Source organism: Lampetra planeri, chromosome 16 (genome assembly GCF_965212315.1).
Source record: "Lampetra planeri chromosome 16, kcLamPlan1.2.h2, whole genome shotgun sequence".
In the NCBI taxonomy this organism is placed as follows: domain Eukaryota; kingdom Metazoa; phylum Chordata; class Hyperoartia; order Petromyzontiformes; family Petromyzontidae; genus Lampetra; species Lampetra planeri.
The window spans coordinates 4,226,946-4,299,034 of NC_136122.1; the positions used below are offsets into that span (position 1 = coordinate 4,226,946).

The 72,089-nt window shown below is 44.8% G+C and overlaps 1 protein-coding gene and 2 long non-coding RNA genes across 3 annotated transcripts; all 3 read left to right on the forward strand.

The window, feature by feature from the left end:
• Positions 1–15,475: 15,475 nt before the first annotated feature.
• LOC144723115 (uncharacterized) lies at positions 15,476–16,501 on the forward strand. The gene is made up of 2 exons (XR_013586131.1): positions 15,476–16,091; positions 16,417–16,501. It is a non-coding gene; the product is annotated as an uncharacterized LOC144723115 (long non-coding RNA).
• Positions 16,502–18,415: 1,914 nt separating this feature from the next.
• On the forward strand, positions 18,416–23,195 carry LOC144723116 (uncharacterized). The gene is made up of 4 exons (XR_013586132.1): positions 18,416–18,586; positions 18,816–18,885; positions 20,627–20,784; positions 21,003–23,195. It is a non-coding gene; the product is annotated as an uncharacterized LOC144723116 (long non-coding RNA).
• A 14,477-nt stretch (positions 23,196–37,672) lies between these two features.
• On the forward strand, positions 37,673–56,024 carry LOC144722943 (lymphatic vessel endothelial hyaluronic acid receptor 1-like). Its single transcript, XM_078601373.1, has 8 exons — positions 37,673–37,837; positions 39,732–39,888; positions 43,397–43,536; positions 46,792–46,944; positions 48,406–48,441; positions 50,149–50,181; positions 51,414–51,498; positions 53,467–56,024. The coding sequence occupies exons 1-8, from the start codon at positions 37,675–37,677 to the stop codon at positions 53,477–53,479; spliced, it is 780 nt and encodes a 259-aa protein (XP_078457499.1). The 5' UTR covers positions 37,673–37,674; the 3' UTR covers positions 53,480–56,024.
• Positions 56,025–72,089: the final 16,065 nt, after the last annotated feature.

The window sequence follows — 72,089 nt, forward strand, 5'->3', positions numbered from 1 at the left end:
TTAGGATGAAGACAGCCCCAGTGGTGGTCTCTCCCTCCGGATATCCAATGGGGACAGATTTGAGTTAATGTACAGGTTGCAATGACGAGTTCTGCAGAGGTGTCAAGGGCCAAATGGAGAGTGGAGTGGTCTGCTGGAACGAGACGTTTTATGGTGGATTCAGCAGCCAGGCGGTCGATGACATCAGAATAATCAAATATTTGCAGGGAGGTGTCTTTTAACTGTATTCACACAGAGTCGAGGTGTAATACAGCATTTGTTTTTGTATAGGAATCCAATTCAGTTTTATTTTCGTGTTGGCCATGTGGTCAATGTGGGTCTTGAAACACAGTTTCGAGACCAGGATAATGCCTCGATATTTAAAGTTGTCGACCATAGCCACAAAATGCATAGGTGGTCTGACAGGTTTTGGGCAACTGGAGACTAACATCCCTTTGATCTCTGTAGCTTTGAGGACCAGTTTTAGGGCTTTGCATGGTGATCTAGAGGCATTGGCTGCTGCTGGCTTCACATTAACCCAAGCTGCTGAAACAGCAGTTGTTGTCGTCGAGTGGTTCAGTGGTCAGAACACTGAGTCGGCCCCACTGAGATCCTTGGTTCAAGGCCAGGAATGCCACCCAGATTGAAACGGGTTCTCGAGTGTAGAGCGGTGATGGTCTCAGCCTGGATATGCGATGGAGGTCATTCGAAGGTAACTCCGAAGTAGTTCTGTGATATCTTCTTTTTTCGGGCCTTTCTCTAACTCGGGATGTTTCACCGCTCTGCAAAACAAAGTTTTGAATGGATACTCAGTACTAATAGGGGTTTTCCCCTTTTTTTGGCAACAAAACTGAAACTTTTTGCAAGGAATCATGTTTACATTAACAACAAGCAATACTCTGGTAATTTATGCATTGTCCTTGAAATTGATTAGTCCACACCAGAGACAGCTTTCCTTAAGGAAAGCTGTCTCTGGTGTGGACCAATGCATAAATTATCAGAGTAATGTTTTTTGTTTGCATTTTGACTGCAAGTATTGTGGTTAATGTAAACATGATTCCTTGCAAAAGGTTTCAGTTTTGTTGCCAGAAAAAGGGGAAAAACCCTATTCGTATATTTTGGTCCTGGCAAAGGAGGCCTCATGATGGATACTCAGTCTTGTCACTTGATATCTGTTTTATGTTTCTGTCAATTAATTTGTAACTGTACTGCGATCAGCCTCGGGATAATCTGTCCCAGATGACTCGCGCTGCAGGGAGTTTATTTTTTGGCATTTATTGTTGTGTTTGTGCGGTGTTTTTTGATATATCATGTAACACGTAGTTGTTTTAGTTTGTATTCTCATTAAATGAAAAAGAAATTGCATTTGTGAATTTGATGATGGCAGGTCACTCTCACAAATGAGACTCTATCTTAAAGCTTAAATATACGCTGCCAAGCTTGGTGGTGTTCATTCAGACGCTGTCTTTCCGACAGACCTGTTCTTCACCTGAGGACGGCTGCTTGCGTTGTGGCCGAAACGTCGTGAGAATTGTATTTTATTCTGTTTTATTTTTTATTATTTTATTATTTCCCTTCTCCGTGACTTTACCGAAAGAACCAAGAAGATGAATCCCTGCAGTCAATAAAGCTTTAAATCGAAATTTAAAGGGTGAGGTTGTTCACCCCTTAAATGGCAGCCCTGCTCCACAACCTTCAGATTGGAAGCTGCGCACCCTAATTCTGTGCCACGACCGGCTGGATCGAGTGGACGAAGATGGCTCAGAGTGGCCATGCGTGTGCCACTGGGACAGCTCCACTGAGGTCCTGGGTTCTCATCGAGGCAGCTTCAAACCAGCTTCCGAAGTGTCGTGAGTTGAAGGCCTCAGTTCTCGGAGATGGGGGGGGGTAGCGTTATTATATAAATACATGAGATGATTGGCACGCGGTGAATTGCTCTCGACACAGCATGAACGAGCACTGCCATGCGCTGTGTAAGAGAGCCCAGTTAAATTGACTCCAGAAGTAGTGCTGTGGTGTCATCTTCCGCGGCTTTTCCCCAATGTGAATTAATACTCTGCCTACACAGAGGAAGTTCCTGTTGAAGGTCAATCCTGCACCTCACCTTGGCGGTGTCCATCCGCGCCCGTGCCTCCGCTCGTCCGTGACCTCGTGTCGACGTGCGATGCACGGCAATCGTGCACCCAGGGTCCCTTTTCTACACGAGCCGTGCCATCACACCCTCGTCGCGTTCTCCAGGGTGAGAAACCACAAGGACCTAGGACTTGAACCTTCTGTGGACTGGCGTGGCACTTGAATGCAGCTGTGCAGGCGTGGTGTGGGGGGAATTGTTTATTTGTTTGTTTTCATTGCGTGCCCTGATGCATCTCGCCATGTAGGATTACGAATTCCCTCCCGACTGACACTCGACACATTTAATTGCGTTTTGCTATTTTTGGTATCATTAAAGAGGTGTTATTTTTTTACAGCCGACATTAGTCTCTATATTTCGTCCGTGGGTGAGTGCCGGAAAGACCGCGTGAGTGGATATGCCATGATCAATCCACTGCTGAATGAAGGCCTCCCATAAGCCACGGCCATCGCACGCTTTATCCTGTGATGTAACAATCCACCGAACACCCGCACATGAGCTGATTTCATCACTCCGTCTCGGATGTGTTCCGTTCCTTGGTGGCCACTCCATCATTATTCTTGACCATCGGCCATCATCCCTCCTCGCCACGTGTCCCACCCAAGCCCTTCATCCCTTCTTGCTACGTGTCCCACTGAAGCCCATTTTATTGTCTTAACAGTTTGAAATGATTGGTTTCTTTACCCTGCATATGTTTGCTCATCCGTGTGATGCTGCCTGTCGTAATTCTAAGTTAGTTTAATTTTGTTGTCAATTACCTTGTTTCTGAACCGCATGTCTCGCGGCAGGTAGTAGGCACTGACTCGCAGCTTTGTTCTTCAGGCACATAGCTGATTGATGTAAGTGAATACGTCGTCGCATCGACCACACATTGCATTCAAACCTTCGTTTTGAAAATGCAGCACAGAGAGTAGCGCACGTTCAAGCGTGGTTCACAATCTCTGGCGTTTTTTAAAATGCAATTCGCATGAAGGACGCTGTGCATACAAAATAAAATTGTCATTATTATTACACAGTGGCTGCAGGTTGGTGGGATGATAAGGCTGCTTTATGGTTATTTTCAATATCTTGCCTTTCGTTTTGCTATGAATAGTATTCCCCCCCAAATCAATAATATGCAATAAAACTTTAATGGGCTTCACTGAGGAGGCAGGAAAGGGTCTCTTGGGGAGACAGATGTGATCCCCACGAGCACACATCAATCTGAACAGTGAAGGGCTTCTGTTTCGTAGGACACCGCGTGCCTCCCACAGCACTTCCATCGATTCGCGCAGGGCCACGGCTCGGTCACCAACGTTTTAAAAAATATATATATTTGAACAAATTTTGGTGAATAAAAATGTGACGAGAAATAAAAACATTTACAATGTGCTGAGACGGCCGGGTTCAAGACGCGTGGGGCGAGATTCGGTGATGACTCGGCGCATTCAAGATAAGTTATTCATCATCATCATCATCATCATCCGATCCATGGGCAGATGGCCCGTAGGTGTCCACTGCACATTTCGTCATTTGTTTCCACTTTCCTCTCTGTCTCCTGTGCCAATACGCTCAGGAAGTGGCCACGACTTTCTGGCACCGATCTCTCGTGATGTCGTCGTCAAGCGATTCTCTCTCAGGTCTTCCTCACTTTCCGATTCCTACCACTATTTTTCCGAACGGCAACAACGCCAACAACAACAAGAACGCACGTTCAATTGCCCAGTTGTTGTCCATCCTACACGTGTGTGTCCGAACAGTGGCGGCTTCCTTCTCGTCACTGCCTGCATCAGATACGGTATTAAGCACGGCCAGAACACTTGGGCTGGAACAATTCACTCCCCTCTTCACGAATCAGTGACCCGTAGCAACCCGGGGCCACGAATGCCGTCCACAAATCTATTCTTGCTGTGATCCGAGTTGTTGCACGGAGGCTTTAGAGCGGCATGGATACGTCAGCAGGGGGCAGTGCATCAAAATACATTGTTGCAGTGTACCATTCTACAATGTTGATTATACTCCCTGCCTCCACCAACCCACACTGACCAGTGCGGTGAAGTATGGTAAACAACAACAACAATATTTGGCATTCGCCACTAAGTGGCAGTGACGTCACCATGGCACATGTGCCAGTCTAAGTGCACCCTGAGGCCACATTAAGTGTCGCAGGAGGTCACAGGACAGACTCCACCCCCCCCCAGCTGTTATGGACTGACTGACTGAGATGACTGACAGATGCATGGCGACGCGCTGCATGTCATCCGCCCGACGCTCCGCTCGTTGTTGTGAGCGTCGCTCCTCAGCCGCCCCGTGGGGTGGGGACGCGCTGAGCGACAATGACGGAGCGCACGGCGCAGGGAGTTGGCCGAGGGAGTTGAGAGGGCCGGGTGATGATGATGGGGTGGGGGGGCTGCATCAGCCACGGGACAGCACGGAGGGTTCGCCTGTCCCAGCTCGTGAACGGTGAAGTTCTTTCCCGTATTCTTTGGGTCTTTCGGTAAAGTCACGTAGATAGGTTCAAAGAAAATAACAAAAAAGACGACGACGTTTCGATCACAATACAAGCGATCGTCTCCTCTTTCCTCCTGATGACGAGCGCTTGTGTTGCGATCGAAAAGTCGTAGTCTTTTGTTTTTTTCTTTTAACCATCCACGTGACTTTACCGAAAGACCCAAAGAATATGAATTCCTGCAGTCACGAAAGCTTTAAGTCAAGGTAATTTCCCATAGTTAGTTAGCGCTGCTCTGAAAAATATCCTGGCAGAGCAGTCCTTGATCGCACCTCAAGAACAATTTCAGGGAGACCAACATACGCTCATTGATATTCAATCCACAAAAGTTAACTTGATCTCCTGCTCAAACAAACCGCGAGGTGATACTCGTCTCCAGCTTACAAGGTAGTGGGCGGACATTCCACATTCACATGACAGAGCAAGTCACGGAACAGCGCAAGTATTTTAACAATACAACAAAAACCAGAGGATTGAAATCAATGGCAACGGTCCTCAAACCCATCACTAAACGCAGTCTTCATTCTGCTGGCTTGGTAGAACGTGGAAATACATTGAAGTTAAATAAAAGCACAGCCCTGCAATGGCTTGCTCACAACCACTGCTGGTGGAAGGGCATCCACCTGAGCAATCGAGAGACAGAGACCCGTACTGAGGGTACGTGGGCCTACTCTGCCATGGGGCCGTCCATAAATGATGTCACGCGATTTTGGACGATTTTTGACTCCCCCCCCCTCCTTTATCACACGGCGTCACAAAAAGTCAGACCCCCCCTCAAACTGCACTCTGATGTGTTAGGAAAAAACATTTATTAAAAAGTCGATTTAACTAAGTAGAACGTGTTGTCTATATTTATTTAAAGTTGCGCATTTTTATGTGATGTCACATTTGTCAACCCCCCCCCCACCTCGTCACACATCGTCACAAATGTCTGACCCCCCCCCCCGCCACCAAAGGTGCGTGACGTCATTTATGGACGGCCCCCATGCTGACCAGTTCTCCTTGGGCGAAGGCGGAGTCCGGACGCACAGTTCACTCGACACTGCTCGAGAAGGGCGCGCGACCATCGTGAAACGTCGAGTCAAAGCCTGGCCACTTTGTGGGTTCCCGAGGCGAGTGCGTTGCCAGCTAAGCCGCAGCAAGAACATTTTGCTGTGGTTTTAACACCTGATGATGATTGCTTGTGTTGAAATCGAAACGTCGTGAGAATTTTTTCGTTTTATTTTATTATTTTATTGTTTCCCTTCTACGTGACTTTACCGAAAGAACCAAGAATATGAATCCCTGCAGTCACAAAAGCTTTAAATCGAGATTTGAAGCATGTTTTTTTTCGGGGGAGGGGGGGGTCAGAGCTTTGTGACGTCATATTTGAGGGGGGGTCTGACTTTTTGTGACGCCGTTTGACGATGGGGGGGAGGGGGTCAAAAATCGTCCGAAATCGCGTGACGTCATTGATGGACGGCCCCTAACAACAGTAAACAACAAGTGAACGCGTCGTCTCATTTCAAAACAAAACTGCGTTGAAATGGCCGCGGATGTAGGGGACGGGGGAGGTTTGCCGTTAACGGCGGAGGGAGCCGTGGCCCTGCTGCTCCGCGTCGTGCGATCCCCTTCGCGATCGGTGGCGGCGTCCCTCGTGGGAAGGGGGGGGGGCGCACGCTCGATTCCGAGGCGCGGCGCGCTCCTGAATGATTCAGGGGGGCGCGGAGATTTTGACGCCGCCGCCGGAGGAGCTCGCATGCATTTTTAATGCCGCACTTTACTTGGAAGGCATCTTTAAATTGCCGGGGGGATGAAACGAGCGTTGTATCTCTATGCACTGCGCGTATGTGTGTGTGTGGGGGGCGGTAGTGTAGCGGTTAGCTGGTCGCGCTTTGAAACCCAGCGACCCGTCTTCGATTCCTTCTCACGGCCAACACCAGTGACAATTATATGGAACCAGTGTTGGGCCTGCCCTAGGTTTACTCGGCCTCAAAATGAGTACCTGGTGTGTGTAGACATTAGCACTGGGGAGACAAAGACGGCCGGGCGTGGTGCTGGCCACCCACCCCTTCGTGTGTCGTGCCAGCCTTCATAGGTGCTCGTTAACAGCACCTACCCCAATAGTCTGTAAAGGCTATACGGGCAACCTTTGTTTTTGTCTATATGTATATACACATTTGTACGCGTTCATACGCATGGGTAGATACAGGATGTGGAAACACTTGACAGGTTGCGTGTGATGCGGCAAAGTATGGCCGCTCCCACCTCTTCCAATGTATCTTTTCAACATGGAAGAGAAGGCCAAATACCGTCTAGAGGGCCTCTCCAGACCTCCCTCAAGTGAACGCTCTTTCTCCAGCGGTGGGCGGTGGTGGCTATGCGCGTGGCCTTTAGTCCAGCAATGTGGTAAGCGAGGGTTGTTGGGTCACACAAATGTTGTGAAACTCCCTTCCCGTGAGTGTCGAGGTTGCCATACCCTGGGCTCACCAGGAGAAGGTGGTACAGCAAATGTGGACTGATCTCCATCTATTCCATCTGCACGCGATAGCGTGTTTCCCCTTTTCTTTGAGTGCTCCGGTTATTTCCCACCGTACATAAACACTCGTGAATTGGCTGATAACAACTTCAGATACAGAGGACTGCAGAGCTCGGGCAATTGCTGGCGCCGGCTCAACGCGTGGCTGCTGCTGCTGTCTTCCTGCTCGTCCGTGGCTCCTCCTGGCACCTCCAAATCGTCCCCTCTCTACGAGAGAGAGCGAATACTGTGCAGCACTTTACAAGTTTACATTGACATTATTATTAGACATACATATGAATGCATTTGAGAGTCATTTTTTTGTGATATAAGATTTTGCCCAATGTCAGATTATATTTTATATTTTAAAAAATTCACTAATAATGCGGTTTAACTTTCATTGTTTACGCACGATTATTTTGTCTTGTTAATAATTTGAAACATCGTTTTATTTTGTGACGTGAAGTTCAAGCATTGATCCTATATTTATTTAAACGTTTTTACGTTTCGAGCGTGAGTAAGCAGCTCCACCACTTGTCGTCAAAACGACGCCGCGAGAAGCATTTTCGGCGGGGAAAGCCAAGAGGTGACATCATTTCAGATCTAAAATTAGATTTTTCGGATCGATGTGAAATTTCATATCTCTGCCTGATATTCCGATTTTTTTGGAGTAATGCAAAATGAGGAACGCATCCCCCATACAGTATATACACATATATATCACTGTTCGAGGAATATACAGCGTGCACCATTGGGAGTGGCGGCATAGTGGTCCAAACGCTGCACAACGATCCAGGCGCAGTGGATTTGATTCCCGGCTACGCACGGCATCATGGCCAGTTATGTCTAAACCCTACGCATATGAGGCTGAAGAACTCAAAGCCCCACAAAGATGGGTTCAATCCACTGCTCTGTTGCCTTCTGACCTCATTTTCAGCCCATTCATATAACATTTCAATGTTATATGAATGTATATACGCACAGGAACACACACAGGTCTATGCCCTACTCGAGAGTAAAATTGATACCACGTGGTGTCACGCGTCGTACTGACAGGCTGACCATTGCTCCCTTCCGCCATGGAGCGACATTTAGTCGATATCCTGCGATAGTGGCCACGAAATCCACAGGAGCCGTTGCCAGAGACGCGTAATAAGCGAGGCACGGTAATAAGCAAGGCACGTGTCGCTCTCAAGGTCAGCGGCTCGAGGTCTTGACGGCAACAACAAAAAAATCACACTCAAATGACCCCTTGGGGGGGGGGAGCACAGAATGGAAAGCAACGGCAAAATCAAATCGTCAATCACTCACGGCCTTCTTTCTAACGTCGATACGTGTACAAGTCAATTCGCTCCAGATGCGTCCGCGCGGTTTTATTTTTTTAAGCTGGGAATTTCGGAGGCATTGGGAGGGGAAATTGCCATTTTCCTCTTTTCTTTGGGAGCTGCTTTACATATAAATATGCAGTGCAGTGAAATTGGATGGTAATGGGCCCTAAGATGCGACCGGCTCTGACGTTGCCTCGTGAAGCATTGGCGGCGCGCGTGTTAATTAAACCGAAGGAAGCAAAATCTGAGAAGTCGTAAACGTGTTGGCAATGCCCTTCCAAAATATTCTTTGGAAATTGTCTTTTTTTTTCAATTAATTCAACTGTTGTCGTTTCAGTGATGACAATGGATACAGACACAATAAAATAAAATTAATATTTAAAAAAATAATAATGTGGTTTTGCTCATGTTGGTGAGTCAAGTGGTGCTCATCGCCATTGGCAGTCCTAGGCCGGTGGTGTAAATTCCATATTGCTATGGCGGGGACCCAGTGTCCGAAATGGCCACTATTGATTGACTACAATGTGTTCGTCGTCATTAGGGGAGGAACGATGGATGCGTCGATTCTTGCGCTTGCGATAACACGCATCGAATTGCGCGTGTAAGAATTGATGTGCTCCTATGCATATACTGTGTGTTGTACGTGACGAGTCCGTAACAGCCGCAGCTGCTCGAGGCGCTGCTATTCACTGCAAGCGATGTTAATTAAAGGTGTCGAATTGAAGCGTTGATTGCGGAGAGTGACAATGCACTGAAAACTTAAGGAATCATTACGCCACTAATACACTGCCGACTCAACACGTGCGTCAATGACAGTGGCCTTGAGAGGAAAATATATGATAGGCGACGTTTCGGGCAATGGTTCTTCTTGCCCGAAACGTCACCTATTATATATATTTCCTTTTAAGGCCACGCAAGTGTTATTGACGCACCACTGCCAATGGAGGAGCAGCATCATCAAATTAATTTGTTTCATACACCGCCAGCTACTTTTGCCTTCCCAGTGCTGATAATGACATCAGGTGTTCATCTAAGACTGAGTCAACCTAGGTGACACAAAGCCTTGCATTGCCGTTGGGTGGGCAGGTTCAGCCTAACTCATCATGGAGAGCCACGTGTTTTTTGTTTATTATTATTTGGGATCACCAGCATGCTATGTACAGCTACCGTGAGGTGATAAGGGCGAAGCAGACTGCAGCTAAACTATGGGGCACCAAATGCTATTGCAACATTGAGAATGGAAATCAATCAGTATTGGCTGCTTCAATTATTTAGGTGTAAAGATATACGCCTGGATGTATATCTGAGCTGGACTAGGTAAAATTTTACATGAGACATCTGTTAGTGTACATCAAGTGCTGGTATTGAGGATAGACTGTCCCTCATTTCCAGCATGGCTCAAAGCCACCAACGGAGATGACAGCATTGATCATCAACTCAGTAGGGAGACTATTTGAGATGATGGGCTGAGTCAACCCAACCGGGATTTGAAACCACAACCTTCTGATTACAAGCCGCGTATTCTACCGCAGCGCAACCTGACTGTTCTTACTTCAGTAGAGCCCAGAAAGGTTTTTATTTTATTATTATTATTATTCAATACATTGGCCCTGGCTCTCTCTTTGCCGTGATGATAAGCAGTCCTCTTACATTCTGGTAGTGCAGCCACAGGTGAGTTTAACACACCGGGCTGTCGCGAGCAATATTATCAATAATTAAGGTTTTTTTGGGTGAGATCGCGTAAATATATATGTTTTGTTAACCTGCTACCATCAGGCAATTTGCTGGCAAATCACCTGATGAAGCTGGTTGTCATCACCAGCGGAACGTCGAACTCAGATTTGTAAACGTCGTGGGTTTACTCTCCAACACACTGGTGTCCTGAAGTAGTGACTAATTGGCATGTTTTGTTTACGTGACAAACCTTACTCATTGGCTCCGTTGTGTGGTGGTGGGTTGACGACACATTTATATTTACGCGATCTAACCCAAGAAGAACTTTACTATGGATCGACACAGGTGAACGACGACCAGACACGACTGCCGATGATCCGTGGGCCGATGATCTTGCCACTCTTGGATAGAGTCTGGGAACATCATCATCACCATTTCATTGTTTAATGAAAACTTAGCCAGGCGGTGGTGGCTATCCACGCCTGTAATCCAGCACTGGAGGTGAGGGGTTGATGGATTACACACATTTTGCGAAACTCCCTTCTCGTGGGCGTCGAGGTAGTGCCATACCCTGGCTTGCCAGGAGGTGGACTCCACCGTTCCATCTGTGTGGGATAGAGTGTTGCCCCCTCGCATGCGTGGGGTTTCTCCGAGCGCTCCGGTTTCCTCTCACATGTGCAAACTCATTCCTTGTGGTTTCTCGTGCCTCCGAGTCGTTCGTTTTCTCTCTTTCTCACGTCGAAAGCGAGCGGATGCAGTGCGCAAAACGAGGTGAATTCACCGTAATTGTATTACTTCATTAGAGGGGAATGGGTTTATTTTTTACTTATAAACTAAATTTTAAGTCATTTCTTGCTGAGATGAGAATTAAGGATGTGCTCATCTCCGGATTAGATCCCCGAGCCATGTTGAAAATTCCACATTTATATGACGGGGCAAGTCTATCCATAGGAAAACAACAGTTGATTTTCCCACAAAGCCGGTGCTCAGATCTCATCGCATTGTGAGTGTGAAAAAGACTTCTCCAGTACAAATACATATTGTGATTCTGTGTCTAGTGTAATATGTCCATTAGTGTTCAAGTATCTCTTTTTAAGGCACTACACAGAAGTTAATGGCGGTAATATAATTACCATTGGTTCTGCTGTAGGTCTATTTTGTTAATATAATACAGGGGCATAGCATTCTTCTTCAAATGAATGGCACTTTCTCTCTCTTGATATTATTGGGTAAGGTTATTGCCGAATTATGAATTTTTCAGAGATTGCATTTTATACAAGATTAGATTACATATTTTACGAAAAAATATGCCCTATGTAACAGTTCGATCAAAATGTAATCACAATTTTCTTTGAAATTTTAATCTGTAAAGGTGGAGACTAGCAATGCTCAAATTGCATTCACACAATGCAACTGAATTAATGGGATTTTTATGAGATATTTTCTGGCGTATCAGCGGATTAAACCGATTTTAGAAGACAACGAAATATAAAAAAACTATTTAATTGTAACATCCGGACTATTTTGGAAACAATTGAAAACCAATTTGCATATAATAGTGAGTCAATGGTCTCAAACAAATTATAATTGTATGAAAAACCAAAATGTAGAATTTTATTTTATTTGGCACAGACCAAGCCCGGACATTTGTTTCAATATGCCCATGTCGATCAAACCGACGCAGTATACGGCGTCAAAGTTCAACTTCTGCCACCCGAACACAAACTCCCGGACTGTCTGGGTCACCCCGGACAGGTGCGATGCCATCGATTAACGATATTTCAAAGTAACGACCCCCCTCCAATAGGATCCCCATTGTTTCTATTAACGATACATTTTCGATGAACGATATGCGTTTTACGATATTATGCGGCCCCGCCAATTTCGGCCAATCGGAGCGCTCCTAAGTGGACTCGGCGGCAGATCTCAGCCAATCAGCGATGCCCCTTTTATGAGCGTTTTGAGAGCAACTGGCTGCTCGCTTTTAAATGTTTGATGTTGTGTTGCTTATGGAAACAGCTCTCTTGAATGCTTAGCTCGTTATTTATCCATGTTTCTATTAATATTAACGCTTCAATGTGTGTTTATTACGTTCATATATAAAACAAATGCTTTTATTGCATATTATACATTATGTTATCATGGTAAAAAAGGTCGACTTCCGATCGTCTTGGAACAAATTAAGCCTCTAATGTGTATTTCCTACCTTCCAATGACGATCATTTCGACGAACGATTGTTTTCGTAGGAACCAGTTAATATCGTAAACCGAGGGATCACTGTACAAAGGTTCTGAAGATTAAAACAAAACATCCGCTGAAGTTCCATGTGCAAAAAAAATATTTTGGGCGGACGTATAAGGGTGCACATCTAACGTGGATAGGAGTGACTTCAGAGGTAGTGGAGTGATATATAACACTGTGTAACACATTTTGTTTAGTTCCTGGGTAGTAAGTGTTATTTCCTTCTTCTTCTTTAGTGCTGCCTAACGGCGTGTGCGACTTCACGATGATATTGGTCCCGGTCTAGCACGGCGTGTAGAGTTTGTGCTGTTGTTAATTGTAGCCATGTTTTGATGTTACTGAGCCATGTCGTTTTTGGCCGTCCTGGTCGTTTTTTCCCTTCGATTTTTCCTTCCAGGATTTGCTTTAATAGCTGGTATTTGTGGTCGTTTCGGGCAATGTGGCCTAGGTAGTAACACTTCCTGCTAATGATGGTCTTCAGCAGTTGCCTGTCAGTGCCCATATCTTGCAGAACTTGTGTATTGGTGGTTTTGGCTGTCCATGGGATTTTCCTAAGTACAGAAAATGGCTATTATTCCCCGCAAACTTTGCTTTTGTGACCAGGACATTGATATTTAGAAATGTACCTATTTTCAATGAGAAAACGGACGAATTTGTGTCTTTTCGTTCACATAAAGTCAGAAAAACAACAACAGGAATCAAAATAAACATGCATTGATACTAAAGTAATACAAAAATGACTACAAAAGAACGAAACGTTTTTATTTTATTTTTTTAACCTATCTACGTGACTTTACCAAAAGACCCAAAGAATATGAATTCTTGCAGTCACGAAAGCTTAAAGTCAATATTTAATCTCTTACACATTAGTCATGGGTGAAGTATTTTTGTAGGATGGCACAGAGGGGAAAAGAGAGCCATGAAGTTCGCTATCCCAAGAATTTGTCGGGAACCCACTGACCACTCAAACAACTTCTGCATGGTGGACCCTTCCAAACATCGCACTGGCAAGAATGCACCTGCTATCACGTATCCGGACCTTCCTTCATCCATCGCCCCGGTGCTACACTGCCATGAGCTCCCCATACCCACTCCTCCGGAGAGAGAGCAACCATCTTTAGAAGAGGGCAGCAAGTCAGAGAGCGAGAAAGACATTGTAGATCCAGATGACAATTTCAAAGGTGGAGCTGAGGAGAGAAACCCATACTACCCCAACCAAAAAGACCTCAACGACTTTATCAGAGATCTTGGTCTCAACAAGTCCAATGCCGAGCTTTTGACGTCTAAGCTCAAGCAGGGGAATATGTTGGATGAAAGTGTGCAAGTCGCAGATCAGAGGAAGTGTCACCAACCTTTTTGCAGCTTCTTTACCCATCAAGATGGGCTCTGCTTCTGCCACAATGTGACCAGTCTGTTCGAGACAATCGGAATCGTCTGTAACCAGAATGAGTAGCACCGCATCATTGGCAGCTGATCCAGGAGCCTCAAAACCGTACTGCTCCATAATGGTAACAAGTACCCGTCTCTTCCACTGGCTCACTCGGTGCACCTCAAAGAGGATAACAACAGCATCAAGACCTTGCTGGACGCCTTGAAGTATGATGAGTACTCTAATGCGGTTTTACCAAGTTTCCCTGCTATCTTTGCCTTTGGGACAGCAGGGACACCAAGGCGCACTACCACAGGCGAGACTGGCCACAGTAGACCGAGTTCTGTGTGGGGAGGAACAACGTCAAGTGGGAGCCACCGGTGGACCCCCGAAAGGTGCTGATGCGACCACTGCACATCAAATTGGGCCTTATGAAACAATTTGTCCGAGCTGTTGATAAGGAGTCGGCAGCCTTCAAGTACCTTCAAGACTTTTTCCCTAAGCTGTTTGAGGCAAAGGGCAAAGCCGGTGTCTTCGTCGGACCACAGATAAATAAGATCTTGGAGTGCAATGAATTCCCCAAGAAGCTCACGAGTGTAGTGAGTTCAATGGAGTCGCAGATGTATACTTGGAGGCAACACATGTATTTAACTCCAACACGCGGGGTAACTTTCCCATAACAGAATAATAACCTATGGTGGTGACCACCAGGCTAACTACACTAATTACAACGTAACTGCTACTTTGGACCGAGACCACAGCTCGGGTTCAGGTCCACGTGTTGGAGACTCATTGAGCGGAGAACGTAGACGAAGGTTTCTTCAGGATGAACAACAACGCCGGTCCCTCTGGGGACCCGGCTTATATTTTCTGCAGCGTGGCTGGCTCCGTCCTTGGCCATGACCGCCTTCCAGAATCCTCGGGAAGGATCTGGATCCCAACCACGTGACCCCCCCTAGCCCCCACTTGGCACCCCTTTCTAGATTTAACTGGTCACGTGTCCTTTTGGGTCAACCAGAGTGCCATGGCCTTTTGTAACCTCATTCCTATGGCCGGCACTCCCACACCCTGTCCTGTAGGGTTGGCACTGCACGCCAAGCGTGGTGCCATCTAGTGGTGTCAAGTAGCGCTCACCGTGCCTTTCTAGGGCCGGCACTGCACAATGACATCCCGCGATGTCACTACTCTAGTAAGGAGAAAGCGGTTTGGCACAGCTTTGTCGCAGTGGTTCGTGGCTTCCTGGGAAATCACAAGGTCGAAAACTATGTGGAGCTGGTTGAGACTCTGGTGAAGAACTACGGCACAATGGGCTGTAGGATGTCCCTCAAAGTCCATATCCTTGATGCTCATCTTGATCAATTCTAGGAGAACATGGGAGCGTACTCAGAGGAGCAATTCGAGCGCTTCCACCAGGATATACTGGACTTTGAACGCCGCTACCATGGACAGTATAACGAGAATATGATGGCAGACTAGATTTGGGGACTGATTCGTGAAAGTGATTTACAGTATAATCGTAAATCTGTAAAAACTACTCACTTCTAAATCTTTTGTAGTAATTTTTTGCATTACTTTAGTATAAATACATGTAAATTTTGATTAATATGTGTTTTTATGACTTTATTTGAACGAAAAGACACAAATTTGCCAGTTTTCTTATTTAAAATAGGTAAATTAAAAAAATATCACTGTCCTGGTCACAAACGCACAATTTGTAGGGAATAATAGCCATTTTCTATACTTTTTAGGCATGATCAATTAGGAAATAACACTTACTACCCAGGAACAAAAATTGTGTTACATAGTGTCATATTTTGGGAAATGTTCGAGTGTGGCGTTTCATTGTTCACTGTGGTCAGCATTTGTATTTGCATCCCAAGCATCGTACCGCAGTGTGCTAACTGCTATACTGCTGCTGGTGGTAAACTTGTGTGTGTTGATAATGTGGGACGCGGCAGTGTAGTGGTTAGCAGGCTGCGCTACGAACCCGGAGACCCGAGTTTGATTCCCGCTCACGGCCGACACCGGTGACGATTATCTGAATCGGTTCTGGGCCACCCCTAGTTCGACCCAGCCTCAAATGAGTACCTGGTGCGGTGTGTAGTAACCATCGCCGCTCGGGAGACAATGGCGGCCGGGCGTGGTGTTGGCCACCCACCCCCTCGTGTGCCCCAAAGTGCCGGCCTTCATAGGTGCTCGCTAACAGCACGTGCCCCACCAGTCTGTTAAGGCTATACGGGGGGTCGTTGCCTTAATAAAAATAGAAATAACTGCCGAATAGCCGTGCAAGTTGCTGTCAGCGACCGCCGATTAAGGCTGGCAAAGTGCACACTCGGAGTTGGCGTGGTTAGCACCGCACCTGATGACTGAACATTATTTGCCCGTAAGTGACCTCTTATTTGATTCGATGCCTTTGTGCACCACGTTTCGTTATGTGTCGTCGACGCCGCGTTATCTTACTCGGCGCAATATCGTGGTTGTTGTAATTGTTACCGTAACTTGGAATGTGATGCTTCTCAGGGAAACTATTTTACCATTTGCGTTGCTATGCCTTATTTGCAATATGTTGTTTACTCATAATCTCAATTTATCTAAATATTTGTAAAACAAATTTGTAATATACCGTACATTATATGATTTGTTGCCATTGTTTTCTTCACTATGTATTTATTTTTATTGCGACCTGTTATGTATGCTGTGTTTGCCAGGAAACCGATGCTTTTTGTTGATGAAACCCGATTGAAGAGCTTCTTAACTCACTGGGTAGTTGAAAATTAACTAAACTGAACTTGACGCCTTTGTCTCCCTCGTATGGATGTGCAATCATTGCACCAGTTGCTCATTTACGGTTGTGTTGTCTTAACTCCGGGAGGCCCAGGACAAATTCAGACACTACGTGACACTCACACTAAACGTGCTTGAAAATCTAACCCAGGTCGCCAGGCTTTTATTGCAGTGTTGCAAATCACTCCCAGATATAATACATTTAGCCGATTGTGAGCGAGCGGAGATTTATGTAATTACGAATGATGTTCTGGATGGGCTAGACTGCTGTAATGTGACAATGAATGTAATTTATACTGAGAAACATTCGAACAAAAGAAAATGTGCGGCCTGAAAGTTTGTCGGTTTCAAATTGTTCTAAAATGGCTTCAAGTGTCTCACGCTCAACACTTAAAACAAAATACACGATCTGCATCGTCGGTGAACCGAGTAACGGGTCTCACGTAGAGTGTGACGCTAACATTTGTTGGCGACGACCGCTACCCGGTGAATGTCAGAGTTAATCAAAATCAGAATATGTATTAGTCCAGGAGGAATCCGATGAGCTATAAAGCTCTTTTTTCACAGATGTGTAGTACGGGTGGGTAAGAACGTTACAACAACAAACAATACAAAACCATGATATGAGTGCAAAGTACAAGAAAGGTAAACAAATCCCCTAAACACATACAAATTAAACGAAATCATCCCTATCCTACCAGACAAAGCTCATTGAGCTATTCACTTATTTTTCAGAAGCGACCTGGCCACAAATGATAGCTCAACAAGAGGCCCACCATTTGCGCATTTAAAGCAGCAACATAATCTCAACAGTCTCTAAACGCGTGTCTATAAATGTGGAGGGAAAAAGCGGAGGACCCTGATTCATAAACAATATAAATACTCGCACACCCGTTTTCTTTATAACTTGTTTACACCCTGCGTGCGTTTCTCCGCGGTCGTCGATTCGTATTTCACGCGAGGACAAAGCAAGCCCCACGTTGTCTTCCCATTCTACCCCCGAGTGAGACATAAACGGGGCAAGGTGCGCACGTTTCCTGCAACTTGCGGAACGCGGCGAGTGGCAGCAATGGGGCAAATAATGAGCATTCGTGTGAAAATCCCAAAGAAAAGCACGTTTTCTGACGTGCCGAGGCCAATTAGAGTCCGCCTCTGAGTATGAACCATCTTACAAATTACCGCCAATTATCACTGCGAGCACACGCTCTCAGGAAATCAATATCGCTCGTTCTTAACAGACATCGCACCACATTTAGAAACGTGCGTTGAGATTATTTAGATTATTTTGCTGCCATAAATTTCCGCGCGATAACCCACTTCTTTGAGCTATAATTTACGTTGCCAGGTCGCTTCTGAAAAATAATCTAACAGCTCTGGTCGGCTTTACTAGGTCATATAAAAATAGTTAAGTTTCATTTGTATATTTTTTCAAGTGATTTGTTTATTTTTTCCTATACTTTGCACTCTCGTCGTGTTTTTGTACTGTTTGTTGTTGTAACTTTGTGACCTGCCCCTACGGGAAAAAAGCTCTATAGCTCGTCGAATATCTCCGGTGTAGAAAAATTTAGATTCTGATCATTCTGAAACCTAAAGGCTCTCCTAAAACTGCCTCGAAATATATTGTCTTGTATGTACGTATGCTGAACTTCTTTCACACCGTAGGTTCCTGCTTACACAAGCACTGGTCTGGCATTGGTTTCCATTATTGTGGCTGAACCAGCAGTGATACATTCTACAATTCTCTTGGTGGGAGCCAGTTTCTCTGCAAGGAGAGTCACTGCAGTTTACACAAAGGAGTATTTATTTATTTATTTTTGAATACTGGCATAGGGGCTATAATGGGCTGAACCAACAAGGAATTTCAACATTTGTTGGTCAAGGCGCTGTGTGTCGCAACGCCAACCGCCCAGATTGTATCGCTATTGCATCCACGCTGTGTGGTCGAATCCCTCCTCAGGGCAGACATTTACAGTTCTTGTGATAAATATCTTCCGTCTCATTTTGAACGAATTCATATTTCACGAAAAAAAATCAGTGTATGTTGACCAATTGTCCTGCTCATCGTCGTCGTCATCATCATCGTCGACTTAAAACGTTCGTGACTGCAGGAATTAATATTCTTGGTTGTTTCGGTAAAGTCACTTAGATAGAAAATAAAAAATTATAAAATAAAAATAATACAAATACCTTCTTTTTTTCAATTTATTTATATTATTTTAATTGTATATCTACGTGACTTTACCGAAACAACCAATAATATCATCATCGTCGTTGTCTCCCCATTTGCATCCCGGATCTCGAAATGCAATTTTTGTCCCAACAGAGATGGCTCTAGAAACGTCCCAATGGAGGCAAGCGGTCCAGAAATGTCCACCTTTTAACTCAATAAACACGTATGTATTTTCTCTGGTAATTATGAATAAATTATCAATTTCAGAGTCTCAAGGGGGGGGGGGGATGATCAAACCCCCCATTCCCCCACTGCCCCCCTCCCTACCCCCATTGCCCCCCTCCCCCCTGGACCCACCATTGTGTTCCAATGGGTTATCTTAAACTTACAACGTTTCTTTCATGTAAGCCTTCCCTGCACCGACCCACATTGATCAGCATGGTGAAGGACGATCAAATAGCACACATGATCGATACGGTATGGGAAGCCTTCATCCAGCAGTGGATTGATGAAGATTTGTACGTTATTATTATTTTAGATTTTGATGCAAGGAAATGCACTTTGATCATTCCCGCCACCTTCGTTGCCTTCATATCACGCCGTGTGGGAGACGACACCACGGATCTAAATTTTGAGTCGTTCAAATCGTTTTTTTCAGCCCAATGTTTGGAACGCAACCCTCCTTAATGCCCTGCAATGCAAGGAGTTGGTGCGTGCCCGCCACCCAATACGTCCATGTCACCGGCGCGCCCATGGAACAACGTGCGTGTCGTCACGTTATTATTGTTCGTTGGTGGCTGGGGAGATACCGGAAACTCCCTCCACTTGAAAAATGTGCTGCAGTCAAGTGTGGCTGCCCAAATTGAAACCCGGGCTGTCGTCCATGACGCCCGGCTAATTGCTTTGGAATGGACATTAACGTGCGACGTTGTGGTGTAGCACTCCGCATCTTCACGTTGACAGTGAATCGCCAGGAGGGTTCACTCACAATTTAGGCGGCAGTAAATGTCGTGTAAAAAAAAAACCCGAAAAAGCGGCCTTTGATAATTTACCAAAAAAACAATTTCCACTATGTTTTACATGAAACAGATGTTTACGTTTGAGCTTACATTTGTGCGTATCCCCTGGTGATATCAATTTCATAGCTGCACCGTGATGCAATACTCATACAGCAAATTAAGCCTGGTGGCTGAATAGCCAAGCGGGCTGCTCGTGGCAGTGATCCAGCACGGATGAGATCCTTTGTTCGAATATAAATGGCCCAATAGGTAAATAAAGTTCAAGGTGCAGCCCTGCAATCGCCTGCTTATGCCGCTGCTGGTGGATTAACCTCCACTTGCGGAAGCCCTAGGGAGCCACTCTCGAAGGTGGGAGTACCGATGTTTCCCCCGCCAATCAACTAATTATGATGTAACCATTTATACTGCTGGGCAGACAGAAGAGGGGAGATTTAAGAAACTTCCACTATTATTTCAATTGGAGATCGAACCGGTGGCCTCTGGATTGCAAGTCCAGAGCGTTGACCATTACAGCACGGCAGCCATGCGTGATGATGAAACCAGATTCTGAAGTGGAGTTAGCTGATCAACTCCACTTGATAAGTTAATGTTTTCTTATTCTTGGTTCTTTCGGTAAAGTCACGTAGGAGGAAAATAATAAATAATAAAAATAAAGCAATAAAATTCTCACGACGTTTCGATTGCAACACAAGCAATCATCATCAACACAAGCAATCATCAACACAAGCAATCATCATCAACACAAGCAACCGTCATCAGGTGTGAAAACCACACCTGATGATGATTGCTTGTGTTGCAATCGAAACGTCGTGAGAATTTTATTGTTTTATTCTTATGATTGTATTATTTCCCTTCTACGTGCCTTTACCGAAAGAACCAAGAATATGAATCCCTGCAGTCATGAAAGCTTTAAATCGAAATTTAATGTGTTCTTGTTTACATAAGCTCGCAGGGAATGCGTTGCTCTGAAATGGAAAATAAGAAACGGCTACCATTTTCAACCTGGAAGAAGCCTCCACGTCCATAGTTGTGTCCATGCGCACACCCGGGTCCACTGGCAAACTCTCTTTAAATCATTGAAATGTGCAGCCATCGAACTGGACGTAAGTACTACGTACGATTTGGATGGCTGACACCCAGTAAACCACTGTTATTTGCATTTTTTCTCGTAATTTATGGATTAATCTTTTCGTTTTTCATTTGCTAAGTAGTGGGGTTTTTTGTATTAGCTGTGTAAGGGAATTACTAATTGATGGGGCAGCGTTGTGAGATGCAATTGCATGAATGACGATATATAAAATGGCATTATTATTACATCCAGGTTAGTGCTTAGGACAGGGCGTGCAGAAGACAGCTCGACTCGCGGAATGGGAATGTGACTCAGCCCATCAATCCTCTGACTCCAGTGAAACTTAATATTCAGCCGTGATGTTATCCACCTCTGGACGAAAGACTTCCCCAAGCCATTGTCATCACGCGTGGTTTTGTGATGCAGAAACAAACAAAAAAATCTGCGCACAAGCGGATGACTCGTTCCTCTTCTGCGGTGGGTGTTCGCCATCGGTGTATTCCGCATTCGGCTGCCACTCCCTCCTTAGTCTCAATCACAGCCATCAACTCTTTCTTGTGATGTGTCCAGTCCAAGCTCACTCTCTAATAAGTCAATATCATGTCTCTAACGTGCATATGCTCACTAATCCACGTGTCCCTGTTCCTCTCAGACTAACGACAAACATTCCAACCCCCTCCCATGCTTCTTTGCCACATCTTTCGGCAATTGCATTTGCTTTGTCACTGACCGTGTTACCAATCCGTGTCACAACAGGTAATAGACCACGGAGTACAATCGTATCATAAAAAAAATGAAATAAACCAAATCACCACGTTTGTTAGATTGAGCAACGTAAATCAGTGGATGCATCTCCATCCTCAGAATAGTCTGCGGTGGTGTTAAATCTCCATTGACGACCCAAAGTGGTGAAATCCCACATTGCGCTGACAGAGAGGCCAGTTTATATACATCGGAAACTAATTCCCACAAAGCGGCGCAAATTTTTACTGGCCTTGAGAAGTGTGACGTGGGCGAGTTGCGAGTCACAACAGCGATGACGATGATGATGACAACGCGTGCATACGTATTGCAATTATCCCATTAAAGGCATTTGGAACATGCATTCAGTCGGTGGCGCGGTGCAGTGGCTTGATGCTATAATGAGGCACGTAGGGTCCAGCGGGCGGCTCTACATATTTCGTCGGCGAGTTCACGCGCGCGCGGCTCGGCACAGCGTAACGGTTCGCAGAGGAGCCATTAGGCGAAGCAGCCGCAAGATTTATTCGACGTCCCCCAAGCCACGTGGTCCACATGCATTATTTATGCTCGTGATTTATGGGGCTGAGGAATACGGCATTAATCATGCCGGGCAGGCGAGAGCCTGGGCTCCTCGTCTGGGTGGCCGGGGAGATGAATTCTGTGGAGTCGAGTGGTCGGCGCGGGCTCGTGGTGCGAGCCAGTTTGAGTGGAGTCTTCATCATCATCATCATCAGCCATGATCAAGACACTGCTGGATGAAGGCCCACTCCGAGCCATCACTATCTCTCAATCTGGAAATGTACTACAAAGACAAAGCTTCCCGATGTAGCCCTTCAGGCTGATAGGGGAAAAGTGCTGTTAGCGAGCACCTATGAAGGCCGTCACCGCACACGAGGGGGTAGTGCGGCCAGCGCCAAGCCTGGCTGCCTTTGTCTCAAGAGTGTTGATTTTTTTGCACACTGCACCAAAATATTAATTTAAGGCCGAGTCAATATGGGGGAGGACCGGCTCGGATATTCGCCACTTACGTTGGCTGTGAGTGGGAATCAAACACGCAGGGTTCTCAGCCACTACACTACCGCTGCCCATTGCAATGTAATTATCTCCCCCAGCACCTGCACGCAAAGCCGATTTGATGACTCCCATTCCTTAGTGGACGACCTCCAGGGAGATATGCAGTATGCGGTTTTATTCCCGGTGGGGTTGAAAACTTACACGTGCGCGGTCATGGTGCAAGTGGCTGAGTTATGTTTTCTATAATTTTTGGAATGGTGTGGACGCAGTCGCGGTGTGGCAGTTTGTTTATAAATTAGTTTAATCGTTCCAGAACATCCCGAGTATTACCGCCTCTGCCTACGCAACTTAGTAAGGTGCCGAGCAGGCAAAGAGACAACATTATTACCATATAATCTCCGTCTGCTTTAGGGTGAACATCAAGATCATTGCGGGGTGGTTAAGTTGTACAGTAATCAGGAGAGTGTATTCCACCTCACCTTTAACATGTGTGTGTGTGGAGAAGATCACGGCGCTTTAGGTGAACTAGTAAAATGTTGATGCTAAAATTAGCAGCATGCTAGAGCGCTGTAATACTGTAATGGCCTTCCATAACAATCCCCAAGACATCAGCATTCCCTACACGCTGCACCTACTTGACGGGGAGTACCCCGAGGTGTGACGATCTGTTATTGGCGGCTGGGAATGAGGTGGCAGGGATGAGGTGGCAGGGATGAGGGGAGGAAATGGAAGAGGGGACCGTGGGGATAAAGAGGGGCACGTCGGAGGAGGAGGGACGTGAGGAGAGAGAGCTGTGGATGAAGGATGGAGCTGTGTGTGTGTGACGGAGGAGGACTAAACCGGCTGGAACCCTGACCTTTCTCGGCGTCTTGGTGACTTTTAATAATAAGTATTATAAAGAGTGTTTTGGGGGACGGGGTCAATACAAATCGTATACTTCCACGTGATATCAATATGCAGGAGTTAAATGCCAATGTCGAGCACTGCTCTCGCCACGAGAGGGCTGCAGGAGAGAGTTGTTTTGGTTTGCTCCTCCTCCATTGAAGGAGTGTGGTTGATGGTGTGGTTGATGGCTTTACTAATACTGGTAGCGACCCACTGGTTCCACCATCCCACAGAGGATTATTGTGTCCGTCCGTCGTGAAGGGAGGGGCTGGGTGGGGAGGGGAGGGTGGGGAGGGGCTGGGTGGGGAGGGTGGAGAGGGGCTGGGTGGGGAGGGTGGGGCTGGGTGGGGGGTAGGAGGGGTGGGGCTGGGTGAGTAGGGGCTGGTCACCCCGTGGTGCCCTTATAAAAATCAACGTTTAACCTACTCACGCCGGCTTGTGCCCACCCTCACAGTCGGGCATATTTGCGGAATACACCACGCCGCCGTTGACCCTGGCCATTGACCGAGCAACCCAACGTTTCTACCAGCTCCCTCCGCAGGAATGTGTTATGGTCCATAGTTTGAGTTGCATGGCCACAGTCGCACTTTGGCTTGTGTATTTAACTTTCCATTCATGAAAGAGATGTGTGCCTCGGCGTGTTGATGCCCTTATGTGGTTGATGGCTACACCGGTGTCGTCGAGGAATGTCAAAGGCAGCAGGTGCGATGATTGGGTCTCGAATGAGGTGTTTTGTCTGGACATCGACGTTGCTTCGCTCTGTCAGCGTCCCTCCGGATCTGGGCGAGGTTCTGGGATGGTGACAGTGCGATCCCAGAAGGGGGATCGGGACGTAAGTCGGTAGCGAGGTGTATTGTTGAGGTCTTAAATAAATAAAAGAAAAATAAATATTTCCCATATGCAGGCTCTTTCATAACACTGTACTGGATACAAATAAATGCCACAATGGTGACAGCGATACATATAATTCTGTAACATACTTTGCGTAACTGCATTAATTATAATTTATTAAATTGTGCCAAATGTATTGCAATATTACAACTTTACATGTTTAACAACATCCTTGAAATAATGGTTAAATCAGAAACAGGAATTTTGAATTGTATCCATTTCCACTACAGTGACGCGCTGCGTCACTTTTAATATCGTGATTCGCATGCACGTATTTATTTTTTTACAAAATTTTGCAACGTTGCTCTACATTTGAATATAAAAGTCCACGTCTAATCGTGAGCAAAAATCAGCTTTAAATGCGACGAAAATGTTTTAACTATCGCCGCTCTCGAGTGCAGCACATTCGTCGGCAAATTGGCACCACATTTGTTCGGCCACCAAAACACCTTGCAGGGCTTGCGTCGTCGTCGTCGTGCCTGTGAACCAACAGAAGCAACGGGAAGTCACGTGGCTTACTCCGCTAATGACCCTCTTGTGACGTCACAGTTAATGGACTTCCAGAGAATTTGAAAAGCGCGGAAAAAGTGTTGCGCGAAAGAAGGCCACAGTAGCGACGGTGGTTTGGTTGTTGATAATATATATATAGCGAACAGGAAGATAATTGGAACACGGCCTTGTCGCCCATTCTTGCATTCTTAATAATTTAGAATTATAAATGTGCAGACAGTAGACCATCAATTATCCTGGCGGATTCGGGGCGCCGCGTTTTCAAAAGCGCCGGATGATCACATCATAATTTAAAGCAGCTTATATTTGAAAATTCTTGGATGACATGTTTTTAGGTGTTGTGTACATGTTTTTTGTATTTAAAATGTGTTTACTGTATGAAATTTGCAGAAATGTACAAATCGACAAAAAAAATGAATATCTTACTGTAAAAAGTTATTTTACTTACTGTACCGTTCTTAACACTCCAATCTCAAAAAACTCTGCGTGGGGTGATGTACCTGCTACTACGCTCTTGTTTTAACACATCCATCTGTTTGATGATCACCGGCCTGATGCAGCCTTGAGACCGGTACTCCGAATTAGCACTTTTTGCCGAATCGCAGTGTATATATGACCGGAGTTATTAATGATGAAATATGCATACACGTGTAGTATTTCCATCGCTTAAGTTGTTGTTTGCAGTGTATAATGTAGTGTCTATAACATTTGACACTGACATCAATCGTTGCTACTTTTTTAGTGTCATCACGTGGTACCAATCGCCAGACTCGTTACAGCCTTTGGATCGATTTTGCCGGATCTGCCTGGGACCGCTGGATAATGCTGTAAGCCAAATAATACAATCGATAATCAACTTTATACAATCCATGTAGTTGTATCTTTCGAAGCTATCTTGATCTGGTTACATGATTCATTGTAAGATTGCATTATAAAAACAATGCGTAGTATTAGCATAGATTTTGTGGAGTCATCTGTTTGCCCTGGCTGGCTGCTGTTCCTGTCGTCACATGAATCCGAGCTGCTGACAATGATTTCCCTCTCGTTCATTGTTTTAGGATTCTAATGCTGCAACAGCAGCGATGTCCCCGGTGCATTGTTATTGTCCCAAAAAAAGAACATTCCATTGAACGGGTTTCTCTTATCTACGATCACGGATTTCGCGCAAAACACTACCATAGTGTACGCAACGCAATCGTAGGCCCATTTGTTAAGTGCTACGAACGAGGGCAATCACCAGACACATCTCCCATTATATATATTCTTTTGGAAGGCAGTGTTATTGACAAATGTGTTGTTTTTGTTATTGTCCCACCGCTCTTAAACACAGTATAATTTTTCATTTAAATCTTTGTGAAGACAATGTCGTGTTACGTTACCACTCAGAAAGTCAAAGTGATGTTCTGCTCAAATGCAAATCATGGTCACAAAAACAACTTCGCCTTCCTGTTGACATCTACAATGCACGACTGCTGCATTGTGTTCTGCACTTGCCAAGCTGCTTACCACACACATCCTTCCCTGAAATTCAAAATTGGCCTCCTCCACGCGCCCTTGTATTCCGAGGCCAGCAGTGATATGTCTGGATGCTTCGAGTTTACCTCTCCGACTGCTACAGAAACGGACACAACAATTAGCTGCTCGTAGTCATCATCATCCGGGAATCCCTCCAGGCCGAGAATGATGAACGTCCATGGACAGCGATGATGCTCAGGGTTTGTGGGCACGCAAGGTGGCTGATAAGGCCAATCCTGGAACCGCGTATCTTGTTGCAGCATTTGCATTGCGTGACTTCTCGTCGTAGTAATGCAGCATTTGCACGCGAAAGGGTGAAGGTGCAGCCCTGCAATTGCTCACTGACGCCACTGCTGGCAGAAGGGCCCCCAATAGCGGGAGCTCTCGAGAGCCCCTCTACAAGGAAGGGTTCACTGGCTCTGCTCTTCCACGCAGGCAAGTGGCCACACTTTTCCCCATCACAGGCAACCAAGCGACTCACTTTGGTTGTACTGTACCCATTTTTGCCGGTCGACAGAGGCAGGAGGGACTTAGGAAATGTGCCCCGTTATTTTAACTGCCGCGCCACGGGGGGATTGAATCAAACCGGCGACCTGATGGTTTGTAACTCCAGCGTGATAATTGTTACACCGCGGGCAGCATTCTTCTTTATTTTCACGTAGCTTACGCGAGATCACGTATGCGCTACAGACTGCCGCAGAGAAGAGACTCGTGTGTTGCAGCATCGCTCTGGTTGTTGATCCACTTGGCCGGGATGGCTTTGCAAGCCGGGTTGAGGTGGTCAACACAGAGAACGGATTTTGTGTCTGCTCGTCTCTCACTGGTTCCACCGTCTCTCGTATCACTTTATTCATGCTAAGCACAGAGTCAAGTTGACGGACGCCTTCAGAAACCGATTGACTTTGTGTAGTGGAACTCTGTGCGCTCTCGTAGGGTTCTTGTCGAAAGCCCGTGTTGATTGCGTGTGTCCATTAAAACACGTAAACTAATCTATATTTTTAATTTCTGAGCAGGTAAGACCCACTGAGCTGTATAGCTCTTCGTCCGAAGCGACCTGGCCACACATGATAGCTCAAGGAAATGGCTTATCGTGTGGAAATTTACAGCAGCCAAATACTCTCAATGCACGTTTCTAACTGTGTATGGAAGAACCAGAGGACCCGGTGAAAATCCACGCGACCGCGGGGAGAGAGAGAGAGAGACACGCAAACTCCAAATATACGGCATCGGGTTCGGGATCGAAGCCACGATCTCCTGTATACCAGGCGAGCATTTAAGGGAAGGCACTCACTATTTTAATCAGGGAGGGCAGCCAAATCCCTGCCAAAGCCATTGTGTTGTGCAGCCTCGTGAGCGACCATTTGGGCTGAAATCGGGATGAGAAAAGGGTTGCTGGTTGGTCTGGTCAATGAGAAACGCCGAAGAGGGAAATGCCCGAACGGGGTAAAGTCGGCATGTTCAAAGGGAGGAAACGCAAGTGATGTGTGAGACTGTTTGTATATTGTATAAATAAAGTTAAGTTCCACTGTTCTACGCAGTGTTGTTCCTGAGTCGATTACATACGTATCTGTGTATGTAGTATAAACGTGGAGAGTGGCGGAACAGTGGTTAGTGCACTGTGCTACAAACACAGCCACCTGTGTTCGATTCCAGGTCATGGAAGCATTTGTGGCGGTAATATGGGACCTCACACCGAGCTATAAATGTCCTGATCGTGCATTGTCTTTGTGCTGTTCGCCTTTTAGCGTTCTCTGGTCTGACACTTTGAGACGAGGCTCTCAAGAAAGCTGTCGCTGGTGCGGACCAATCAGTTTCAAGGATAATGCCATATATTATTATCACAGCGTGTTTTTTGTTTGCATGTTCACCACAAGTACGTGTGGTTAATGCAGACAGGATTCCTTGAAACATGATTCTGCTTGGTGTTTTAACATGTTAACACCTCCTGTTTTATTGCCAGAAAGGGTAAAACCTCTTGTTATATTTGTGGCGGGATCTGAACTTATCCTGGACCTCCACCAGGTCAACTTAACCTTGAAAGTATTGGCACACATGCATTTTAACATTGTTTTAATGGCAATTAAATCCATTTCGAAGAGTTTTAAACTAAACAACAGGCCGCAAATTTAAATTTTCAGATTTTTCTAGATAAACTCTATTAATGCTACATTTAAACTTTCTAGCCCATCCGGAACATAAATAAATGCTGAAGTGGTCATTCACTCACGACGGACGAAATGTATTATATTTTGGGAGCGGCGGGGCAGTGATTTGCACACTGCACTAAAAGCCTCACGACCTGGGTTTGTTCCAAAACACGTTTCACAATTGCAAGTGCTTTACGAATTTGCTATGGACCTCTACTAGGTCAACTCAGCCTTTCAACAGCACTTGTTAAAGCGTGCACAAAGCAGCACCAGGGGAGCCAAAGACGGCCGGGCATGGTGGTGGCCGCACGACCCCCTCGTGTGCTGTCTTAATAGGTTTTAATAGGTGCTCACGAAAGTACACTTTGTGTGTGTGTGAGTGCGGGCACGCTAAGCTGGATTCCCTCCCCTCCTTAATTGGGAGCGGTAGTGTAGCGGTGACGAACCCGGCGACCCGGGTTCGATTCCTGCTCACGGCCAACACCGTTGACAATTATCTGAACCGCTCCTGGGCCTCCCCAAGGTCGACTCAGCCTAAAATGAGTACCTGGTGCGGTGTGTAAATATCGTCACTGGGGAGACAAAGGCGGCCTAGCGTGGTGCTGGCCACCCATCCCCTCGTGTACCGTGCCGGCCTTTATAGATGCTCTCTAACAGCACTTGCCCCTACAGTATGTTAAGGCTATATGGGGATCTTTGTCTTTTTGCTAAGCTGGATTCCCTCCTCTCATTTGGCAACGTCACATGGATGGCTAAACGCCTTGGGCGAGAGTGTGAGCATTGTATTGATCCGTGCTCACCCACAAACGTGGAATTTGGGCTTGAGCATTGAGCTCTTACATCCCTTGTATAATGAGAAATATCGACGGGCTGCGTGTGACGGGTCTATAGCTCTTAGGATGTTTAATTATGTTCGTTTGTATTGCGCAATCTTTCTCACTTTTAATTTTAGCAACCCCCCCTCCCCCTCCCCAGTGTCGCTGTTTTAATTTTGACAAAGCGCAGACAATCTCGTTTGCACTCAACAACCGGGCCTGTTGCCTGCCGAGGCCTGCGGAGACTTAGTCACTGTTGTGATTTTTGTTTCCGAGAGTAAAATGATGCAGACAGCTGAATGTTTAATGTGAATTGTGATTGTGCATACAGTAAAATTACCTAAATTGCATACAATTTGATGAAGAGAAAAAATTTCGACTTTCTTCCAAAAATAGCATTCATTTAGGCAATGATCTACTCTTCACTATAGCCCGAAGGGCATTGGTGGAAATTCCACACTTGTATTGCAGGGGTGAGTTTTTTTCCCCAAAGGACAACCACTAGTGACTTTCCCCACAAAGTGGCATTTATTTATCGACCCCAGAGGGATGATGAGCCAAGTTAACCTCCATCCAGGATTTGTACTTGCAACCTTCAAATTGCAAGCTGCTTGTATGGCTGATGCTGAGGTCAAGCAACAGCTCATGATGTTCCTGTGAGGGGCTTGAGCCAGATAATTGCGTCAGGGCTCGCGGAGTGGTGCTATCGCTGTGATGCCTCCTTCATATTCGTCAATCGGGAGTCGAGTCGCCATATATGTTTCATCGTTTGTTCTGGGTGACAAAAGTCGCACAATGGAAATTTTAAAAATAATCCATTTGTGCATCATGTTTTCGCATCTGCTCCACGGTTTGTGCAGATGCGGTGTTTTTAAATCCTTTATATTAAGTTCGCTTGCTTGCTTGCGTGCTTGCGTGCTTGCTTGCTTGCTTAGGAACGTGCAAATCTTTCGCTCGTTTTTTAACCCACTTCCCGTGATCCAATCGAGCTGACATTTTCAACACAGACTCGTTGTGCCAGACAATTAGTGTTCGTGAAAAAAAATTCCCAAAATTTTACACTTTTTAGGCAAAAAAAAATATGTTACATATATTCAAATAGAACTCATTCATCGCTTTGGCTGAACGTCACAGTATAAGAGCCCAGAGCGTAACCCCTCCACAGGCCGTGGCGGAGTAGCGCAGTTGGTAGCGCCCTCGCTTCCCATGCCAAAGGTCGCGGGATCGATCCCCGCGTCCTCATTCATATTAAGTTCGCTGCCACGCATATAAAGGATTTATAGTGAAAAACTTTGTTTTTACGGGTTTACTTGTTTGGTTTGTGCCACATACGCGTCGGATATGATTGACATATTGCACGAGGGGTGACTTATTGTTAGCTCCATTTGGTTTTACAAGCAACAGCAGCAGCATCAGGGTTCAATTTTAATTGTTGAAGGTTTAGCGCACCGGTCCCGTAGGGCTTTCGCGATTTCAAGTGGCGCTGAGGGGCCTGATTGAGATGCTGGTGGATGGCGAGATGTACCCTGCCCACGATTCGCTGGACTTTCCGAAGGGTTGCAGCGTCGCGGTGAAAGGATGGGGAGCGACGCACAAGAAGCATGGAAAACCAGGGTGCTGGGGTCGACTGGAGGGTTCTGGTCTATGCACCACCGCATTGCAGATTTCGATTGAACATCAACAACAACTGACCTGGCAGTCCTTTAATTGGTGGAAGCCCACCACCAGCACCATCACTACCAACAACTACCATTACTTCTAGCAGCAACCTCCCTTTACATTAACATTAGCTACCCCGCCCATGCTGCTGACACTTGGGCTACGCCCATTTTTAAACCTTTATAAACAGTTTGCCTTTAGAGACTAACCCCTTTTTCCTGATGACGACCACTTGTGTTGCGTTCGAAACGTCGTAGTTTTTTTGTGATTTTCTTTGAACCTATCTTCGTGACTTTACCGAAAGACCCAAAGAATGTGTGGCTTCTTCTGGTCAATTCTGGTGCTGCATAGTACAGAGTGTTTAATTGGTAGTTGGTATCTCCATTACATTACATCAGTAATTTTTAAATTGAATGTATTTTACCCATCATTGCTTATGCACGTTTCGACTTGTGCCAGCAAGCTAGAGGAAGCTTTTGTGATCCATCCGTGTTCAAACCAGATCCTCAAGCATAGCAAGCTTGATCGTGTCAGCCTAGTCATAGATGACTTGCATAAAAATGCACAATGGACCTGAAACCATAGGTTGGAATTCCACATTCCTTTGGCAGGGTCCAACCTGTTGATAGGGCCGCAACAGTTTTAGCTTCCCAGATGGTGGCATTCATTTTGATGACTCTGGAGGGAAGATGTTGAAACATTTTGATTCTGAGTGGTACAGAAATACATCGTCGTTGAAATTATACACCATATAGATGGAGCCGCATCGTGAAGACACTACAAACAACAGTGAGATATGGGAAACCTGGGGAAAGGAGTCACGTATATGTTTGTTTAATGATAATAATAACCGGCAGAGAAGAAGAGGAACGTCTCGAGCTGGGATTTTAACAGGGGACAGCATGGATGGCTGGGGGAAGGAAGTGCCAGCGCATACAGCGACAGAAGAGAAGGAGTGATGTCCAACTGAGTGGCATCTATTTTATAGACCTCAGATGGACGATGGGCTGAGTTGACTCAGGACTAGCATATGAACCAATGTTCATCCGAGTGTGAGTTGAGTGCTCATATCAGAGTGCCATCCAATTAAATACATTGTTATTATTATTGCCATTGTTTTAAACTTATACCCTTTTCCACTAGCACATCTGAGCCGAGCCAGCGAGGGGCTATCACAGTACAGGTGGTTTTCCACTGGCTATTTGCTGTGCTGAACAGGAACCAAACCGCGATCACTGGCCTCACAAGGCATATGAATCTGACTCGGGGGCTAAGCAGGGCCAGGTGCGGGGCTAATTATGCATTATTCACGTTTGGCATCACTGTGAGTACACTGTGAAGACACGGCATCACTGTGTCGTCTAGATGCGTCTTGACTCGTTCACTGCACGTGATGTCAGCGGCACAAGGTGGAAAAACAAGTCGGCCAATCCTAAGCTGTGCCAGGCTGGCTCGGCACGACGCTGGTGTGGCTCGGTTCTGCAGTGGAAAAGAGGTATTAGAGTTTTTAGCAACACCTAAGGACGGTAATATGGGCTTGGTGTAGTTTGAGACGATTCAACAATTATTTTCAAATCAATATTTGCCGTGGATCTAGCAAAACTGAATGCAGTCATTTTTTCGATGCTGGAGATACTGAGAAAAAAATTACGACGCACTTTGCCGTGCATCCATGCATACATTTATAAAGAGATTAATAATGATGTTGATTTGCATTCTGTCAAGCCACAGGCACAGTTGGCGGATTGCAAAATAAATGTCCCTTTCGAGATTAAATCCTACACAGGCATCGGGCGTCTGGGATGAGCACTGCACATTATTATTATTTTTATTGAGTGATGACGTGCGAAAACTGAGATTAATATGGGGATCCTGAGCTTGGGTTCTCTACAGGGACTTGAAGTCAGCGGGGGTGAGGTATCTCTTGTGGAGACAGTGCCGGAATCAGAGCATGCCGCCAGCACTACTAAACACCCTGGATTCAAGCTGTGCAGCTGTGTCGCTCATCGAGTCAGTGGCTGATGGAGGCAATGTCTGGGTTTAAACACTAAAGCCAACACTACTAATTTCCTCGGTATAAGCCTTGTGGCTGTATGTCTCCGCAAAAGGGAATGTATATATCAGCACGTTGAGCCAGCACTGTTAATTGCTAAAAATGATTGGGTCAAGGCCTAGTGCTGTTCGCCTCTGATGTATTTGTGGGATCTGTAGCACCATACGGTGTGCTTGTGGAACAAAAGTTGCTACGAGGTAGAAAATTGCGCCAGTCACCACAATTTTCTGCTGATTCGGCAATTTCTAAACCAAAATATTGCAAGTCAGGAATGACATTTTTTACAGATGGGATTAGATCACGGATTTTATGTACTGTACTGAATCGGACTTGGATCTTATGTTTGTTTAGAATTTTGGAGATCTTTTTGGTCACGCCTGCTATGTATGGCAACGTGATAGTTTTCATTGGAGTTTCAAGTGGTTGTTTCTGTATGGTGGGAGAAACAGCTTGGCGGATAGTGCGGTCAGAGTTCATCTTGAGGGCCAATAGTTGCTCGGAATTTTATGTTCAAAATTTTAATTTTGATTTGAAGCTTTCGTGACTGCAGGGATTCATATTCTTGGTTCTTTCGGTGAAGTCACGTAGAAGGGAAATAATATAACAATACAAATATAAAATAATAAAAATTATCACGACGTTTCGACTGCAACACAAGCAAACATGATCAGGTGTGAAATTCAAAGCAAAAACAATTCACACCTGATGATGATTGCTTGTGTTGCAGTCGAAACGTCGTGAGAACTTTTATTGTTTTATATTTGTATTATTTTATTATTTGCCTTCTACGTAACTTTACCGAAAGAACCAAGAATATGTTTTAAAATTTGTTAATATTTTTAAAATTATAATAGTTAATTTTTTTATGTTTTACAATTTTCAATGTTATTTAAGAATTTTTAAATGAAAAATATTGCGAGAATCTCTTACACACATAGGTGAAGTTCGCTATCCCAAGAATTTGGCGGGAACCCACTGACCACTCAAGCAACTGTTACTTCTGTATGGTGGACCCTTCCAAACGTCAGACTGGCAAGAATGCACCTGCTATCACATATCCGGACCTTCCTTCATCCATCGCCCCGGTACCACACTGCCATGACGTAGATCCAGATGACAATTTCAGAGGTGGAGCTGAGGAGAGAAACCTATAGTACCCCAACCAAAAATACCTCAACGACTTGATCAGAGATCTTGGTCTCACCAAGTTCAATGGCGAGTTTTTGACATCTAGGCTCAAGCAGTAGAACTTGTTGGATGAAAATGTGCATGTCGCAGATTAGAGGAAGCATCACCAACCTTTTTGCAGCTTCTTCACACATCAAGATGGGCTCTGCGTCTGCCACAATGTGACCAGTCTGTTCGAGGCAATCGGAATCGCCTGTAACCAGAATGAGTGGCGCCTCTTAATTGACAGCTCATCCAGAAGCCTCAAAGCCGTGCTGTTCCATAATGGTAGCAAGTACCCGTCTCTTCCCCTGGCTCACTCGGTGCACCTCAAAGAGAATTACCACAGCATTAAGACCTTGCTGGACGCCTTGAAGTATGATGAGTACGGCTGGGAGGTCATCGGAGACTTCAAAATGGTGGCATTCCTGATGGGTCTCCAAGGCGGTTTTCCCAAGTTTCTCTGCTATCTTTGCCTTTGGGACAGCAGGGACACCAAATCACACTACCAGAGGCAAGACTGGCCACAGCAGACCGAGTTCTCTGTGTAGAAGCACAACTGGTGGACCCCCGGAAGGTGCTGATGCCACCACTGCACATCAAATTGGGCCTTATGAAACAATTTGTCAGAGCTGTAGATACAGAGTCAGCAGTCTTCAAGTACCATCAAGACTTCTTCCCTAAACTGTCTGAGGCAAAGGTCAAAGTCGGTGTCTTCGTCAGACCACAGATAAAGAAGATTCTGGAGTGCAATTAATTCCCAAAGAAGTTCACTAGTAAGGAGAAAGCTGCTTGGAACAGCTTTGTCGCAGTGGTTCGTGGCTTCCTGTGCAATCACAAGGTCGAAAACTACGTGGAGCTGATTGAGACTCTGGTGAAGAACTACGTCACAATGGGCTGTAGTATGTCCCCCAAAGTACATATCCTTGATGCTCATCTTGATAAATTCAAGGAGAACATGGGAGCGTACTCGGAGGAGCAAGGCAAGCATTTCCTCAAGGATATACTGGACTTTGAACACCGCTACCAAGGAGAGTATAATGAAAAAATGATGGTAGACTACATTTGGGGGCTGATTCGTCGAAGTGATTTACAGTATAATCATAAATCTCGAAAAACTACCCACTTCTAAATATTTTGTAGTAATTATTTTTATTACTTTAGTATAAATACATGTTAATTTTGATTCATATGTTCATTTTTTCTGACTTTATGTGAACGAAAATACATAAATTCGCCCGTTTTCTCATTGAAAATAGGTCAATTTCAAATATCACTGTCCTGGTCACAAAAGCAACGTTTGTGGGGAATAATAGCCATTTTCTATACTTTTTAGGCATAAGCAATTACGAAATAACACTTACTACCCAGGAACCAAAATTGTGTTAGATAGTGTCATCAGTCAGCGTTATAAATTAATGAGCATATGAAATATATACCCTTTCTTTTGGTTGTAGGATCGACTATGAGCAGAATCGATACCATAGACACCTCGATCGATGTTCCACAAGACCGCCCCATTGGGCAGAGATACACCGGGTTTCCGAACGAATACATTGAGGTTGCACTCATTACGCACAAAGTGCTTGCCACAAATTAACCCACAATACCTTGCTGATCTCATCAGGGAGCATAAACCATTACACAAATTCCGGCCATCCTTGCAGTAGCAGCTTTTGGCTAACCATCGGACAAAGACAATCACCGCATTACACACTTTCATATGCATTTCTGCGGCCGTCTGGAACGCTCTTCCTTCCGATATTAGGAAGCCACAGGAGCTATGCACTTTTGAATCTAAATTTAAAACTCATTTCTTTAGCACGGTTGGCTATGTATGTGAAATATATTTAAACATACATACACCCGTATGGGCAACGCATATTTTCTTCCATATGTGGCTGATCACTGATCCGTGATTTCGTCGACTGTCCAATAATAAATGTATTCCAGGGCAATGCCCTCTCCGTTAACGTGGCCCGGCCTCGCGTCATCTCAGCGAACGGTCCTTGATTGTGACGCCGCAGAAGCCACTTCTGTGCTAACTCAGCTTAGGTCTCTCTTTACAAATGCTCGATGGCCCTTGGTCCATGAGCCAAGGGTGGAGGTTGTTCGGTAACCACTCGAGGTGGCAAACGCTGCTGGTATTCAACACAGGCAGAAAGCTAAAACATCGACGCTGTCTATTTTTCAGACCACACTTCATACTGCCCACATGTCCCATATAACGTACACATGTTTTTCATCGGCAGTATATTGAACATTGTTACTGTCGTTGTTTTTATGAATGTGCTTATCTATATTACCATTGTGGTGATCTTTGCATATGACAAAGGCTAATATTGGATCCACTACTCAACTTCCTTATTTTGTCTGCCTCCAAAAGAACATTCTTTATGAAATACATGAAGGTATTCTTATCTATTGGACCCATTTCGCCAGTATCAAGATGATTAAACTAATTAATTGGCCTTACCCTTTCCGGCAAGAATACAGGAGGTGTTTAGATGTTCAAACACCACACAAACACAAGGCATCAAGTCTGCATTAACCATGCACGCTTGTGGTAATACATGCAAACAAACATGCTTTGATAATAATAATGTATGCATTGCCCTTCAAACTGATTGGCCTACACCAGAGACAGTCTCCTTTATGGTCCTGTCTCAACAGTGTTCGACCACAGAAGGGCACAAGGCGAACAACACAAAGACAATGCAAATATCAAGGCATTAATGGCTCTGGTCGAGCAGTCATGGGAATCCTTTTTTCCAGCATCAAGATGATGAAAAAATGAATATGCCTTTACCCTTTCTGGCAAGGATAGACACCGATCAGAAGCCATCAACATTTTATTCCTGATACGTTACCACGATGACCTTTCTGTCGTACGTATTTGTGATTTACACAACTCTTCAAGAAAATTATTTTAAGCATTTGCCACTCCGGGTGGTACCAATAGTCAAATGTTGTGCCAATGCCTGGAGGACCACTTACTGCATCCGATATAGGATGCAGTAGGTGGTATCCTCTTTAATGGTGTATTTAAAAGTCATCAGCCATTAGAGCCGAACTGTGCTGAATTTGGTTACAAAACGCTGTGAAGTTTATCTCATGTAGTCATCGGTGACTGGGTTGAGACCATAAACTCATAACACTTGAGCACCTGGTCACATTGGCGTTGGCTCACTGTTCTAACACAGATGTCATGACCCAGTAAACGTGTTAACGTTGGACCAACGTTGGCACCCGGTTGGAACCGCTTGACCCAACGTTGGCCTAACGTTCCTTGTATCCTAGGGAGGCCCATTAGCAACCAGCCACCTTGAACAGGTGATCCATGAGGTGGAGGGGGGGGAGATTCAATTCTAGTGATATCTATTTTCATTTTAACGCAAGCAACAACGAATGTTCCTTTGGTGTGAGCTGTGATGGAAATTCCGGAGAGGCTTTGGAGAGCTCATTTCCCAACTGTGCTTGAGAAACGTTTTTTGAAGAGAGATTCAACGATAAGGAACACACAGTGCATGAGCAATTCGCAACGCATCAAACGGGCCGTGTGCTTCCTCCGAACGAATCTGCCATCGAACGTAATGGCGCCTACGACGATGGCTCGTTTCTCTGTGTACGGCTGTCTCGCCGTGGTCTTAGTTTCAGCCAAGATACTGACGTACGCAAGAGAACAAATAGGTAAGTCGCTTTGTTGTTGTTCCTACGTATGTTTATTATTTAATTAGCATTCATACAAACGAAAAAAGCCGCTTGATTCAAGACATAAGGAAAAAATTACGCGTTTTCTGAATCGGAAAGAAACTTTCGTCACGTTTAAGAATAATAATGATCAGCATATTTACAATTCAACAAATATTCGGATTGCGAAATAACGCAGCGGTGTAACGTGCAGTGCAGTGGTCAGTCCACTGTGCTTTTGAACTCCTGGCGATATCTGAACCAGTACTGGGGTCCCCAGATTAACCAGCATGATGAATTATGGCAAAACAACCCCCATGGCTGATGCAGCATGGGGATGCCTTCATCCAGCAGTGGATTGCCAAAGGGATGTTAAACGGTTTCAAATTGTCAAATTATTATTATACGCGTTAATAATGTTGCAGCGTAGTCGTATCTCAAGAAGCTCAATCTAAGTGAGTCTTACTGCGTATACGGTATGTCGCAATGTGACATGCGCAGTGCACTGGCTGTGATACTAATATGTTAAAACGTGGGCAGTTTTACGTATTATTACATTTTAAATATATGTAATGATTTTACCCATTTCTAAAGAAGCCAAGAAGTCGTCATGCGGGTCAAACTGAGGCAATTTTCCTACTGCTTGTACATTCATAATGAGTCAACTTGGTTCAGTTAAGAGTGATGCACATTGTAAGCCTGGAAAGATCACATTAGGCGGCATATCATCGCAACCCACGGTAAGTTATTATTCTTAATTGTTTAAGTAATATTCGCAGGGTCGCTGCCACTGTGCTGCAATGGTTAGCCACGCTGGACTTACAACCCCAGAGGTCGCCGGTTCAATTCGATTTCCCGGCGCGGCAGTTGAAACAATGGGGCGTGAGGGTGTTACTCCCTCTACCAAGGCGTCTGGCCAGCGTGTGAGAGTCGGCGAAATACGCCCCCCCCCCGAGACACCTCTTTAGAGATCTCTCTAGCAGAGGCCCTTCTTCCAGCAGTGGCGTGAGTAAGCAAATTGCAGGGCTGCTCCTTTACCTGAAAGTCAGAAATGTATGTGTGTATGTACTGTATGTTGAACTTCTTTCCCACCGTACGGAACCAACCGTGCTAATCAGCAGTGCAGTGTAGAGTCAATTGGCAGTGTTCGTCTATGGGTAGTACGGAATGTATGTTGAACTTTAGCACCGTATGTAGCCAACCGTGTTAATCGGAGGTGCAGTGTTGAGTCTATGGGCAGTGTTGAGTCTATGGGTAGTGTTGAGTCTATGGGCAGTGTTGAGTCTATGGGCAGTGTTGAGTCTATGGGCAGTGTTGAGTCTATGAGCAGTGTTGAGTCTATGGGCAGTACGTGTGTTGAACTTCTTTTGCACCGTACGTGGCCAACCGTGCTAATCGGAGGTGCGGGGGAAGAACAAATAAAAGGCAACGTGCGATGTTTTTTTCCCACCCACAACGAAGTTAGTTTCCACCGGCTTTCGATAAGCACTGTGCGTGGACCATTGTAAACGGCTTCACCATTACTATGCTAAGTTATTCCATTGCTAAATTTGTGGACATCTATAATGGTATTTTACTTTTATGATGGATTGATTTCTGTTGCTTAACGGTCAGTTCACATCTTACGATCATCTAAGCTGTATTTGTGAAAGTGTCCGGCTTGCCTTTTCCTATAATTGACAATGTTCCCCGTTTCGGTATACTTTGAAGTGTAACTTGGTGGCATGTTGCGTACGTACTTCAACTTCTTTCGCACCGTACGTAGCCAACTGTGCTAATCGGAGGTGTGATCGCTCTCCAGATGCCTTAAAATAACAAAAAATACTGTTTTGTTATGTAGTGTTGCTGTTGTTGTTGGCCCACATGTATCCTAACACTTCAGTTCTCTGTGCAGTGATCGATGGAAATTGCAGGTATGGGATTGTCCTCGTGAAAGGAAACTACAGCTTCACCCTGGACAAAGCCATAGAAGTGTGCAGCCTCCTAAACTACACGCTGGCCACCAGCGAAGAGCTAGAGCAAGCGTACAACGTAGGCTACGAGACGTGCCGGTAAGAGATGCTGCCCCGGTGCCTTCACATCGACTGCGTTCACTTTAATAGCCGGGCGGCGGTGGTGGCTGCTGCCTGCTGCGCGTGCCTGCTACCTCTCACCCAGCACTGTGGAGGCAACAGCGATCGGGGGGGTTTGTGGATCGCACAAATGTGGCGAAACTCCCTTCCCGTTGGTGTCGCCAGAGGGTTTGCCACGGCCTGGCTCGCCAGGGGATGGCGGTGCAGCGAAATGTGGAATCCATCTCGTCCGTCCGCATGGGATAGAGTGTTGCCCCCACGCACGTGTGTATTTTTCGGGGTGTTCCGATTTCCTCCCACATGTGAACACTCGTTAATTGGCTGTAAACACCTTGATAATTAGGGGACCGCAGAACTTTGGCAATTATTGGTGCCAGCTCACCGCCTGGCGGCTGCCTTCCCACTCGTCTGTGGTTCTTCGCGCCTCTGAGTGCCCCTCTCTCTTCAAGAGTGAGCAAATACTGCGAAGTGCATTATACGTTGAATTCGTTATTCGTTGTTTTCCTGGCTGCCTCAGCAATTTTATTTACATTTAATTTGTGTGCAATGTTCTCCCTCACCTGTTACGTTTTAATCTAGTCACTTTCCTGTATAGAAATCATGTCATATTATATTCTTAGGTTTTTTCGGTAAAGTCACGTAGGTAAAACATCAAAATTAATGAAAATGAAATAAAATAAAAACAAAAATAAAAACAAAAATCACGACGTTTCGGAGGCAACACAAGTCTCCGTCATCAGGTGGGGCCGTCACAGCCAGATTAGCTGCATCAAGTGAGGCAATGGTTCAAGATGTAATCCGTTAAAAGTGAGTTGAGGGGGGAGGAGAGGGAGGGGGGAGCTCATCAGAATATGAACGTATCGGGAGGGAGGGGGGCGGGGCCCCGCCCCCCCTCCCTCCCGATACGTTCCATTCATTGACTACCATATTCTGATGAGCTCCCCCCTCCCTCTCCTCCCCCCTCAACTCACTTTTAAGGGATTACATCTTGAATCATTGCCTCACTTGATGCAGCTAATCTGGCTGTGACGGTCCCACCTGATGACGGAGACTTGTGTTGCCTCCGAAACGTCGTGATTTTTGTTTTTTATTTTTGTTTTTATTTTATTTTCATTAATTTTGATGTTTTACCTACGTGACTTTACCGAAAAAACCTAAGAATATGATTCCTTGCAGTCACGAAAGCTTCAAATCTAGAATTCATGTCATATTGTTTATAATTTTGTAAATTTTAGGGCAATGTACCTTTATTTTATTTGGATTTAATCGCATCGTTCTGCATTAAACAATTTCCAAATTTAGTATACATTGGTTGAATTGATGTTGTTAAATTGGTTTTGATGCAACCCAGATCGCCCTTGTAAATGAGGCAATGCTGTTTCATGCGCCCCACTCGGTTTATTGTATCTCTTGGTTAAATGAAGGGTTCAACAACAGCAACAATAGCCCACCCCACACACGCACAGCATCAATAACAACAACACAAGGAAAGGTTCAATTTCGATTTAAAGATTTCGTGACTGCAGGGATTCATCTTCTTGGTTCTTTCGGTAAAGTCACGTAGAAGGAAAAAAAAATGAAACATAATAAAATACAATTCTCACGACGTTTCGGCCACAACGCTAGCAGCCATCCTTCACCTGAGGACGGCTGCTTGCGTTGTGGCCGAAACATCGTGAGAATTGTATTTTATTATGTTTTATTATTATTTTATTATTTGCCTTCTACGTGACTTTACCGAAAGAACCAAGAAGAGGAAAGGTTCACTTTGAGGCCCCGTTAGGTGGGAATGACTCATGGGTCCCCAGGTCGTGGCACAGACAAACTTTGTGCGTTAGTGGACAAGGGTGACTTGACAGGTGCAGCACGAGCACGCCCCAATGTATCAACGAGTTGTGTTTTGGCTGCCTGGTGCTCTGCTCTCTGGGGTGAATATTTGCTTTTCTGCCTCCTGCTGTGGCTGGAGGGCAGCTGCCCACCAACCGCCCAGTCGCGTTATTCATAAGCCCATTCACAGGATGATCTTGACATTACTGGTAGCAGTCATCGGCAAGTCCAACCAGCTCCGAGTGCTCCTGTGCCACAGCAGCCCAACTCTTATTCATACCGTGCCATGCCCATTCACCCCCCTCAATCCAACCAAACAGAAGCTGCTTGGGCATGCGGTCGCTGTGGCATGCTGGCAACATGACTCAGCCAATATAACCTTGCCTGCCCCAGCGGAGTGTACTCATGAAACTGTGTCCAGATCTCTCAATGATCTGAGAGCTCCTCACACAATCTAGCTTGGTTATAGCCAGGATGGATCGTGGATGGGTCTTTGTTTTTGTTGTTACTATGCCCACGCACCACAGATTCCCGTTGTAAAGTAGCCGAGCAACTGGGAACCGTGTATGTAACAAATAAAAAATGCGCCACCGCTACACACACACGCACATATATACCTTTCTATCACCGCAAGTGGATATTACAGATGTAATGTCTACTGCTTCAGTGACCTATCATATTATCCTGCCAGGTAGCACTGTGGTCAAAGTTGTTGACTCACAATCAGAAGGTTGCGAATTCCATAGTCAGTCAGTTGTTGACTGAGGTCATCAGTATTATCATCCCTGTGACATGGAATTATGTTCACCACTTGTGCGAAGTCAATAGTGTTTGTCCAATGGTTGTCCCATGGATAAACTTGTCCCTGCCATGGGAATATGGATAAATATGGGTGCCGCGGTGGCGAAATGTCAACTGCCCCACCTGGTATATAGGAGTTTGTCGGTTCGATCCAGACCCTGACGCCTGTATATTTGGAATTTGCATGTTCTCTCGATGGTCGCATCGATTTTTCTCCGGGTCATCTGGTGTTTCTCTCGACATTTAGAATCCACACGCGTTTAGAGTATTTGGTTGCTATATAAATTTCCACATGATAAGCTATTAAGTTGAGATATCATTTGTGGCCAGGTCGTTTCTGAAAAAGAGCTACATAGCTCAGTGGGCCTTACATGGTAAAAAAAAAATAAACTATTTTAATTCGTAGGTCTAGTTACAATCATGGTTACATAGGTCGTGATACAAATAGCGAATATCGGTACGTGCTTTACATGATACAAGAATAACGACCCAGTCGAGAAGGTTAAACAATAAAAATACGACGACATTCGTTTACAGACAAAAATAAAGGAAGGACAAAAAGAATACTTTAAAAAACTCAACACAATTAAAGGCTGGGAACTTTAACTATAAGCCAAACAAACTCGGGCTCATGATTCTCTACCTATAGTTTATAGCATATATTGACCTGTACAAAGTGTCCATATTTGACCCTTAGAACGTGATTCGATGCATATATGGCGAGTGTGAGAATTTCAATTAATCGCACAAATCAATGAAAGATTTAAACACCCTGTGGACAATGAAATTCGGCACCGTACGAGCAAGGGGCACCTGCGACAAATGTGTTCTCATTCCATTTCATTTCGTCTTTGCTCAGGTACGGATGGACCGCTGACGGGAAGTACGTTATCCCAAGACACAAGCCACAGGACACGTGCGCAAGGGGGCAAATCGGCTTGCTGATATATGAGAGCCAGCAGAACAAGTCTTTCGATGCCTACTGCTTCAACAGTAGCGGTAAAAACCATGCACTGCTCACGCGCATTGCACGTTCCGTTATAAAAGAAACCCAACCTTAACGCGCAATTATCTATATTATTTGCCGACGAAGCAAAATTACATGTGATGACTGCAAGACACTGCCTGTTACAGTTCCACTTGGGACAAGTTTAGGATAAAACATTTTTCAGATTTTCAGATATTCTAAGGACAATATTGAAACGGAGCGGAATGCCCTTCCTTGCCCTGTCCGACCTCTCATATCATACGTGCCGTCGCTTGTTCGTCTGGGTGACCCTCATATCAGAGACTCATTATCCAGTGGGTTCTAACTTGGTGAACCATATGTAAAGTCAATCTAAGCCAAACTATTTAAACTCATTGTTTTTTTAACCAACTAAAGCCCACTGAGCTATATAGCTCTTTTTTAGAAGCAACCTGGCTAATAAAAATGACAGCTCAACGAAGTGGCTTATCACGTGGAAATGTATAGTAGCCAAATACTCTAAATGCACGTTGATTCTAAATGTGGAGGGAGAAACCAGAGGACCCGGAAACAAATCCACGCGACCACGGGCAGAAGATGCAAACTCCAAACTTACAGGGTCAGGGTAGGGATAAAACCCACGACCTCCTGCATTTCAGGCGAGGTAGTTGACATATAGCCACCATGGTGCCCACTCAATCAATGGATTTCTTCAGTATCGTCCAGACAGCCTTTCCGTGGGGTTGGAGGAGGGTAGGGAGAGCTAAAGTTCATTGGAAGCCACTCCACTCTTGTAGAGGCGGACAGATTTTTGTTGTTTGTTGGTTTGTCTTGTTAACCAGTTAAGAACTTGATGAACCAGGAAAGTCTAATGTCCAAGAGTGGCCTGGGGTCATGGAAATTACAAGAAAGGAATTCATCAAAACGTATCAAGGAAATCACGGGCGGTCTCTGCTTTTATGACGCAATGCTTTTCGGAAAGGCCGGTCATCATAACTCTGACCCCTATTTTTCCTTAGGCAGTATAAACAGTGAAAACGTGTTTTTCCGCTGATCAGCCATGCTGAACAGGGTTTAAGAGGTCAAAATCCACAACACACACTTGAGAATAATAAAAAGTTCCACGCCAAGTCACAAGGGAAACCAGACCGATTCTGTTCAAATGCGTTTAGGAGTCGTGTCAGAAGGTACGTCGTAAATCGATTCATGGGGCCATTATACAGACGTCGTAAATGTGGATCATTGTAAATTGGACCATCGTAAATTTTCGACCGCCTGCATGACAACATTTCTCATGTTTCTTGTAAAAGAACGGATCACGCAGAATGAGCAAAAATTATCACGCTATCAGGACATATTGCTTTAAGGAATCATAGACAAATGGTCAAGAATAATAATGGAGTGGCACCTAGTTATGGAACGTCTGGGAAGATAGAGCGATGAATTGATTTCTTGACCAGGTGCTGGATGGATTGTTGCATTGTCAGACCGTATGAGGTGGCAGTCACTTGGGAAGGCCATCATACAACAGTGGATTGATAATTCCTGACAATGATGATGACAATTAGGTGAACAGGCTAGGCCAAGTTTCGGCAACCTGTGGCTCCGGAGAAGTATGTGGCTTTGTGACGTTATTTATGAAAGACCACCGTCTCATATTTACATTGCATTGCGGCTCTTAAAATATAGATTATTTTTTTTTTACCAAATTCGAGAAACATGGCTCTTCATAAATATTGACTTAAAGCTTTCGTGACTGCAGGGATTCATATTCTTTGGGTCCTTCATTAAAGTCACGTAGATAGGTTCAAAGAAAATAACAAAAAACTATCAGCTGGAGAAGAAAGAGGGGTTCGCCTCTAAAGGCAAACTGTTTATAAAGGTGTTTAAAATGGGTGTAGCCCAAGTGTCAGAACGGAGTGGGCGGGGCACAGGGGCCCTGGGGCAGCATGGGCGGAGGAGCTTATGTTAATGTCAGGGATTAAAAAACGGTGGGCTTGTTACATGTAGGTTGGAGAAGGTTATGTTAATGTGATGGGGGGGGGGTGAAAAAACTGGTGAGCAACGGACAGTGCTGAAATGGCAACATAACAGCCAGTTATGACTTAAACTGGTTGATAACGTCCTTCCAGTGATTGCTCAGTTTGTACCCATCTTCTCGGTTGAAATTGTGTCGATGTCTGTCTATATGGATGGCTTCATGAACGAATCTTTGTTGATAGCCAGTGGGTTTGCAAAGTACCTTCGTCTTAAAGAAAACAAATTTCGTGTGAGCCAACCGCATTAAAACAATGATCAACCACGGCCGAGGTATTCATCCTACCGTGTTTCAAATCTGCCTTATGTTCACGAACACGGTCCATGACACGTCGCTTAGTTTTCCCAATGTAACTACTGCTGCAGACACAGCTTAATTTGTTGACTCCGGGGTATTGCACGTCAGGCATCACATCCTTCACAGATGGGATCAGGTCACGAATTGTATGTACTGTGTTAAATCGAACCTGGATCTTGTGTTTACTCATGATTTTGGAAATCTTTTTGGTGACCCCTGCTATGTATGGCAAGGTGATGGTTTTGATTGGGTCCTCAGATGATTCTTTCCTAACGGTTGGGGTGAGAGCTTTACGCATTGTGTAGTCTGAATATCCATTCGTCTTGAGAGCCTGGTGAACATCCTCTTTCTTCCGCTTGATGACAATTGCTTGCGTTGCGATTGAAACGTCGTGATCTATTATTTTTTTCTACCTACGTGACTTTACCGAAAAAAACAAATAGTATGGATTCCTGCAGTTACGAATGCTTCAAATCAATCTTGTCAACGTCTAACTTTTTAATGTGTGGATTCTGGTTTCTTCTTGGAAAGGAGGTTGAACTTGGAAATCAGGTTATCTTTGCATTTAGCTGACATTGAGGCAGCTGAAGAGTATGGCTCTTCTTGTTGTTTTGGTTGCCAACCTCTGGGCCAGGCTATCATCTCCCCTGCTCCCATTTGGCAGTGGTGAGTACAAGAGACAGGGGAACAACCTATTCGTTGAGCATTTATGGTTAGTCATTTTCCAAAATGTGACAAGATAACAATTGGCGACTAATTAACACATTAATTAACAGGCCATGTCGGGAAATGTCTGATTTGGTGCAGCATAATGCCAGATTGTACTTGTATTCTTTGTACGTGCGAATATATGGCAAATAGTTGTGGAGAAAAAGTGAAATCAATTTGGATGTTTAATGCGTGTTCACGTTTTGTACTTGTTTTTACTTCCCCTACCCTCCCCCCCCCACAGAAATGGGTGTAAAATACTGCAACAAGTCTGACATCACCGTGACCATCATATGGAAGAATGTCGTCCCTGACTCAAACTCATCGACAACAACCACCGCCGCAATGGGAGTGGGCAACAGCACGTTGAATGTGATAGACGCCAACGCCACAGCGGGTATACGAAACGTGCATTTTTATATCAATCAACTGCACATCTGGTAAAAGGCACAGCCCTGCAATGTCTCGCTCATGCCATTGTTGGCAGAAGGAGCCTCAACGAGAGGGAGCTCTAGAGAGCCCCCCTAGAGGGCATTTTTGGCCTACTCTTCCACGTAGACCGAACGTCTTTGAAGAAGTGGGAGTACTCACACTCTACGCCCAGTTTGTATAGTGTTGGCGGTCCCTTTTGAAAAATAGTTAGTTAAAAATGACTCTTCTGGTTTTATGGTAACATAATCCCATGTTTTGGCATTTTCTAAGAAACTAAACCAGTTTGTTACGATTATTTTAATGATATTGTGTTCTTATACACCTATACATAGGGCCGGAACATTGACACAGTGGTTATCACACTGTGCTTCGAACCCAGTGCCCCGTGTTTCGTTCCTCACGGCTAGCATCAGTCGCAAGTGATATTCGAATGGGACTGGTCCTGTCCCCATCCCTTTGCCAACTCACCCCGAACCAGCGTGGTAAATATGGCCAAACAGGTGGTACTTAAGGGGTGGGTAAAAATAAATAAATAAGATTCCAGAAATATGCATTTTCGTTTTAAATAAAAAGCAACGAATCTTCGTCGTTGTGAGCTGTGATGAAAATCCTGTGGGGGGGGGGGGGGGTGCGGGCTGCTTTCCCAACTTTGCTTGAGAAATGTGCTCTGGAGGGAGATTGCAAGATAAGGACAGAGTTCGTGAGCAAACTCACCACGCGTCGACGACGGGCTGGGTTCAAAAGAGACCGTCGAAAAAGCATCTACAGAAAACAAAAAAAAACACAAAGAGACTCAGGATTGGCGGGACCTGGAGCGGTCCGTTAAATTAAATCTTGCATTGTCACACGAGACGATGAGTCCGTGTGTACAACAGTTCGGCTCGTTAGGCTTTGTAGATTCGAAGATATTACAGACAACGGAGCAAGTTAAATAAAAGTGTGTAAAAACGGCGCTTTATTCTGTGCTCGGCTGTCTTTTCGTGCTCTTATTTTCAGGCGAGAAACTGATGCAAGTTAAAGAAGCAAGTTAGAAGTTGTTTTTTAAATATTAATTTTATTGTTTTCATGAAATTAGCAAAAAACTATTTCATGAAAAAAAATCACTAAAATGTATTACATATCCTGAATCGTATAATCACTTAAAAGGATGTCAGCCCCCTTATAGGAGGCTTGCTCATATAAGGGTTCAACTCCTGACCACTGCTAACATCCGTGGTAACATCTGAAACAGAACTGGGCCCACACACGAACCAGTATGATGAAGTTTGGTCAAACAAACCTAATCACATATATAGCATGGGGAGGTCTCCATCCAGCAGTGGATTGACCAAGGGTCGTGATTATTATTATGCATGTGTAATTTTAAATACGTCATTAACATAATATTTCTTGCTTAACCCATTGTTTTCTCTTTTTTTTTTTAAAGATTATGTCTTAGAGAAGCACATGAAGGCTATCAAAGGTAATTTGCATTAAGCCTCACGCACGGACTCATACAGTTTCAAAGCCCCACTAGAAAGGCCTGAAGGTGGAAACAACACGTGGTATGGCTGTTAAGGTGGAAACATCACGTGGTAGGGCTGTTAAGGTGGAAACATCACGTGGTAGGGCTGTTAAGGTGGAAACATCACGTGGTAGGGCTGTGAAGGTGGAAACATCACGTGGTAGGGCTGTTAAGGTGGAGACATCACGTGGTTGGGCTGTTAAGGTGGAAACATCACGTGGTAGGGCTGTTAGGGTGGAAACATCACGTGGTAGAGCTGTTAAGGTGGAAACATCACGTGGTAGGGCTGTTAAGGTGGAAACATCAGGTGGTAGGGCTGTTAAGGTTGAAACATCACGTGATAGGGCTGTTAGGGTGGAAACATCACGTGGTAGGCTGTTAAGGTGGAAACATCACGTGGTAGGGCTGTTAAGGTGGAAACATCACGTGCTAGGGCTGTTAAGGTTGAAACATCACGTGGCAGGGCTGATAGGGTTGAAACATCACGTGGTAGGGCTGTTAAGGTGGAAACATCACGTGGTAGGGCTGTTAGGGTTGAAACATCACGTGGTAGGGCTGTTAATGTGGAAACATCACGTGGTAGGGCTGTTAAGGGTGGAAACATCACGTGATAGGGCTGTTAAGGTTGAAACATCACGCCGTAGAGCTGCTGCAATCCAGAGGTCGCTGGTTATATCTTAAATTACTGCCCCCGTCTATGAAACACGATATTTATATATAAAAGTTTATTCTACCAGGAAAGGACTACTGGGCTATATAGCTCTTTTTCAGAAGTGACCAGGCCACAAACGATAGCCCAACGATGTGGCTTATCGTGTGTAAATTTATAACACCCAAAAACTCTAAGCGCATTATTTTAAATGTGGAGGGAAAACTCAGAGGACCGGGAGAAAAATCTACGCGACCATGGGGAAAACATGCAAACTCCAATTATACAGACGTCAGGTTTCAGATCAAACCCACGACCTCCTGCATACTAGGCGAGGGAGATAACATCGTGACACCGCGGCGCCGAGCGGTGCACGTGGGTGCACGTGGGAGCACCACAGCGGGTAAACGGGTAGGTCGCTTGTGGTTGCTCCCACCTCTTTCAAGGCATTTGGCCAGCATTGAAAAGTAGGCAGAAATACCCTCCAATGGGTTGTAGAGCTCTCTCTAGGTGAGTGTCACAGGCTGCAGCGGTGGGAATACCTTCATTGGCAGGGCTGCGTCTTTACATTGTGGTCTTTGTTTTTTTCTTGCTGCTGTGCTCACGCACCCATGGATATCCCCTGTAAATTAGCCGGGCAAATTGGCTAAATGGGACCACGCGTGTAACAAATCAAATAAAGGCAATTGTGTGGTATGCAAGCGGGTTGTGGTGTGGACAGTGCCATGGACAGCCACCTACGGATTAAAGTTTGGGGTTTATCATTCTGGACAAGTCACTGTGGAAATGCTCATATACTTTGGGAGCCTTTCGTCAGCGGTGGAAATTCCACAATTCAATGGCAGGATCCATTCATCATAGGATGATCACCTGGGATTTGAACTCTCCACATTATGACTGTGAATCGAGTGTTCTGACGAGAGTGTCACAGCGGCACATTGGATTTGACAGAATGTAATTTTCCTTGCATTGTTTTGATCTTGCTTTTCTGTACTCCTTTTCTGCTTCATTTGCAGCATTTCTGCATGCCGCAGACAAGAAGGTGAAAGGTAAGCAAGGCTCATATAAGGGGGCTCACATCACGTAGTGTAATTAACAAGGCTAGAACCTCTCTCTGGTCAGTCTATGTCATATTAAAAGGAGAGATATGTTATCTCCAAGATAACATATCAATGGTCACACAGGGTTAGGCAGCTTGGCTGTGAATGTACTGATGATCTAGAGCAGTGCTTCTTAACATTTACTGCAGACTGCACCCCTTTGGTTCTCAATCGTAAACAATTGTAAAATGTTAATAAGCACATAGGTTTGATGAAACAAAGTAGTTGTAGCAACATAAAACACACAGTATTCTCGTGGCATCGACCTTTCTTAAACAAATAAATCCTTGATGTGTCTGCATGCCTGTGTGCGTTTTTCTTGGTGAAATGTTAACTCCCTCGCCTGGTATGCAGGAGGTCGTGGGTTCGATCCCGACTCATGCCTATATATTTGGAGTGTGCATGTCTCTTTTCCCGTGATCGTGTGAATTTTTCTCCGGGTCCTCCAGTTTTTCCCTCTACATTTAGAAGCATGCGTTTAGAGTATTTGGCTGCTATAAATGTCCATGTGATAAGTCACTTCGTTGAGCTATCATCAGGAGAACGCATCACATTAAAAAACACATTTATAACTTAAAGCCTGCAATGCAGAGCGATCAATTGCACGTACACTTGAAAGAATATCTGAGGTCCTAAAGTGATTTAAAGTAGGATAAGGCTAGTAAGGTTTTGATCCCAAACTTCTTCAATTGGCTATTCTAGATGTTAAGGGCCGCCACGTGGCAAGGAATTTAAAACGAGGTTGGTTCTCCGAAAGTAGGGGTTCTTTGAGCAGGAACAGAGAGGAGCTTTTAAGGATACGGCAAATCGCTTGAGGGATCAAATGATCTCGAAGTAACTTAGCAGATTTATTCTGTAACACTTTGAGGATGAAGAATATAGCCCCAATGCAATTCCATGCGTAGATCAAGGCGGCGCTGTTTTGAGTGTAAAAAAGTTCAGTGAACAGCAGTTGAAGAATGTCTCGGTGATCTGTTTTCGGACACGAAGTATAGAGATGCAAACACAAATTTGAAACACAACTACAAAGTTACGGGGAACGAATATCAGCAGACCGCAATCATCAATTCGTGAAATTTCACGAGGAATCATATCGTGGCAACCCTAGTCACGTAACTGGCTATAAAACAATAATGACATGAAGTGATGGAAATATGAATGTTATTGTTGTTTTTTTGCAGGAACGAGCATCTATTTTTGGATAGCACTGCTCATTGCATTGATGTGCGGGCTTGCGGCTGCTATTTACATAACAGTCATCACATGGTAAGTTCATTTTGTGTGCAGAACGCTCACGATTTGTAGCTAAGATACACTTGAAGCTGGATATTGGAACACGCATTATAAGCACAATTCTAATATAAGCGACAAATCGTGACACTACACTGGTGGTGGTGGGGGGGAGGCAAAAAGCAGCATCTGACACAAGCACACTACTTCAGATATAAATAGTTGATCTTGCTGCCAAGGTCTGTGATCATATTCAGCTTTAACTGTAAATAAAAAACCTGCTTTTCCATGTGCGTCTCTCCCAACGGTTCGTTTAAAATACGGCGTGGGTGCGCCGTGAAATTATTAAATAAAAGCGCCTAGTCGCGCGTGTGAGACAATGGTTCTCGACCAGGTTGGTGTGGCTGGCCCCCCAATCAAGACCACGAATCTCCCTGCCCCCCCCATCCCACAACCAGCCCAAGAATATAACCATGCTTAGTAAAGCCACAATGAGGATAACTCACTCGACCATGCCTCGACTCAATGTGGTACAATTACCCAGGCATTTGCTTCAGTTGGGTATTCGTGTGCGTCGTGTTAGCAAGGGACAAGCAACTTTATTTAAGTACCATGGCACCCCACGGGATGCAGAGGAGATGTAATGTATGGTAGAAGAAGAACGAATGGGAAAGGGAAGAGAGGAGAGGAAAAAGAATTGGAAATAAGATGAAAAGGATAGAAAAAAGAGTGAAAAGATAGGACCAATGGGTAAGGAGAGATGAGGAAATGGAGGCTGAATCTACAGAAGGGCCTCCACGCCGGTCATGGCAGCGTCTGTTTTCACACGGGGCCAGCAGAGGGGACGGATTCAGAGTGGGGGTGGACACACAGAAGTCACCCGGTTAAACTGGAGGCTCGATCTGATCTAGATATGGAGATTTGTTTCACGTTGCATATTTGGCGTGCGTTGCACGAGTCAGGCATTTGCTTCGCGTCGTGGTTATCGTACGTTCTGTCGCCGACACGTGATGCTGGTGTTTCCCCGTGCGCATTTAAAATGTCTCCTGCACGGTATCCATGCCACAGCCTGCGAATGCCTCATCGGTTTAGAACATGTCGTGTAAGAATCGATGTGTATTTTATTCGTATAGATGTTCTGTGTAATGGGTTCAGATGAACACTGCAGCCACTGGTGGCCACTGCACTCGCCACAATGTTACTACAAGAACCGATTATGCAATTAAATTGCGACGCTGAAATGACACGATTTACTGAATTCACCCCGAGTCAGATGATTACATTAACATTGCTGTCTCAACTTTTAATGAAAACATCACCATCAACATTAATTATTGCTTAAAATCAATGTTGATTGGTCATTTAACATTTAATGTACAGTTTTCACTAAATATACCATTGAGATCAATACATCATTCAGCTCTTCTCTTAAAGCCTCACCTATTCTCTATTGTCCCATTCTCTTCTTCTTCCCTCCCTTCGCCCCTCCACTCCTTCCCGTCCCTCCCTTCCGTGATCTCTAAGCACCCTTCCATCGCGGTCACTCATTCCTCAATCCTTGCCCATGCCATCTAAATAATTATATTGCGGCACCTCTTTTGTAAGCTATGTCAAGCGGCTTAAGTGGAGCCGCTCTGTAAATGTTAATTAGATTACATGTTTTTCTTAGCAATGTAAATAAAGAGAAACCGGACAAAAATTGCAGCATGCATACATGTGTGTGTTAGAGATTTTGAGAGCAGTGGTGAAAAGTCACTACACTGTGAACCTGATAACCTTGAGTTTGATGCTCTGCTATGGCGAACAATGGCCTTCCCTTAAATAAAAACTCTGTGCATTTTCTAATAATCCGCACTGGACAGACAATTGTGGCTTGGGTATGGTCGGGGCCATCCATCTCTTCAGGTGCCATTCTGGTCTTAGTATGCGCTCACTCACAGAACTTGTCCATATTGACTAGAATGCTAAATGGAGGATATTTGTGTTTGTGTGTTTAATGTGCAGTTCAAGATCATGAAAACGAGTGGCCTGACATTGAGTGGACGAAGAAACGACTTCGCGTTCTCGCTACCCTGCCATCACCTTCACTGCACTGTCACTTGCACGACCAACATGTTGACCGAGAGTGTAGTGACCGAAATGCCATGGGCAGACCCTCGAGCACAAGGTCATCTAGTTTGTGTAACTCGACTCCGACCGTGACAGGTCAAAAACTAAGCACACAATTGGAATAATTTATCCAGGAATCCTCAATGAGTCTCAAAACTATTTTTTTCAAGAGGGCCTTGAATTTTGACTATTATTTGTAGTGATAGGGGTAGTGATACGGGCACCACGGTGGCGAGATGTTAACTATCTCGCCTGGTATGCAGGAGGTCGTGGGTTCGACCCTGACCCTGAAGCCTGCTGTATATTTGGAGTTTGCATGTTCTCCCTGTAGTCACGTGGATTCTTCCCCAAGTCCTCTGGTTTTTTTCCCCTCCACATTTAGAATCACCATGCGTTTAGAGTATTTGGCTGCTATAAATGTCCGCATGATTAGCCACTTTGTTTGTGGTCAGGTCGTTTCTCTATAGATCAGTGGGCCTTACCTGCAAAAAAAAACAATAGTTTTGTTTTTAGTTTAGGGTAAAGTACCTGGAGAAACTGTTACTTGTCAGAATACAATAATTTAAAAGGTGCGGATAGATGGGTTTACAAACCTACTTTCTGTACTCCTTCTTTGCACCCAAGCAGCTGTTGGAGTTCCACAAATCCTCATTCTCCACTGTCTCCGGCCTCCAAGTTGCTGGATTGCAGGCGTGCAACACGAAGCTTAGCTCACGAAGCCAAAGTGGCAATAACAAATACGACTTCATCCAAATTTCAGAGATATGCAGAGTTTGTACTTTTTAACTCATGAAAGCCTCACTGAGCCGCAACACAATTTTCCAGGAGGGTTTTATACGAGTTAAAACAATTATGGTAAATTAATTCGTGAGTAAGTGGGAAAGGAAATTAGAAAATCTGGAGAAAATGCTTCGTAAAAGGTACACGTAAAATGATAATAGGTGTAATATATATGGCAATATAATAGGTGTTAAGATTTTCAAACATTAAATAGAAACCTTTTGCAGCGAATCAGGTAACTGCATTAACCGCACGTACTTGTGGTGAACATGCAAACAAACATGCTCTGATAAAATATGCGTTGCCTTTGAAACTTATTGGCCTACACCATTGACAGCCTTCTTTATGGCCTTGTCTCACGAGTGTCAGACCGGTGTTAGACAATGCATGTATCAGAGCATTCAGAGGTCGGGTTGAGCAGCTTCATCATGTGACCTTTTTGGCAGTATCAACGTATGAAAAATAAGAATCGGTTGTACCCTCTATGGCAATTTAACAGGAGCTGTTAAGATGTTCAAACACCAACTAGAAACCTATTCTTATTTTTCATACTTTGATCCTGGAAAGGAAAGGTCCCATGATACATAAAGTGATCTGTACGGATAGGTCATTGACCTACTTGCTGTACTACAGATTCAGCGGGTCGAAGACGATGGTGTCTCTGCGTGATCCACCAATCCCCCCCCCCCGCCCCACCTCGAAAAGTGCAGCATTAAAAAGTGTGTTCCAGCAAACGGGCGGCAAAACGTTACACAGGATCATTGTGTGTACAATCATCTTAAGTGTATCAGCTGTCGAAAAATCACATTCGCAAAGCAGAGACCTTAATAGAATACAATAAAAACGCCACACGAAATCAGTTACATTGATGGAACATTTTTGTATTTTAAATGCACTCATGTAATCTTCCATTCAGCCTAATTTTAGCTTGGTACATCGCACGGGTCTGCTACATATTGGCACCGTACAAATCACATGTTTTATGACAAATCAGTGATCGTAACAACATATTGGAATAAGGGATCATTGAAATTATTTTGTATGTGTTTTAAATGTGGTTTTGTTCGGATATGAATTATCTCGTATAACAATTTAAAATTAATTTAGAGTTTATCTGTGTTTTATCTAATTTTTTGAACTAAACATATACAGTTCTAACAATTCCTGTACAATGATGCCAATTTAATAGGTAAAAACATATATGAAGCCTTTTCTAAAACAAGTCTGCAGTTATAGAATCAGTTGAAATCAGACTGTAGGCTAGTATTTTTTATATTATCCATATGCGGTGTTTGTTATATTTTCGTAGTTTTTTTTTTCAAATTGAAAAACATTTTTAGTTGTGCTTTGTATAATGTTGTATTACCTTTGTACATTAACATTCTCAAATAATATCAAAATATTGAGATGTAGTTCATCTTCATTTAAAGTGCTTAAGTTTAAAACAAACACTGTTTATCTGGCAAAAAATACAAATCAATCTTCTGTCATCTGTTTAAACGCTGCCCTTCAACAGAGCATTTACATTTAAGCAGTGCTGGTTTAATAAGCATATATTCCGTAAAGTAGTGGATCACAGATTTATGATGTACTCATTCGTAATTCAAAATAAAGTCAAATGTTCATATTCATTCTACATCACGATGTGCAAATTAAACTGGACTTATTTTCGACCACCGTCCGTGCCTAGTTCTATGCTGCCCGGTTTGAGTGACGTTTTTAGGCTCGATGTCTAGGCAACAAGGGTGGGTAGGAGATGTTTGGGCCATCTACTAGATGGCCAAACTATACTTTTTTAAAGAGACACTTCACTGGCTATTAGAATTACGTATCTTATAATACTGAAGCAAAATTTTGATACAAATTTAAATATCTAACGACGTCCTTTTAGTGGATTTAAACAAAAGTACTTGGAAAAAGGAGCACTTTAATATCAGTGGTAGCTTTTAGGAATATCAATGTGGGTTCATTTTGTCGCAACATTATCTTTTCAATACAACTTGGCATAATCACTGGACTGTGTTTTATTTTAATTTTAGTTTATAGCATAGGCTATCTTAAACGTGAACAATTTCAAGGAAAATTGAACAAAAACTGAAAAGCGTGCAAAAAAAGCTTACTCAGCGATACATTTAAGATACATTATAACCCATGGATCAGAAAACAAATGCAGGTTAGGGACATCTTATTGACAGTTAAGATACCCGACTGAAGGGTTTCTGAAAACCTATTTAAGGACAATGTGTCCTACAATATGCCGACCACACAGTCCAGGATCTTAGAAAGAATTGGAAGATTTGTGATTTGTCAGAAGTTGCTCAATTTTCTGGGGGTTTAGCTTTGGGGCTTTTTTTTGTTCAAGTGAAAAAATGGAGGCGGTTTTGAAAGCAGGTGGAACATGACCAGTGCGAAGTGACTGGTCACAAACCTGATGGACTTAATAACGTAAAGCTGGCGTGCACACGTGTGCAGGCGTCGTGTACGATTGTGGCATTGCAGCATTGTGAGGGAGGGAAGGGGCGTGGCATTGACAAAGGCAGTTGTCCAGCAGTGGATATATAAGCCCATGGGCCGATGAACGATGCATGATAAATATTACAGCCCATTCTTTTAGTTTGTATTTTGTAACCACGTGTAAGCTATTGCCTTTTGCTGAAGTCATGCAAAGAGGTGAACAAACGAATGTTTGTACGCTATTAGCAGAGCACCAACATTGTGCCGGTTAATGGCCTGGAAAGATGAAACCATTAAAAGTGACTCTGTAGTCACTTTAAAGGGCCACGTTACCAACACGAGATGGCATTCCTTTCGTGCTTTGAAAAGAGTTATTGGTTGCACATTAATTAACCAAACATCTGGACAGTATTTAAACATTTGTATCACTCAGAGCTGAACTGCACTGAATTAAGTAAAAAAAAGCCCGACAAAAACAAATATATGTATGTGATGGCTTTTCTTGCAGTCAACAGTGACTGGGCCATCAATTCACATGTTTGAAACAAAGTCTGGCTTTGACAGAAAGTTTGACACAAAGTTTGCCACAAAGTCAAAGTTTGTGACAGTGTACTGTGACATTCTAGATTTGAAGCTTTCGTGACAGAAGCTTGTGTTGCCTCCGAAACGTCGTGATTTAATTTAGTTGTTTTCATTTATTTTAATTTTTTACCTACGTGACTTTACCGAAAAAACCAAAGAGTATGTAATGTGACAGTTCGTGCAGTGTAGTTTGTGACAGTTCGTGCAGTGTGCTGTGTGACACAAAGTCAAAGTTTGACACGAAGTCTGACTTCCCGCTGGGAGCTTCTTCATGAAGTGTAATGGTGAATATCGCGCCGAATAGCACGCGGTACAACCCGAGAAACACATCGTAGAGGTATACACCGCAGTCACGAATAAAAAACACACAGGCAGTGGCATTGAAAGTTGCCTAAAAAGCTAGCAATCGCATTTGTAAAATCTCGACATGAACAATCACAGTTTGCTGAAGCTGTCTTGGATGACACACCACTGAAGGCAAAGTTGCACTGAAACATTTATTTGGCTTGGGTTTATACCTCGCCTGAGATACACAACACAATTTGGATTGATATCGCGTGTGAATGCAACCGCATCGCAAGATGCCATGAAGAACAATGGGACATGGGGCATCCATTTAAAATGCATGAGTCCTATGCCATGGATATAATTTATTGAGTAAAACCAATCCATTGCGTGAATGCAATGAGAATCTGAAAGCCTACGCATCAAAATGCCTTTAAATTAAACATGGACTCAGGAGTCCCATGCATCACACGTTAAAAGCTGCATTGTTTATTTAAAATAACAATTTGAAAAAAAAATGTCATGGGTTGAATCATGTATTTCGTATGCGGCACAGGGTTACGTAAATTAGGGTGTCTGGTGCCACTTTCAGAGCTCCCATCTCACAATCGGACAATTGTGGGCTTCAATGTATACAACTATGAAACTATATATTTTTTATTTTACCATAAAAGGCCCACTGAGCTATATGGCTCTTTTTCAGAAGTGACGTGGCCACAATGATAGTTCAACGAAGTGGCTTATCACGTGGACATTTATAGCAGCCAAATGCTCTAAATGCACGTTTCTAAATTGGAGGGAAAAGCCAAAGGATTCGGAGAAAAATACACGCAACCATGGGGAGAGAGACATGTAAACTCCAAATATACAGGCGTCAGGGTTGGAATCAAACCCACGACCTCCTGTATACCAGGCGAGATAGTTAACATCTCGCCACCGCGGCACCCTGGTCTGGGGTTGAGTAAAGATCACTTAAACATTCTTCGACATCAGTTCACTCAACTCAAGCTTGTCATGAAGAGTCTTACAATAATTGCACCTGCAAAATCTATGAGGCTTATAGCACACATGCTGTCAGCTATACCAGAAAAATGAAACAATTAAGCTACCACACAAACATTACAAGCTCATATAACCAGCATGCCGTTAATTATAAAAAAAAATTGCTAACCGCGAACGTAATCCGTAATATAGTTTTTAATAAAGAACATAATAATTGTGCTCATGTTATGTCATGGTTATTTTTTTAGGGATTAAAATATATATTACTTGAGCAACAATAATCGTGACATAGCGATATTTAGTCAAATGGACGAGACGATTATCATAGACGCTAGATCGTACGATATCAGAAGCAGAATATTTATTCAGATTGGAAGAATCCGATGAGCTATGAAGCTCCTTTTCACAGATGTCCAGTAGGCGCGGGTCAGGGGGTCACAACAAACATAACACGAGTTTACATGCAGGTGATGTGTCTACTCCTTGGCAGATCCACCAACTATTTATGCGGCAAATCGTTTAAGTGTATGTGTATGTATTATGTTAGCTTGTAACGTGTCGCACAGTATTCACTGACTCTTGAAGAGGGACATATCGACTTAGAGAGTTGAGGAGGCACCACAGACAAGCCGAAAGGCAGCAGCCAGCCGGCGCCGACAATTGTCCAAGCTCTGCTGCCCTCTATATATAAAGAAGTTATCGGCCAATTGAGTGTGGGAGGAAACCGGAGCACCCGGAGAAAACCAAATAGCATGCGAGGGAGAAACATTATATCCCATACAGAACGAACAGATGGAGCCATCATTTGCTGCACCACCTTCAACTGGCAAGAAAGGGTATGACTCCGTGTTTGCGTGACCCACAAATCCTCGCCTCCACAGTGCTGAACTGAAGGTGTTCGTCCCCACGGCCACCACCACCGTCACCATCATCTGTTATGAGAACGTATTTAACACCGCGCAACATAATTTACGTGGGGGCCACTCTATGTCACTCTCATGGCTCTTTAGACGCACATTTTACAGATTCTTAAAATTAAACCAGTACAGTGACAATCATTGTCTCGATATAACAGCAGTTGCCAAAGTCACTGTTTTTCCTCTTCAAAGAATGACATATGGTTAAAAGAGAACGCCGATTGCTGTAGCAAGCAATCGTTTCAGCGCTCAAACTCACAGAGGTCATGATTTCAAAGCCCAGTGAAGGATTTACTGCAGCAAATTTGGGGCTGATAAAATACATACCACTATCATCAGACATCAGCAACGGTTATCCCGCGCATATACTGGCCACCTTCACAGGGAAATTGGATTTTCCACCACAAGTGATATCCATCGCTCCTTAGATGTAAAGATAAAGGTGCAGCCCTGCAATGACGAGATCACGCCATGGCTGGTGGAAGGGCCTCCAATAAGAGTGATATTTATTTAGTATCCCTCTAGAGGGTACTTTGGCCTACTTTTTCACGCTGACCAGATATCTTGCAAGAGGCATGAGTACCCTCACTTAATTACCCCAAAGACAAAGATCCTCCGTATAGCCTTAACAGCGTGATGGGGCAAGTGCTGTTGGCGAGCACCTATGAAGGCCTGCACGGCACACGAGGGGGTGGGTGGCGAGCACCACCCCCGGTCGCCTTTGTCTCCCCAGTGGCGATGTTTACACACCGCACTAGGTACTCAATTGAGGCCAAGTCGACCTAGGGGAGGCCCAGCACCGGTTGAGATAATCGTCACTGAACGGGAATCGAACTCGTGTCACCAGGTTCGTATTTCAGCGCGCTAACCGCTACCATTCAAATACCCCACCACCACACACACCGTCTGCTGATCGACTAACTATGGTTATTGACTAACTATGGTTAGCCGAATCTCTGTGTTGTATTGCATTATATGCAGTGGCGGCTCCTGCAAAATCTCTCAGGGGGGGCAAATGTCTGGATGATTGATAAGGATAAGGTCCACCCATGCAATGGATAAATTAACAGCTTAAGCATGTAAAGGCAACTTCACTTCTTTAATATTAATGAAAAATAAAGTGACTCTTACAATACATCTTGTTTGTTTCTATACTCACTATTAAAACAAACCACTCAGGTTTATTTTATTAAAGATTCCACTAGGTGGCGACAAATTATATTGTTGGATGAAACGTGCTTACGTATGATGACGTAAGCACGTATGATGACGTAGGCACGTTAGGGCGAGCCCTCCGGGAACCCATAGAGAATGCATTGCAGCGCCCCCGTTCGAAAAAAAACATCTTTGAATGTAAGTCTATGGGACCACTCGGGGCGATTCTCAGCTGGAGGGAAATCGCCCAAAAAGAGGCGGTACTCCACAGAACGTAGCATGACGCTGATTGGACTATATCCAGAGGCACAGTGACGGCTAGCGTGACTCTGTGGTTGAATGACTTTGGTGGTGCGTCGCCCAATCGCCCTAATGAAGAAACCGCCCCTGATTATATGTTTAAGTTTACTAGGTTTGTTTTCTCTTTCATTTGTGCCTGATGATGATTGCTTGTGTTGCAATCGAAACGTCGTATGTTATTATTTATTTTCTTTTTCTCTCTACGTGACTTTACCGAAAGAACCAAAGAGTAATTCCTTCAGTCACGGAAGCTCCAAATCAAGTTTATGGTGAACCCATTAACACTGCTTCATGGACAGAGGTCGAGAGCACGGGGGCGTGGAGGATTTAATAAATTTTTTCCAACATCTTGAATGCCGCGCTAAAAGATCAATTCAACCAGCGACCACTCGATTGAAAATGCATCGTGCTAACCATTACACAATGGCAGCCTCAAAGGTGGTAGATAGGTACAGGGCCGGATTAAGATTTTGTAGTCCTCTGGGCTATAGGTACTGTGAGACCCCCTGTAATCTTTTCAAAAGAGAAACAACGTTAAAGATTTTTTTTTACAAGGCTAACAACAAATAAAATTCAGCATTCACAAATGAAATCACCTTTCACTTCATCTCTGGAGGCCCTTCGGCTGGCGGAGGCCCCTGGGCTGCAGCCCCTAAAGCCTCTGTGCCTTGATCCGGCCCTGAGTATGTGTGTTGAACTCGATTTAAAGCTTTTGTGACTGCAGGGATTCATCTTCTTGGTTCTTTCAGTAAAGTCACGTAGAATGGAAATAATAAAATAATAAAAATAAAACATAATAAAATAATTCTCACGACGTTTCGGCCACAACGCAAGCAGCCGTTCTCAGGTGAAGAACAGGTCTGTCGAGAAGACAGAGTCTTCACCTGATGACGGCTGCTTGCGTTGTGGCCGAAACGTCGTGATAATTATTTTATTATGTTTTATTTTTATTATTTTATTATTTCCATTCTACGTGACTTTACCGAAAGAACCAAGAAGATGTGTTGAACTCCTTTCTCGCCGTACGAAGCCATCCGAAAGGTAAAGGCGCAGCCCTGCAATTCATCGCTCACGCCACTGCCGGTGGAAGGTTCTCCACCGGAGGACGCTCTAGAGAGCCCCTCAGACCACGAATGACACGACTGATCACTCTGAGTCGACTGTGGCTGCTGTACATATCTGCTGGTACATGCTTGGGCATGCGACCCATGCCCAAGCAAGCTGGGGCGAAACCATCCATTTGGCGAACGGCTATAATGGCGACGATTATCATCAGAACACAAAACAACAACAAACGCTTACGAAAACATTTAAACGCTGTCATTTCTTAAAACCCAAGCAATTACTCAAACTCCATTGTTCGCAGCAAATGCTATTGTTAATTTGCAAGGCTTTTCTGCAAAACTGTGAACACGTACGAAAAGTTACGCTGCTCCATTTGATTGAGGAGGTAATGAGCTATAATTACACAAAACGTCGTTTTATTGTACCCATTAAATATTTATAAAACTTTCTTCCCATGTGTTTGTAATGCATAGAGCACGTGTTCAAATTGTGTGTCTGTGCGCGTGTCATACGCGCGTGCGAACGTAGTGGTTAGAGCGCTGTGCTACAAACCCAGCGACTCGAGTTCGATTCCTGCTCACGGCCACCAACAGCAGTGACGATTGTCTGAACCGGTCCGGACCTCCCCAAGGCCGACTCAGCCTCAAATGACTACCTGGTGCGGTGTGTAAACATCGACACTCGGGAGACAAAGGTGGCCGGGCGTGGTGTTGGCCACCCACCCCCCTGTTTATACAACGCACCAGCTACTCATTTGAGGCTGAGTCGACCTAGCGAAGGCCCAAGACCGGTTCGGATAATCGTCGCTGGTGTTTGCCGTGAGCTGGAATCGAACTCGAGTTGCCAGGCTTGTAGTGCAGCGCGCTAACCGCGACACTGCCACACACAACGACACACACACACAGTTACCTCGGTTGTTCTGCTGTAACGAGCGTCCATCAAATGGAGACCAGCACAGAATAACAAGAAGGCGGTGGGTGTGAGCATCACACCAGGCTAGCTCTTTTTGTTTCTTTCTCCAAAGACTTCATTCATTTTTAAGGCCAAGTCGACCTTGGGGAGGTTCAGGTCATCTTGCTGTTTTCTTTTTGTGTGTGTGTGTCTGTCGTAATGGCGCACTGGCATGGCAGACGCATAGGAGAAAGACGCCACAGATTAATTTAAAAAAAGGTGACCGACTTGACTTGACAGGTCACGCAGATTTATATTCCGCTTGCCAATGGTGTACATAGTCCGAGAATCGAACAGAGATCCCTGTTAACTTCAAACGGCTTGTGTCCAACACCACCCTCTTCATGCAATGGAAATTTCAGTGGCAGAGCAATTGACCCACACAATTTGTGAATCGCGATTTCACTTCGCAGTCGGCTTTCGACTCAATCATCTCTTCAAGGTTAATATAAAAACACAGAGAGAGGGATGGACACTTTATGAGAAATCGGCAGCGTCCAGAGACGCTGCCGTATTTCGTGGCCGTCCTGAGGGTATAACACTTCTACCATGGGAATGTGTGAACGTTCGCTGTTTGCTTATAATAATAATGTATTTGATGTAGTTTAATTCATGCAAATTGCATCTCTAAACGCCCGATATAAGGACACCAACCGAGATGAGCATTACCTCAGAGTGGCAATGATAGGCATAGTCCAGGGATTAGCAACCTACGGCTCTGTACGTACGTACACCACATCACGAAGCAGTCCTTGACGAGTCGCATGCGGCTACAGAGCTCCAGAGCCGCATGCGACTCGTCAAGGACTGCTTCGTGATGTGGTGTACGCACGCATATACGTAGGCATTCACGTGCATTGAGGCTCTTGCAATATTGAGTTTCGTACCGAATTCTGCAAGATGGCTCTTCTTGTTTTTTCGGTTTCCGGCCCCTGGCATCGTCAAACCAGGCAAGAGTGTAGGGCTCCGAGTAGTTGAAGGGGGACCAGATTCATGAAACAGCTACATGTGCAATTAAACATTAGCTTGAACTCAAATGCTCATAATATATATGTAAATCTCACGATTCTAATAACGCTGTTCAACATGCATTTAATCCGTAGGATACGTCAATGAGTTAATTGCAACTGTGATATCATTCCGTTATGCAGCTTTCCATTTATATGCATGTTGAACTTCGTTCGCACCATGCGTAGTCAAGCGTGCTAATCGGAGGTTGCGCGGGGGTGGAAAATAAACTAAACTATAATGTTTGTCGTCACCTAATGCACCCAAAAATGGATGCCTGCTGAGGGCCCCCAGTGGGCTTAGCACCACCACTGTTGCCAGGAAGCCTTGAACAAATGGCTGCAGCCTCATCTTTGCATCACCACCACTCTCCTCTCCTCCTCCTCCTTTCCCCCTTATTCTGGGCAACAACAAAAAAAAACTGACTGCGTCACTAGCCCATTGCCACGGCAACCCCATTCATTGCAAGGCACACACACACAGACACACACACGCACACAAAAAAGACACCCATTACATTAACAGCAGAGCTTGGCAATGGAGGCTTGGAGACTCTAAATAAATCTGAACTGAAATTCAAAGGCGTGGTCTGTCGATGGATAGCTCAAATCACTGTTTAATGAATGGGCCCACGAAACAAGCTATGGACAGGACTATATATATTAAATATACCCATTACCTGGTGGATCTATGATATGCCTCTGTGTGTGTGTCTGTCGGAACAAGGTAGTGGAGTGGTGAGCGCACTGCGCTACGAACCCGGCGACCCCATTTTGTTTCTTCCCTAGGTCGACTCAGTCTTAAATGAGTGCCTGGTGCAGTCTGTAATAATCAGATCTGGAGAAACAAAGGCGGACGGATGTAGTATTGGAAGCATGCCGCCGCCTATGGCGTGACGCCATTCATAGGTGCTCGCAAACAGCCCTTTTCCACCAGCCTGTTCAAGGCGACACGGTGGAATCTGTGTTGCCTATGGGCAGCAGTAGCAGAGTTGTTTGCGCGCTACAAACCTCGCAAATTGAGTTTGATTCTCAGACATTGACAACATCCGTGGCAACCTTTGAACGGGTCTTTGGCCTCCACTAGGTCGACTCAGCCTCAAACAAGTAACCTGGTGCAGTGTGTAAACATCTGCAATGGGGAAGACAAAGGTGGCTGACTTTTGTGTAGGCCCTCTACCTTCGTGTCCAACGTTCAAGCCTTAATAGGTGCTCACTAACAGCACTTGCCCGAGCAGTGCGTGTATGTGTGAAGGAGAGTCTTTTTTGTGATGAGAGTGGGTAGCACAATGGTTTTCACACTGAGCTATTATCTCACTTACCAGGGTTCGATTCTTAATCTAACAGCAGTAATGTATGTGTAAATCAGCCCGAGAACCACCCCCCTACTCCCCCCCCCAAGTCAACTCGGTCTAAAGTGACTAACTGGTGCAGAGTGTCAGCACAAGCAATGAGAAGACAAAGGTGGTCCAGGCAATCAAAGTGCTTAGCTAAACCCTTTGTTCACTCGGCCGTGTGTGAACATCAGCACTGGCGAGACAAAGGATACGTGTCCCAGCAGTAGATGCGTGTCTGTGTGTGCGCATGGGTCGGTGTGTGCGACCGGGCGTCGGGAGCGGTGGTGCAGCGGTTAGCGCGCTGCGCGACGAACCCGGCCACCTGGGTTCGATTCCCGCTCAAGGCCAACAGCAAGTGACGATTATCTGAACCGGTCCTGAGCCTCCCCTAGGTCAACTCAGCCTCAAATGAGTACCTAGTGCAATGTGCAAACATCGCTACTGGGGAGACAAAGGCGGCCGGGCGTGGCGTTGGCCACCCACCCCTCGGGTGCACTGCCGGCTTAAACAAGTGCTCGCTAACAACACTTGCCCCAACAGTATGTTAAGGCTATATGGGGGATCTTTTTCTTTGGTTGCTGCTGACCACACACCTCCCTTCGTGTGCCGTTCGAGCCTCTATAGGTGCTGCTGCTCGCTAGCAGCACTTGCCCCAGCAGTCTCTGAAGGTTGTCGGGGGGCTCTATGTCTTTACTGCGCGATTGAGGTAGGCGCGCGCGTTTTTTGCAGGAAGGAAGGAAAGGTGAACGACGATGCACCCCCCCCCCCCACACAGTTCTAGGAAAACCGGGATCAATTCCTGCACATGTTCACCAGTTAATTGAACAATGTGATCACCGATTGAAAAACTATGCCCACGTAACAACAGGACAGCCAGATGGTCCGCCGATTAACAATTTAAATGTCCTCCAATGCGTGCTCGAGAGAAAAGGGTGGGGGGCAGGTGTTGTTATTGGTTCCTTGCCACAACATCCCGCTGCGTGCCGGTGCTGGCCTGTAATAGGTGCTCGCCAACAAACACTGCTCACACAGTTTAATCCGAATGACAGAGGGCATTTGTGTGCGTTTACACACACGAGTGTGTGCGTGCGTGCGTATCGCGTGTGCACGTTTGCATGCAAAATGGCATTGACACTAGCAGACACAGATGTGATTTAGCCCACGTGAAACCTTGCAATCTGTCGTCTCATTGGCAAAGTATATCGTGAAAAACGGATTCAACAACTAGAAGGGAAGAAAAAAACCCCCAAACATTGCTAAGCTATGCATGAAAGAGCCGATGAGGGTAAATCTGTTCAAGCTTCGTTGACCATTGTTGACATTAATGCACGTGAGTGGAAGTGTAAAATAGGGCCCGATTCGTTGCGTTCAATTACCCGTGGTGCACCGTGAAACCGTGAGGATGGTGATAACCTGGGGGGTGCTTCATCCAGGAGTGGATTAATCATGTCTGCTCACGATTATGACCCTCTTACCCAAGATGTATGCACGCATGTATGTATGGATGTATGTATGGATGTTTAACTTTTTTCGCGCCGTATGTGCTCAATTTGACTGCAAAAAGAAAACAAGTGCCTCGTGCAGTGCGGTCAATTTTGACCGCAGAATTGACCAGGTTTAGCTCCGAGACAAATGGTTGAGGTATCTGACGGGGGAAGCCGGACATGGCTCAGCGAGGGAGTGATGTTTTCTGTTTTCCATCTGAAAGGAGCAAAATGAACGCTCGAAAACGACGACCCCGTGAGAGCTACCGGCAGTCCGTTAGTGACGTCACTGCGGTGACGCGGCGTATTATACCGATTGGCACGGCCGCATCGCATTTACATCAACAGAGTTGCTGTGGTGGCATGCCAGAAAGCCACTTGCGGGAGTCTTTCTGCCCATGAAGATGTAGGAGTGTCCCGGACACAGCCTAGGCACGTTCGTATGACATAAGAAGAGTTGCTTGTTTATAATACAGTTTTTTTGGGTTAGATTGTGTAAATATATAAATGTGTCGTTAAAACCCACCATCACCCGACAAAACCAACTAGGAAGGGTTGTCACGTAAACAGAACGTGGCCAATTCGTCACTAGTACAGCACACCGGTGTGTTGGAGGTGGTAGCTATCCGAACGGTTAAAGTTATTTTGATTTCTTTCAATTTCGATAGATTCTCTAATTAGTCTTGGCCAGTAGTAGCTAGTTTTGCACAGAACTTCAACATTATCAAAATCAATTGAGTGTCCTAGTTGGCACGCGTGTTCTGCTACTGCTGACAGTTGTATTTGGGATAATTTAATATTTATTTCATGTTATTTTAGTCTCGTGCTGATCATTCGTCATGTTTGCCCAACATAACATTTACCACACATGCAGTTAATTCTGTTGATAGCTTCGGTAATACATATTTTGTACCAGATATTAATTTCTGTATTTTATGTACCATGCCAAATCTGACTCGAATGTTTTATTTTTCAAAACATCTGGCTAGTTTATCAGTTACTCCCGCAATGTGCGGTATTTTGATCGTTCTAATTACTTGGGCAGTTTCAATGCTCTCGTAATCCCCCCCCCCCCCCCCACATTGTGCAAGAGCGCAGCTGCGTGGTCAACGCATCTACGCCTCTATATAAGGAACGAAACAGTTAGACTTCTCCACAAATCTGGCTGTCGCCTGATGAAGCTAGTTTTAATTACTGGCAATACGTCGTACTCCGATTGTAAATGTTGTGGCTTGGCTCTCCAACACACCGGTGTTCTGTACTAGTGACGAATTGGCACATTCTGTTTACGTGACAACCCTTACTAGTTGGCTGTGTCGGGTGGTGGCGGGTTTTAACGACACATTTATATATTCACGCGATCTAACCTAAAAACCTCTAATATGGATGATATTGCTCGCGAAAGCCTACTACGTGTTAAACTGAGCTGCTTGTTTATTTGGGGGGGGGGGGGGAGGAGCTATATCTACATTTATTTCGCCAAGTTCGCTTATGAGAGTTTAAATATGCTGAGTGACTGACAACGCTGGCAGACCACTCCGTGGAGAGCGTTGGGAAAGAGAAACCAATTTTGCGGTCACTCTAAAATAATTTCCATGGTGTTGTCTCGCAGACGTGATGCAATCCCAGGAAACGTGCAACATTGGGTCAACGTTTTATGTTTATTGGGATGCCAAATATATAAGCATGCATTAGGCATACAAACGCATGTGTTGAAAATATTAACCATTACATTTCAAGGGTCTTTCGAAAAAGATGCTCCGTTTGTGAGCACATGTATTTCCTCAAATAATACACGTACAGCGTGAAATTATAATTATAGATAAACACATGTTCAGCGTGGGAGTCTCCAGCATCGGCTCTCAGCCCTCTTCGCCACGAACAACGACTTTGCCATCCTGTGGCCGTACACCGCCTCACAAAGCTGTAAACCTACACGGTTTACTCCGTATTCTTGTACAGGGAAATTGAGTTCCACGTCCATACGACGTACAGCCGTTTCAACACCGGCATTTTGTTTGTCTATTTGTCTATGTTTCTCCCTTGTGATGGGACGTTGTAGGATGAACGTTGAGATTTATACGGGGCACGGGGTGATCAGTAAGGTCTGAATTTGTCTGTAATAAGGTAGGGCACTGATAAGGGGTTGACAGCTATGACCTCGTTCACTGCTTTTCACCAAAACCGACTTTGCCATCCTGTGGCCGTACGCCACCTCGCTCACTGCTGTTCACCATCAACGACATGCCGCCCGGGCTCATTCAATGAACAGCGGTGACACAAAATGGCGCAGGGCACGGAATCATGTGCTCGTCGTCGTGAAATGGCGATCACGGATGCCGGAGGCTATCGCGTTAAAAATTCGCTTACGCGTTGTTATTATTTTTACAAAAAAACAAACTACTAGACGTCTTATTTTTTTCTGAAGCCACGTCCCATAGACGCACGCATTCAAACAAACACGCGCGTCACGTAAAGCGACGGTCTTATACGGATGCCTTATCCTTCGTGCGCGATTTTTTCACAAATACACTATTTCTCTATTGCGCCGACGATGACGACGACGACGAAGGAACAATGAACGTGGCTCGATGCACCACTGCCCTCTTCGCGGATATTTTCAACCGCGGCGATGATGATGATTGGTGTATGAGCGCGCGCTCGCTCACGCCGACCATCAAAGGCACACACATTTGAATATATTTATGTCAATTAGGGCTCACGTGATGTATGGCTCTGTCACTAATTGCGCTGCGATCCGATTATTTATTGCGTAGCGTGAACAAAAATAATAAAGTCAACGCACGCCTTGCGTGTGTCAGTGAGAATTTTGGCTCTGGTCACCCCCTCCCCACCCCCCACTTGCAGTCCTGAACGGCTCATGTGAATTACATATTCTTACGTCGTATTAATGTATATATATATCCACACTAGCCCGGCGTTATCTATTCAGGACTGTGTATTATAGTATATTTGTTGGACATTTCTGCAAATTACTCATTATTATGAATATTAAAGGATAATGGTTTGTTTTTATAGAGGTACCTAAATGCTTTGACAACAACGCGCCTTACATCACGTCTCATCTGAGCCATTCCAATGCCCTGCAGCTTTCCCTGTGCATCGCTGTGTATGCAGCACCGGCTTGCAAATGGACATTAGTCAGGAAGGTGTGGGGGGGGTTATGTTGTTCTGTGGTTTTTTGTACGTAGGATGACAACTTAAAAAAATGTCCAAATATTTTCAACCCTGAAGGAATGATGAATTGAGTCAACCTGCATCCAAGGATTCCGGTAATAGCTTGCTACTTGCGTGGCAGGCACTCTGCCACAATGCCACCCAGAGAAAGATAATGAAAAGAAAGACAAAAGTGGTTTCCCATCCCCTCATGTCATGTTTACAACGTCAGAACAGTGGTGGAATTTTAACATGCATATGGTAAAGCGTGAGTCTTCGCACAAGGCAACCACTGTTGACTTCCCTGCAAAGTGGTACCAATTATAGCAACCCCTGGAGGGATGATGGACTGAGACAACCCCCACCTGAGATTTCAACTCACGACCTTTTCAACTGCGAGCCACACACACACACACTCGCCCGCTGCACAACCATTACCAATAATAAAACTATTAATAACAGCAACAAGAAAATGGATAATAATATCAGCTGTACGACTCCAGAGATGGGACACGCTAGGACGTTATAGCCTGCAGCCAGGTGAAACGGCCGTGATAACCACATGCAAAACCAAAGTGGCGCTGCCGAGCAATCGGTTAGCAGCAGCAGCAGCGGCAGCAGTTGCCATGACTTCCAGAAATGTCCACGGCTCGGAAGAGGGCCTGTGGCAAGCCGGCCCGCACAATGGAACCCTTTAACCTTTGCATCCACAGCGGACTTGTCGCCGAAATTGAATCGATCATTGAAAGTAAAACAATCAATGCATCGATCGACGTCCACTATTCCAGCAGGTGATGGGCGGCGCGTATTTAAAATCAAGAACCCTTATGTTGGCAGTGGACAACCTATTAAGTCTAGCATGGATGCGAGGGATTAAATATATAAACAGTATGGGGTGACTGGCACGGGGAGAACCACTGTTAATAGGACGTTAATGAGCACAATCTAGTCTCGTGCAATCTTAATTTAATTTTATTTGGTTCGCACAGATGAATTTTGATTTGTAAACGTTTATTATTATTTTGCTATCATACGGTATTGGTAATCAAAATTAAATTCTCAGCAATGGCTATCATCGAGTGGCAAGCGTTGTGGGAGGTCGGCCTGGGCCGCCTCATCTATACACCTCCGATTACCATGGATGGCTACATACGGTGTGAAATAAGTTTACCATGCGGTGAAATATGGTCAAACAACCCCCGTGACCAATGCGGTGTCGGGGAAATCTCCATCCGACTCTGTAATGACAAAGAGTTGTAAACTAAACTAAAAAAACATTTTTTATTTTAACAGGTAAGGCCCTGAGCCTATGTAGCCCTTTTTCAGAAGCAACCTGGACACAAATGACAGCTCAACGAAGTGGCTTATCCCGTGTAAATGTATAGCAGCCAAATCGCCTAAATGCACGTTTATAAAATGTGGAGGGAAAAAGCGGAGGACCAGGAGAAAAGTCCACACGATCACAGGGAGAGAGAGACACGCAAACTCCAAATATACAGCAGGTGTCAGGGTGGGGATCGAACCAACGACCTCCTGTATACTAGGCGTTAACAGCGCTTGCCCCAACAGTCCGTTTAGGCTATACGGGGGCATCTTTGTCTTTGCTGGACAGCTCTGCTGTGTGCGTTCGAGTTGTACCGCGCGCCGTTCCATCTGATGCCTCACGTTTCGCCCCCTGAAGAAGCTCCCAGCATGTGGACCGAAATCCTGGACGTTATGTCGGAGAAAAACGCAGCACGGCCCGGAAACACAGCCGACAGCCAACTATACGTCGACATGGGCAAAGGAATCATAACACACATTAATTATATTAGGTTGCTTAAAAATACCATGACATCCCCAATATGTTATTGACACGTGGTTCTTTTTTTTAAGACTATATTGTTCTAGTTTTGTAACATCTGCATGTGGCATATGCAGAGATAATGTTTACATGACAACCACGTCGAGGACAGCAAGCTAGTACAGTAAGCAAGTTTTTTAGCATTGTGTGGAGTATTTGAGAGCAGGAATGTACGTGTG

Coding starts and splice junctions, on each gene's coding strand:
- LOC144722943 (XM_078601373.1), top strand. CDS start 37,675: ATGAGCAATTCGCAACGCATCAAACGGGCCGTGTGCTTCCTCCGAACG. Junction 37,838..39,731: donor GTACGCAAGAGAACAAATAG/GTAAGTCGCTTT, acceptor TTCTCTGTGCAG/TGATCGATGGAAATTGCAGG. Junction 46,945..48,405: donor AGACGCCAACGCCACAGCGG/GTATACGAAACG, acceptor TTTTTTTTAAAG/ATTATGTCTTAGAGAAGCAC.